This window comes from Oryctolagus cuniculus, chromosome 8, assembly GCF_964237555.1.
Source record: "Oryctolagus cuniculus chromosome 8, mOryCun1.1, whole genome shotgun sequence".
Taxonomy (NCBI): domain Eukaryota; kingdom Metazoa; phylum Chordata; class Mammalia; order Lagomorpha; family Leporidae; genus Oryctolagus; species Oryctolagus cuniculus.
The window spans coordinates 92,203,020-92,275,108 of record NC_091439.1 but is presented as its reverse complement, the minus strand read 5'-3'; the positions used below and the strand labels follow the sequence as shown (position 1 = coordinate 92,275,108).

Genomic DNA, 72,089 nt, shown 5'->3' with positions numbered 1-72,089 from the left:
ATGCATTGCAAAGATTTTTTCCCTAGGTTTGTATGAAATTGAGTTGCTCTGGCCAAAAGAGTTAATATTTCGTAATCTCTAGTCTCCAATTTGAATATGACACACTTTATAAAAAGTGTGCATATACATATTATATTATAAATAGCATATTGGACATAATATAAATATATACATTATATATAATGATATCACACACACATATATATGTGCTTGTATATGCCTGCATATATACATACATTCATACACAGAGTTTAAGCTATATATTATTTAAAGGAAGAAAATCAATGTTTGCAGATGGACAAAGCACCTCAGGGTTTCACAGACTGTATAACTTAAAAAACAGAGTTGTAGGCACTGGGTACTACAGGAATGAATAAGAGATGATGTCTGCCTGAGAGAAACACGTGCTCTTAGGGGCATAGATCAATAAAATGCACATCAATGTAGCACACTTGCAGATGTCCAGCTGGTGGCAAAGAGTAAATTTTCTGTTTTGTTTTTCATTGGTTTCTTTACCATCATCTGCCATCTTTCAGAACTTATGGAATGAAAAATATGATAATGACTGCATTTAATGCTGAGGTGAAGCATTCAAAGATGGAGTAATTTTGAAGGAGGGTGCTGAAGTTTCTCGTTCCACTCAGTCATTGCAGCCACAGTGACTCCAGGGCGGTCCATGTAAAGAGGAAGCTCAGTAAGCCTGTTTTTCGGAAGAAGGAGAACAGAAATTTTGTTCCTTGTCAATTATATGAGAAGATTTCTGAAATATTTGATTTCAGACATCATTTTTCCTAGAACTAGACATACTTTCCCAAGATCACTATGATGGTAGAAAAAAACTCACCAGTTCTTAGATTCAAAAAGGACTATCTTTTATATTAAATATTTGTTCAGCTTTAATTTCAATTGCTTTTTAGTGGATAGTACATGAAAAGGATTCATGTTTTATAAAGGCGTACATACATGAATTCTCACATTTAATGAAAAGTATACGTTCCGTAACTATTCCATAATCATCTAATTCCTTCCTAAGGATCAACCAGTGTTATTTTTTAGTATCTTTCCTGAGATTGTTTTTATTAATTACTAGTCAATATTTATGTGTCTCTCTCAACATGATCTCCCCCTCCTTTTTAAGCCTAACATATAACATATTCCATTCTGCACTCTTTTTTTCTGAATAATATACCTTAGAGAACATTTCAGAAGTATTTATTAGGGGTTCTCTCTTTCTGTCTACTAGGTGTAATATTCCATTGAATTGATGTACTTTACATGACATTTATATCTGTGACATCACATTAAAATTAAAATAATGATTACATTATTCTCAATGTAGAATGTTATTGAGAGAATATTAACCACCCATGACTGATTTTATTTTAAAATTTTTTTTTATTCATTTGAAATGCAAAAGGAGGCAGAATGGGAGAGAAATAGAGAGACCAATCTTCCATCCACTGGTTTACTCTCCAAATGCTTGCAACCCCTGACACTGGAAGAGGCCAGAGCAGGAAGCCCAGAATTCAATCTGGATCTCCCATGTGGGTGGCAGGAGCCCAAGTACTTGAGTCATCCCTGCTCTCTCTAAGGATGCATGCTCGCAGGAAGCTAGCAGGGCTCTTACCCAGGCAATCTGATATGAGATGCAGGCAACCGAAGGGTGTCTTCACTGCTGTGCCAAACACATGCCCCACCCGCTGATGATTTTACACATGTGAAAGACTGGGACTTGTTCTACTAGAATGATAGTGAAAGTGCACATGTGTTACTTTGGATCACATTCATCCAGTAGCACCGGAATGGCAAAAGATATTGGTTATTTTCCATTTGTACTCCTTTCCTACTTGGACATATATTTTAGAACCCATTGACTATCCAATTTAGAAGTAAATAAAAAGAGAGAAAAGGGGACTCATATGAGAAAAAAAGAAAGGTAGTTGTGGTTGTAATTTATTTTTTCATATAAATAAATGCCAGAGCTCTGTTTGGTTTAAAGGAAATATGGCGATTTTGTTTAGTCTGATGTGAAAATATTGGGAAAGGGAGTGGAAAAAGAAAGAAGAAATGCCTGGCTAGCTATTTTTTGGGGTGGTGGTGGGGAGCTCTTTAACTTAGTAATATGTGACCTGTGATCCCTCTGGCTGGTGTTTCACGGCCAGAGTCAACAAGCTTTTGGTAGGATTGGTAAAGTTTTGTATTAGAGCACAGGACAGACAAACATGTGTGGGTGAGTTCCCTGACACTATGTGAATGTTCTAGATGATTTTTCTATGTAATGTTGGACTTACTGATTAAACTGTTGCCAAAGGGACTATTACCTCCGAGTGGTTTGGGCTATTCTGACTGAGATCAGCCTTGAACACCACGTTCTTACACAGGGCATTCCAAGAAGGACAGGGTGATGAACAAAACGACTACTGAGGACTTCATTACTTTTCTGACTTGAAGTTAACCTAAAGGAAGGATTCAGCTTCAGCTTCCCAAATCTGTCAAGTATACGAGGTTCTAAGCTTTACCTCTCTAGTGTAATTTTTTTGTCTTTTCTTCAGTTCTCTTGAATTTATTTCTCTTATTCTACTGAATTCTTCAGGGAAATATTCCGTCAAAATACTGTCCTGTGTAGATATTTCAAACCTTATGTGATATGCCAAAATTCAACCTCCCATACTTAAGATGAATCTCCATGAGGACCATATTTGTCTGTAATCACACTCAATAGCAGATTAATTCACCAAGTAGTGTTTATCATCCCCAGATTCAGACCCATGTGCTGGCAGTGAGCTTAGTGCCCACACCTTTCAATCATTTGTGTAGAATGTGCTTGTGACTTTTTCAGACACAATGTTACAGATCTCATAAGAACTCAGTAGTCGCTATGCAGTTGTGTTTATTTCTATTCTGCAAAGGGTATTTCATGCTGGTCCAGGTGGGTGCTTTGTAATTACCTCCTATTTCTAGGAGGTAAAAAGAAAGCAGTATAAAACTCTTTTTGCCTTTCTCCTCAACCTATCTGAATTTTTGTCTTCTTAATTCTTACTTCTCTTTTAGGGGACAAAACATCTCAGAATAACATTAGCGATGTATTCATTCTATTCTCATTCCTTTGGAATTTCTCTTTTGTTTCTGCTATTTTTCTTCTGAAAGGGCTCTCCATTTTATTTTTGGGTGGTAGAACAGAATGTCTCTTATTCACATTTAGAGTTCTTTCTGTCTAAGGCCTATAAGAGAAAAAAAGTCTATGTAGGTTGAGACTATTCAGTTTTCCCTTTTGAAATGTAGATGAACAAGATTAAAGATTAAAACCTTTCTCTCTTAACAAAAACCTTTCAAGATTATTGTACCACTTGAAAATCCTATAATAAATGAATGCTAACATTTTCTTCTTTTTGCATTCCTGCTACATCAGTTTTAATAATTCACAATGCATTGAATAGGAAGATCATATACAAGAAAGTCAATAAGAAAATATTTCATAAGATATTATTTCTGTTAATGCATATATATTTTCAGGTCCATGTACTATCTATCTCTGTCTTCTCCCCTTAAGTAGATGACTTTATTCTCTAAAATGCACTTCAGAAATTATTGTATTATCTCATTCCAAGGTTCTTTTCTGCAGAACCTCTAGGAGGAGATGCCTATGGCTTGCTCCCACTATCTTCACTCATGTTGTAAGGATGTTACTTCTTTTACCTTCATCTAGCTCATGCCATCTTTAAGTTCACCATTTAATCCTGTCCACCTATTTCCGTGAGTTTGATTGAATCCCTGACTTTTTTTAATGCTATGCCTATTGCTTATCTCTTCTATACATCTTCCTGCCCTAATGGGAGCTTGGCACTTTGTATTTCATCAATCTGTTGACATTTCTACCTTAGAAGACCTTGCAAATGTCATCCTAGTTTGTTCAAGGGATTCAGTCTGGAAAGCTATCATTTCTAGATGACCTTTTTTTCTGTACTAAACATGGGTTCCAGGACATTATTAAAGTTTGGATTTTATTTTAAAGGCATGGGAGAACCACTGCAAATTTTTGAGTGAAAGGAAAGTAGCAAATACATATGATATTTTGGAAAGATACTTGTTTGTGTAAAAAGCAGGATTGCTTGTGGTTTGAAGTATATATACCTATTAACACAGGTATTACATTATAAAATGGAAGATAGGGAGAGAAAGAAAATGACCAAAAGAAGACAGAACTAGATGATTTCTTGACTGGCTCAGCAGAAGGCAAGAATTCTCTGGTTAGAAGATAAAAAGGGGAGTTATCAACAAATAAGAAAGTAGAAAATTGGTTAAAGAAGAGCATGGGGAACTAGAATAATGTAATTTGCTTGAGATCAACACAAAAAGGGCTAATCAAATGTTGTTGACCATGTCCTTTCACATCATAGACCACGTAGAACATAGAACACCGTTGGGGTCTAGTACAATCACTTGAAATGAGGTTTCAGAACAGTGTTGGGGATGGTAATCAAATGGAGGGAACTGAAGAAACAGTGTGTAGGCAAATAGGTGTCGACATCAGGTAATCATCTATGTGCACTGGACTCACAGCTATCAGAGATTTTTTAAGAAGGATTTTTTTTTAATTTTATTTGAAAGGTAGAGTTTCAGAGAGAGGGAGTAAGAAGCAGGGAGAAAGGTCTTCCATCTGCTGGTTCACTCCCCAAACGACTGCAATAGCCAGAGCTGGGCTGATCCAAAGCAAGGAGCCAGGGGCTTCTTCCAGGTCTCCTATACAGGTGCAGGGGTCCAACACTTGGGTCAGCTTCTACTGCTTTCCCAGGCTATGACAGAGAGCTGTATCAGAAGAAAGAGCTGCCAGTCCTTGAACTGGCACCCATACAGGATGCTGCTGTAGCAGATGGAGGCATAGCCTACTATGCCACTGTGCCAGCCCCTATGACAGAGTTTTCATTTGGGTAGGATCTTTCCATGGGGTGAGCTAAAAATTATTTTAGAAATTGAGCCATATGTTGACTCCTGTGCCTTACAGCTCTTGAGGAGGGCCTCCAGGCTTACTATTTTAGCATTCAGTACCCGTAGTAGGCTCTGCCTCCACTGCAATCCCAGGACTTCACTGCCATGGCAGGAGACCCCTTTGCCAGGCTGGAAGAGAGTTCCAGGTTCCTCTGAACCTGGTAATTATTCTTTCATTATCTTATATTGAGGGAATTGTAAGATAATAAATATTACTATATTAAAAGACCCAAACCAATTTGACCTTGTTTGTCATGATAAAAGAAAATCTTCGTGAAATTGTCTTCACTGTGATGGAATATAAATTGGTTTAACACAGGGGATAGAAACTCAATCTTCAACCAATACCAGGCAATGGTGACACAAATAGTCTCACAGGTGTGAGACCATTCAAAGTGAGTTTCTATGGTGACCTGCATAGGGCATGCTCATATAACAGCGTGCAAACTAAAATACTTTAAAATATTCTTTATGGGGCAGGCACTGTGGTGCTCACATTCCATGTTGGAGTGTCCAATTCAAGTCCCGGCTACTCCACACTTTTGATCTGGCTTCCTGCTAATATAGTTAAGAAGAAGCAGATCATGGCCCAAGGGTTTTTTTGCTCCTGCCACCCATGTGGAAGACCAAGAAAGAGTTCCTGGCTCCTGGCTGTGGCCTGGCCTAGCTCTGGCTGTTGTGGGCATTAGCTGGGTGAATCAGTGTATGGAAGAAGATCTCTCTCTCTCTGTTTCTTCTTCACTGTCACTCTGTCTTTCAAAGCAATCTACCAATCAATCAATTAAAAAATTTGTACTGCTTGGTAAATTGCACGTATATCTATGCTTTTGAGTAAAGTGTTTTAATAATATTTATGTTAGGTTGAAGTGTAGAAGGAAAGACCTCCCATCGAGTTTCTGTTTCTGTCACATTAAGGGTGGCTCATACAAGTTCATCTTGACAAAATGGACTTTGTATCACATCTTTGTTTATAATTGAAATAGAAGTTCGGGAAATGAAAAAACAATAAGAAAAGTTCATCATCATGGCAGGCCACAGTGTTATCCCAGAGCTTGGAATAGAGCAATTTTTGCACTGTTAATACTTCTATTTATTCTAACTTTTCCTTACTTCTAGCCTATTCTGAAATAGAACAACCTAAACTAAAAGGAGAAGTAAATGTGTTTGAACTATCCATAAATGAAAAGAAAAAATGAGTTCTGCTAGAATTTAACATGGTTGCATAATTTCTCTTTAGTATTTTAATTGCAAAACAAATAGTAGTGATCATAGCCCAATCACTAACATTCTGAACATTTTTATTAATATTTATGAGAAATTAGTATCCTTTATTTAATTAAATAATTTAAAATTCTCTTAATTATAGAATTGAGTGGATGTGGCTGATCAAGGGATTATATTTCCCCCTATAAAATATGCTTATGATATTTTACTGGAATTCAACAAAGAAACAGAATTATACTCCCAGAAACATACGCAGAAACACTACTACATTTCAATGAAGAATATTACAAAACAAAAACAATAAAATTTTATATTTATTATGCTATAATGCTTTCACATCAGTTTTAAATAGACATAACTCAAGATAATGTGGAATTATTCTCCTGAAGAATAATACAATGGCAGTAGTAGCTTTTCATATAAAATACAGTGACAGAAAAGAGAGGAAATTCGAGTGAGTTTTCACTGTGTGACTATTAGCTTTGGTCTGTACTTCCACTCATCAATAGTGAAATTTTCCGTTTTAGGGGGCAACACTCATTAAACAACCTGTGTGTATGTCCAAGGGTTTGTTTAACTTAAAGAGATACAATATCTACAAGCTTTCCAAACAAAATGGCTGGTTCAAAGTTCTACGACCAACAGCACGTAAACTGAAGCAATCAGTGTTAAGTCTGGTGATGCTTGGTTAAAATTTCAAAGGTTACTATGCGTGGGCTTTAGATTTGCTTAGAGAAGCAGTGATAACCTTGACTCTCTTTCAGCAGTACAGGCTTATTAATCTGAGACCTACCATCCACATTTGAATCATTAATGTTTACCTTGAAGTTTAAGTAATCACATAACTTTTGTGAAATTTATTTGGCTCTTAAAGCTGAGGCTATGTTTTATGTATGATTTTCTTCATTCTCCACCATTTAAAAATACTTCTTTTAGAGTTTAACTTTAATTCAGTCTTTCAACCCAATGTCAACTCAATGATTTAGTGTAGTTAACAGGAGTCTTTAGGTGTCTCCTTGTAGAATAGGGCCTGTGCCTTGATTGCTTAAAACACAAAGTTTAGGCTTTTCCTTGTTTGATGTCTCAGTTGCTGAAATGGACAATTATTTTATAGGCAAGATTTCACTTTTTTAGAAAAAAGATTTATTTATTTATTCAAAAGGCAGGCAGGGAGAGAGAGAGAGAGAGAGGGAGAGAGAGAGAAATATCTTCCAACCACTGGTTCACTGCCTAAATGCCTGCAACAGCTTGGGCTGAACTAGGCCAAAACCAGGAGCCAGGAACTACATCCAGATATTCCACATAGGTAGGAGGGTCCCAAGTACTTGGTCCATCTCCTGCTGCTTTCCCAGGCACATTAGCAAAAAGCTGGATTGGAAGTTGGGTGCAGGGGCTGGAAGTGACACTCTGATACGGATGTGAGCATTGCAAACCATAGCTTAACCTGCTACAGTGCCAAGCCCCAAGATATTTCACTTTTAATCAAAGAGATTTCTTGTACACTGGATAACAAAGACTGATCTTTCAATAAGAACATATCATATAAGAACATTATTTGATATCAATAAGAACATTATCAAAGATAATTAAAGTTGAAACACATCAAAATTCATTTCATAGATGTTTAATGTGCAAGAACATTTCTTCAGAGAACACTTCTGAATACTCATTCAGGTTTCCCTTTTCCAATTTTTTTTAATAATTTATTTATTTGAGAGGCAGGCAGACAGATCAGACAGATGTAGACTTCCCATTTGCTTGTTTGCTTCCAAAATGCCAGGAAAAAGGAAGCTGGGAGCTGGGAACTTAATCAAGGTCTCCCTTGTGGGACCCAACTACATGAGCCATCACTCACTGCCTCCCAGGGCATAGTCAAAAAGCTAGCATTAGGAGTAAGACCAGGACTTGAACCCAGGCACTCTGATATGGGATATGGGCATCCTAAGTGGTATCTTAACCACTAGACCAACCACCCATCCCAGTTTTTCTCTTCATTATGTATATTTACCTTATTGTGAAAAGAGGAAGCTACTCATTTGAAAATGAGTTTTCTTTTTTTATATTATTAATTCAGTAAACTCTTGTTGGTTATCTGAAAATACTTATTGAAGGATCATTATACTACTTAGTGGGAATAGAGCAAGAGTCAAGATAGGTGAAGACCCATCCTTAAGGGGCCTACAGTCTATGACCAAAAGTGAGGCACTGTATCCTTTGAAGGCCTTCAACAAGATGGAAATTCAGATCTAATAAGAATAACCAAGAGATTCGAATTCTTCATGAGGCCTCCATTTTCAAAATACAATAGCAAATATTATAATGGTGGGTAATGTTTCAAGATTAAATATCCCGTCCCCCCCCCCCCCCCCAAAAGATCTGTTACTTATAAGCATCAATCAAATTCACAATGTCAGGAATTTGAGTCACATTTCCTTCTGGAGTTGATAGCAAATGTGTTTATTCACCTCTGCTCATATCTTTGGGTAATATGTAGGTAAGCTGGAAGATTTCTAAGAGTGTGATATAAGCAATCTTTCCCATTTGGATAAAGTACATGTACTCTGTGACTATTAGGCATACAGCAGAGTAGAGTAGGTAAAAGTACTGATTCTGAAACCAGACTGCCTGGGTTTATATCCTGAGCCCAGTACTTACTAGCTTGGACAAATTATACTACTTTGATGCCTCAGGAACCTTATCTGTTAAATTAACATCACAGTATTACCTACTTCAATTATGAAGATTAAATACATATATGCACAAGTGTAAAGTACTCAGAAGAGGTCTACTCCATCATAATTGCTATTTAGTTGCTTCTTTTGGGAGTAAACACCATTTCTCTTTTGTTATGCAACTCAGGCTTGAGTGAGGAACTGGTTAGTGTTTAGACATGGTAGGCAAAAGCTATACTTATAGTTTCAAAGGAATCAAAATTGTAGACAGGAACTTAAGAGTCATTTGGGCCAAACTCTCCATTCTATAGATGAGTGAATTGTCCAATGTTACTTATCCAATGACACTTTCAATAATCTTGTATTAGGTGGATATTCTTTTATTTATTTATTTGACAGTTGGAGTTATACAGTGAGAGAGAGAGACAGAGAGAAAGGTCTTCCCTCTGTTGGTTCACCCCCCAGATGGCCTCTACAGCTGGCATGCTGCGCTGATCCGAAGCCAGGAGCCAGGTGCTTCTTCCTGGTCTCCCATGAGGTGCAGGGCCCAAGCACTTGGGCCATCCTCCACTGCTTTCCTGGGCCACAGCAGAAATCTGAACTGGAAGAGGAGCAACCAGGACTAGAACCGGTGCCCATATGGAATGCCAGTGCTGCAGGTGGAGGATTAACCCAGTGTGCCACGGTGCTGGCCCTGGACATTCTTAATATATCTTAAATTGGTCAGCCTTATTCAGCTGTGATCTTGAAGTATCCAGATTATTTGGCCCATGTTGAATTACAAAGATCCACTGAGTTGAACTGAGATCTAAGAGTTTCAGCTTATTCAGTGCTTCAAAGTAGAAGAGAAAACTCAGACTCCAAGCTTCCTGATTCGAGTTCACCATCCTTTGTACTATCACATGCATGCCATACTGGAGGAAGCACACATGAAAAGAGAGATGGCAGTGGTGTGTTTTATTGAGGGAGAATCATTAGCTATAGGAAGCATTTCCAGAAAAATGATTTTTTTCCTCCTAAGCTTTTGTTATTTGACTCTTCATTGGAGTCAGTTGTGTCTTTTGTTGATTTTCCAACAATATATTTACTTTGATGTCACTCTTTTATGTTCCATGGCATATTTGTGAAGCCAGATAAAGACCTATCTTTAAAAATAAAGACAGTTAAAAATAATTGAAGATTTAACATTCACATTTTGATTATTTTCAAGTAACTTTGAAAGTCCTCATATACAAATTCATAGCTATGCTGAGGAATACATTTAAATTGAGGATGTTGGGATGGGGAGTGAGCCATTTATTCCCATCCATTATTATTTTTTTAAATTAATTAATTAATTAATTATTTTTGACAGGCAGAGTGGACAGTGAGAGAGAGAGACAGAGAGAAAGGTCTTCCTTTTGCTGTTGGTTCACCCTCCAATGGCCACCGCGGCCAGTGTGCTGCAGCCGGCGCATCGTGCTGATCCGATGGCAGGAGCCAGGTACTTATCCTGGTCTCCCATGGGGTGCAGGGCCCAAACACTTGGGCCACCCTCCATTGCACTCCCAGGCCATAGCAGAGAGCTGGCCTGGAAGAGGGGCAACTGGGAAAGAAGCCGGCGCCACGACCGGGACTAGAACCCGGTGTGCCGGCGCACAAGGCGGAGGATTAGCCTAGTGAGCCGCAGCGCCGGCCTATTCCCATCCATTAAATGTATTTATTTTATAGTTGCTATATCTCAGTTAATCACTTAGGAGTTCTAGACAACCTCATATACATTTCAATATTTCTTTGTGAGTTCATATTTTTCATAGCTTTGTCCAGTAACTAATTACTTGGTATTAGCAAATTTAAGGAGTTAATAAGACAGTCTTAAGGATTGCTGTATATTCTCTTATATATTTCAATCTTTAAGAGGATATTTAATATGGAAGGATTTCTACATTGCCTGATTCTTTGATTACTTGGCTAATCTATATCTCTTGGTTTATTTTGCTTATATTTCTAAGCACCTAGAATACCATCTTTTGAGTTAATTTGAACCAAAATGTAACAAATTCTGTTAAGATATGTCCTGAGTTCATTGTTTTATGTCTATATTAGATTAGAAAACTTGATGTGGAAGTTCCCTATTGCTACAACTTCAGGTTGCTGGAATTACCAGGACCCAGTATTTGAGTATGTTCAAAGCTACTGCATTACGGTATGTAGAAGGTACAATTTGCACTTTAACAGTATATTAAAGACTCATTTCAGGCCAGCGCCGTGGCTCAATAGGCTAATCCTCCACCTTGCAGCGCCGGCACACAGGGTTCTAGTCCCAGTTGGGGCACCGCATTCTTTCCCGGTTGCCCCTCTTCCAGGCCAGCTCTCTGCTGTGGCCAGGGAGTGCGGTGGAGGATGGCCCAAGTGTTTGGGCCCTGCACCCCATGGGAGACCAGGATAAGCACCTGGCTCCTGCCTTCGGATCAGCACGGTGCGCTGGCTGCAGCGCGCTGGCCGCGGCAGCCATTGGAGGGTGAACCAACGGCAAAGGAAGACCTTTCTCTCTGTCTCTCTCTCACTGTCCACTCTGCCTGTCAAAAAAAAAAATAAAATAAAATAAAAAAAAAGACTCATTTCATTAACTTTTCTTTACAGTTGTAAAATATAAAAGAAAAATGTCAGTCCAATTAATAAATAATTTTGATCTTTTGTATATAAAGATATTTGAAAATTCATCTTGATGTGAATGGGATGGGAAAAGGAGTGGGAGATGGGATGGTTGTGGGTGGGAGGGAGGTTATAGGGGGGGGAAAGCTGCTATAATCCAAAAGTTGTACTTTGGAACTTTATATTTATTAAATAAAAGTTAAAAATAAATAAATAAATAAATTTTTATTAAAAAAATAAGTCTCTCTGTGGAATGTGCTGGTAAATGAATAATTTGCTACAAGTTATTTAAAAATTTTCTTTAATTGAGACCAGACAGTAAGAATACAATGATACATAAATTTGAAGTATATGTGATGTATGTGTGATCTCTGAGACATTAAAGTCACCTGATCACTTTTGATATCAGTGGATAGGTTCGGATATATTTATTTGAGACAGAAAAACACTTGTACTATTATGTCTTCCTTGCAAAAAAAAAAGTTCAGTCTATTGATTTTCAAGGAACAGGGCCATTCTTGTAGTCAAAGGAATAACCCAAATAATCCTGTAGAATGGAAAGAAAGGTTGACTTTAAAAGATAACCCTTAAAATATCACAGTTTCCTAACCTAAGATGTGCATTTGCTTCATTACTGTGACATTGCTAAAATTAGGAAGCATCTTGCAATTGGGGTGTTTTTATGTTGTCTTTTCCCCCTTTTTTTCTTCTCTTTTCCTTTAATTCATTTTTTATTCTTTTGCTAACACCATATCAGCTTGATCTTTGGAGTTGTAGTAAGTCTTGAAGTTGTAGTATTGATTCTGTGATTTTGTTTAATATTGTGTTGGAGCATCTTTTGTCTCTCAACATAAACTTTAAAATCAGTTTGTCAACATCTACAAAATAATATGCAGGGATTTCAATAGCAATTATATTGAGTTTATAAATCGGTTGGGAAGAACTGATATCATGACAATACGGAGATTTCCTATCCATGATCATGGAATATCTCTACATTTATTTAGTTCTTTGAATATTTTTAATGAGTTTTGTGGTTTTCCTCATACAAATCTTATATATTTAATGTTATATTTTATCTAAGTATTTTTATTAAGTGTTGCTCCCCCTCTTCGTGGAGGAACGACACAGGACCCTGCGCTGTTCTTTTGTCTGCTCAGCCCTCCACGGGTTTGCTGCTGGTTCTTCCCGGGTTGGCTACCGTCCCTTCCACCTCTGTGGAAGGGCGGTTCCCCCTAGCCACTTTCCCCACTTCCGCGGGGGAGCGGCACACCGCCGGCCGGCTCTCTTGGGGGCTGCACAGGTGTTCCTTCAGGTAGATGTTCCCCTTAGATGTTCCTGGTGCATGTTGTCTCTCTCCTCCTTTATAGTCCTCTTCAGCCAATCCCAACTCTGCTACCCACACGCCGAGTACGCTGCTCTCCTCCAATCAGGAGCAGGTCCTGCTGTTTATTGGTTGAACTGGAGGCAGCTGTGTAGAAGCTGTTTCCTCCTCTCCCAGCGCCATATTGTGGGAGAGCAGATGCATAGAATAAGTCTTAATTCCAGTAACTTAGTCTAGTCCGAGTTGCTCCCCACAATTAAGAAGTAGACAGAAAGAGGGAGAGCCACCATCTGCTTTCTCACTTCCCAAATGCCCCCATTTGCTCCAGGCAGGGCCATGGCCAAACCTGGGAGCCTGGAACTCAATCCAGGTGTCCAAAGTGGGTGGTAGGACTCCAATCACTTGAGCCTTTGCTTCTGCTTCCCAGGGTATGCATTAGCTAGAGATTGGGGTCAGGAACTCTACCTGGAATTTGAACCCAGGTGCTCCAATATGGGTTGTAGGTGTCTTAATTGGCATCTTAACTGGTAGTCCAAATACCTGCTCCTTTAGGTATTTGTTATTTAGGGCACTAATGCAAATGGTGTTGTGATATTAGCTTTGAATTTCATTTTTTGGTTATGGTTATAAGGGAAAACAACTGACTTTTGTATATTAACTTTGTATACTATAATGTATAATTGTTCCCTAGCTCCAGGAGATTTTCGGAAATGGGGAAAACACAGGCGGGTAGTGTTGTGGTACAGTGGGTTAAGCCACTGCCTTGAATGCTGGCATCCATATGTGCATTGGTTCAAATCTCTGCTGCTTCCATTTCCCATCCAGTTCCCTGATAATACACATGGGAAAGCAGTGGAAGATGGCCCCAGAAGAAGCTCTTGGCTCCTGGCTGCTGGCTTCGGCCTTGCCCAGCCCCAGCTATTGTAGCCATTTGTAAGTGGACCAGTGGATAGAAGATCTCTTCTTTTCTCTTTTGACTCCTCCTTTTAAAGAAATAAAAAAAAAAAAACCCTTTCAAAGAAATAAATCAAAAAAAAAAAAAGAAGTGACAGACTGAGAAAGTTATTAAAAAAAGAAATAGATAAAATGTAAAGATCTCTTCCAAAAAGAGTTACATATTCACCTTACAAATATTTTCAAGTGTTATTTGTGCACACATTGGTAAACAAAAGTGGTGGGTTTATCATCTATGTATCTATATCTGTTCTCTGTATCTCTGTCTGTCTGTCTGTCTCTCTGAAGCCTATCCTGTTTTCTAAGCTTCTTGGACTCCTCATTCCATTTTCTTTAGCTTTTTTTTTAGACAATTAATTTCATGCACACATACTTTAATGTTTGCTACATATGATAACAAGAGTAGTGGATATAATAATAATGGACAACACTTACTGGGTGCTTGTTATATGTCTAGTACTTTATATGTATTAAAATTACTGAATTCTCAAAACATATCCAGGTCTTCAATTTACAGTTGAGTACACTGAAGCACAAATGTTAGCATGTCTAATGGTAGAAACCAGTAAATGGTTGAGGCAGGATAACATCAGACAGTCTGTAATACGGCCCTCATAGAGTCAATCTTCTTTATCTGACCATAGCAGTGGCGATATCAGGTGTGAGTTTTTGGTCCAGTGGTTAGGCTGCTGCTTGGGTTCCCTGTATTCCATATCAGAGAACAGGGTTTGAATCCCAGCTCCATTTCGATTCCAGCTTCCTGCTGGTGTGTACAATGGAAGACAGCAGTGATGACTCAAATACTTGGATCCCTGCTACCCAGCTGGGAGACTTGGATTGAGTTCCTGGCTCCTGGCTTCAGCCTGACCCAGGCCTGGCTATTGAAGGCATTTGGGGGAGTGAACTACCAGATGGGAGATCTTTGTCTCTCTCTATGCCTTTCAAATAAAAGAAATACATAAATAAAAATGAAAATAAACTAAAAAAGAAACAACAATATCAATCCAGTGGGTTAAACAAAAAAACTTCTCAGGGGCCGGTGTTGTGGTGTAGCAGGTAAAGCTGCTGCCTTCAGTGCCAGCATCCCATATGGGCGCCAGCTCCAGTCCCAGCTGTTCCACTTACGATCCAGCTCTCTGTTATGGCCTGGGAAAGCAGCAGAAGATGGCTCAAGTGCTTGTGCTCTTGTACCACCAGTAGCCGGAAGAAGCTCCTGGCTACTGGCTTCAGAATGGCCCAGCTCCAGCTGTTGTAGCCATCTGGGGAATGAACCAGCAGATGGAAGACCTTTCTCTCTCTCTCTTTCTCTGCCTCTCTGTAACTCTGCATTTCAAATACATAAATAAATCTTTAGAAAAAAAGAAAGAAAAGAACTTCTCTAAACTGAGTCTAATGTTTCCAGAATCATTTTGCTAATTTGAGTATAAGTACTACCCACACAATTGTTTTAGAATTTTTTCACATTGGAAAAAGTGATTTTCCCAGGTGCTATAGAAAACTACCCTTATAATAGAAAACTAGCATTATAATATCTAGTTTTATTTCACCATATTGCTCTTTTTCAAATGTCTCTCCACTGATGTGTTAAAAATGGGCTCAAGGACAGGCATTGTGGTGCAGCAGGTTAAGATGCTGCTTCCTACTCTGATGCCAGCATCCCATATCAGAGCGCAGGTGCGAATGCCTGCTGCTCTACTTCCAATCCAACTCCCTGCTACTGTGCCTAGCAAAGCAATGGGATACTGTCCAAGTACTTGGGTCTCTGCCACTTACGTGGAAGATTAGGGTGCAGTTCCTGGCCCCTGGCTTCCCAGCCCCAACTGTTACGGCTATTTAGGTATGAAACAGCAGATGGAAGATCTCTCTCTCTCTCTCTTCGTCTTTCCCCCTCTACCACTCCCCTCTTCAAATAAATCAAATAAATTTAAAAGTGGGCAAAACAAACATATGATACATAAGAATAAGTAATTTTTTAATATTTGCCCATATTAGGTTGGTGTCATATTTAGATGAGAGATTGTTTTATTATTATTTGGAGTGTTTGTAAGCTATAAACTCTCACAATACAGAATTATGGTACTCATTTGCTGACTCTCTGCCTGTGAGATCTCCCCAGTTAATACATAAATGTTGGGCTCAGCATTTCTCCTTTTCCCAAAGTGAGGCTAGTCCTTGCAGGTCATTTTTGGTGTGGACTTTCTGTAATTCATTTGCCCAGAGTATACTTTTCAATGGACATAGTTCACTCTTTGTTGATTAGAGTTGTAGAGCATTTGTTGTCTGCCCGGTTTTGCAAATTATCAGTGGTAAAGGATTAAAGTGTAAACATGAGGTCACTGGCCTTCAAAGTGGCAGATGGGCTCATACTATAGTTTAACAACCTGTAAGTGAATTTGTTCTTTATAGTCAAGGATTTCTTATTTTTATTTGTATATAAAAGGAATTAACTACGGTCAGAGGTGATTCTAAAGATTAAGGTGTCAGATATTTCTGCATATTAAATTTTAAAAATATGAATGAATGGAAGTGCACATTGCTTGGAACTCTGGCATCGCTGGCCTCCTGTCTTGTATGATAGATTTTTTTTTCTGGCATCACTTTGCTTTTAATTTGTAAAACTCTTGCAGATAATTATAACATGCAAATTTATACTTTCTGTGTTTCATAAAGGCCTAAAATTGTTTCTGATACAATATAAACTTTCAAGAAAGATTTCAAATTAGCTCCTTGTCCAAATCAAACATAACTATAATGTTATCATTGATTTTTTTAAAAATATGTATTTGGAGTGATACAGAGAGAGGGAGAGACAAAGAGAAGGAGGGAGAGAGAGAGAGAGAGCAGACTAAGAGAGATTTTCCATCTGTTGATTCACTCCCTATGAGGTTCCAACTCCCGGGACAGGGGTGGGCTGACTCCAGGAGCCTGGAACTCCATCTGCGTTTCCCACTTTAGTGGGAGCGCCCCAACTTGGTCCATCTTCTGCTGCTTTCCCAAGCACATCATCAGTGAGCTGGCTTTCTTCTTGCCTCACATCAACTCCCTTTCTCAGCTTTCTCTGATTCCTCCTCCAACCTAAGACTCCTAAGACTTGTAGAGCCTCCAGTTCTGTTCTCAGCACTCAACCCTTCCCCATCTACACTTGATGATCTCATTTTAATCTATGGCTTTGGGGCCAGCACTGTGGTGCAGCACTAGCATCCCATATGGGCACCATTTTGAGTCCTGGCTGCTCTGCTTCTGACCCAGCTCCCAGCTAATGTGCCTGGGAGAGCAGTGGAGGATGGCCCAAGACCTTGGGTCCCTGCACCCACATGGGAGACCTGGAGGAAGCTTCTGGCTCCTGGCTTCAGATTGGCTCAGCTGAGCTCCTGCCTTTGCAGCCATTTGGGGAGTGAACCACTGGAATGACGATCTCTCTCTCTCTCTCTTTATTGTGTGTGTGTGTGTGTGTGTGTGTGTGTATGTCTACCTCTCTCTGTAACTCTGTCAAATAAATAAAATAAAAAAACCCTATGGCTTTAAGCACGTTCCATGGATTATTATTTTTTTTTTTTCAAATGTTTACCCATATCCTGGACTTTTCCCTTGAGGTCTAGATTCATGTATCAACAACATCACTTCTCTACCAGGCTGCAAGCAGATATTTCAGGCTGAAGAAGAGCAAGGAGGAACATTAATTATCATCCTTAAACCTAGTGTATATTCTCCAAACCTCTCTGCCTGTCCCCCAGCCTTTCCACTCCATGACTGGTCCCAGCATTCTCTCAGTTGTTAACCTCAAAACTTACTAGTCGTTACTGAATCCCTGTTCTCTCTCACACCTAATTGGTTAGTAATTTCAGACAGATCTACTCCCAAAATATAGTAAGAATCTGATTACTGCTTGCCATTTTCTTTGCTACAGTCCTATTCTGGACCACATCGTCTCTCACCTGGGCTACTGCCACAGCTTTCTGGGTTCCCTGCCTCCTCTATTGCCCACCGTGAAAGATCAGTGGCTTTCTAAAGCTTAAATCAGATCTTGCTATGCTACTTTGCTACTTCTTAAAAAAGTGACTTATGTCTCTGCACAATCAGAATAAACTCCAATCTCCTTACAGAGGTCTATGGAGTCCAGCTTCTGCCTCCCTCTAGACCTCATCTCTTGCTGCTCTCCCCTTGTTCCTCTGCTATAGCCACCCTGGCCTCCCTTCTGTCCTTTCTTAGAGCATTTTTGTTCTGTCTGTGTTTTCCCTTGAATGACTTCAATCTTCATCTCCACCCCCCCAATCTCTTCATGGCTATCGCTTTGTTATCACTCAGATGACGATTGTCACTTCCTCAGACTGGCCTTCTCTCTGATGTGTCCCTACCACCCAACGGTGCAGCTCTTCACCAGCCACACTCCCAGCACCTAATTTTATTATTTTCAACTTATCAGCACATGAAATGATTTATTTACTAGTCGGTTTGCTGGCTTCCTCATGGGCATGTAAGCTCCTCCAGGTCATGGAGTATGTCTGTTTATTTGATGTTGAGTCTCTAGCTTCTGGAATAGAGGCTGGCACAATCATAGTAGCTCATCAAAAGGTGTTTGTTGATGGTTCGGCTAACGGGTTGGCATATACACTTTTTCCCTTAGAAATAATACTTGTTTTTAAAACATATTTATTTATTTATTTGAGAGGTAGAGTTACAGAGAGACGGAGGGGCAGAGAGAAAGATCCTCCATCCACTGATTCACTCCCTAGATGGTCGCAGCAGCCAGGGCTGGGCCCATCCAAAGTCAGGAGCCAGGGACTTCTTCCAGGTCTCCAACGCAGGTGCAGGGGCCCAAGGACTTGGGTCATCTTCCACTGGTTTTCTAGGCCACAGCAGAGAGCTGGATAGGAAGTGGAGCAGTCGGGACTTGAACCGGCACCTATCTGGGATGCTGGCTCCACAGGCAGCAGCTTTATCCACTACGCTACAGCACTGGCCCCACATCTTGACTTTTTAAACGTTTATTTATTTAAAGGATATAGTGATAGAGGGAGAGACAGAGAGAAACAGCTTTTACCTCTGTTGGTTTACTTTCCCAAATGCCTGCAACAGCCTGGGCAGAGCCACATCAAAACCAGGAGCCAGGAACTGCATCCAGGTCTCCCATGTGGATGGCAGGGAATCAAGCCCTTGGGCCATAATTTCCTGCACTCCAGGTTCATTAGGAAGAAGCTGGATCAGAAGTGGAGCTACCAGGCTCTGATATGGTATGCAGGCAACCCAAGTGATAGCTTAGCCGCTGTGCCACAACAAATGCCATTGGCCTCTATATTCTTATTTGTAAAACAGAGGGCATGGAGCCAATTATCTCTCTGGACTTCCCTAGTCCTAAAATTCTGCTCTATTCTCACAGATCTAAAATGAATTGTTCTAGATGATGAGGATAGCAATATGTACCACCTGTACCAATCTTTAAGACCTAGGTTAATTCACATTTTTGACTAGACCCACAGAACTTCCTTCCTTCCTGTGTGGACAGCCTTAGAGTATTTGTAGGTCAGTCTGTGGTTGGTCAATCTGTATTGCTTTGTGATTTAAGTGCTCTTACATGTGTGTCTACAACAGCAATGTCCTTTAAACACTTCTAAGGTAAGACTTTTTGCTGACCGCAGCCTGCTTTTTCTCACAGTGATAATGATAAGGATAGCTAAGATTCATTGGGTGTCACTATGTGCCAGACACTGCTACCATTCACATGCATTAGCCAGTGTACTCCACACAGCCATGCCACTGATATTATCTCTGCTTCTTTGGAGAGAAAATCAGGGCAAAAAGTGTTGAAGTAGCTTGCCCAGTTCCACTCTGCTAGTAAGAAGTGAGGCTGCCATTTAAATTTGGAAGTTCTACGCATAAATCTGTGCTCTTAGAGTACATGATAACACCCCTATAGTTCTTAGCACAGTATTGGGAATATGTGGAAGTATAAAAGACACCAGATCATCATTTGAATGAACTCAGTGAATAAATAATAAACAGAAGTGTGCAGTGGCAATCCTATGGAATGACCACGTATCTCACCCAGAAATCCTCTGGGTAATTATTACCAGAAGGGCGCTCATTCCCATGAATACCATTTTTTTCTGGTTGTTGCCTTTATGTGGCTTGCGTTTAGTATTTGCCATTCCAGTCCACTCTGCTTCTGCTTAACCCAGCAGTTTTGTATCTGGACAAACAAATTCTGTTGAACAAATTCCACAGATATTGCCCTAACCTACTTAGTTTTAAAGGTAATCATCAGTGCAACTAAACGGAAAACAAATTTGAAGATCATCTTCCTAGGAAGCATGGGACATGGTGTGAGCTAGAAGGACTTTGCTTAGAAAGTGTTTAAACATTGTTCCTGTACATCTTTTAGCACTGGCAAAGCAGTAATTGAAAAGAATGTTAGTTACAATATTGTAAAATAAAACTTAATGTGACTTTTAAAAATAGTATATTAAAGCAATGTGAAACAGTGGATCCAATCTTGGATTTTGTGTGAGATTTCCTAAAACTTGGAACAGTTGTGGATACTCAGTGCCTCATTCCCAGTGTGTTTGTGTCTCTGTTTCCTTCTATAGCCTACACTATACCTCCCTCGATTCTCTTTCTTATTGCTCTAGTGACTGGGATTGTTATAAGAAGGTACAAAGTAAGGGCTTTATGGTACTGAGAGATCCTATTTGAGAAGAACAAAGCATACAGCACAAGACAAAAAGAGTACATCTTCATGTCAGTTCAACAGTCTCCCTAATTGTCTATTGTCAGTAAAAATAGATACAGCTTTGCCAATATAATAAAAAAGCTTTGAGCTGGTGCTGTGGCTCAGTAGGCTAATCCTCCGCCTTGCGGCACCGGCACACTGGGTTCTAGTCCTGGTTGGGGCACCGGATTCTGTCCCAGTTGTCCCTCTTCCAGGCCAGCTCTCTGCTGTGGCCTGGGAGTGCAGTGGAGGATGGCCCAAGTGCTTGGGCACTGCACCCCATGGGAGACTAGGATAAGCACCTGGCTCCTGCCTCCGGATAGGCATGGTGCGCTGGCCACAGCGCGCCAGCCGCGGTGGCCATTGGAGGGTGAACCAACAGCAAAAGGAAGACCTTTCTCTCTCTGTCTCTCTCTCACTGTCCACTCTGCCTGTCAAAAAAAAAAAAAAAAAAAAAAAAAAAAAAAAAAAAGCTTTGAGGGACTAGCATAGGATAATTGATCTAGTGTTTGGAAGCACACCATCATCATCATCTCTGTCTGTCTCTGTCTCTCCTTCTGATCAAAGACAGGGCTGAGTTCACAATTTTTGCTCTGTTACTCATTATGATGCTGATAAAGTTAGTTACTTTAGCCTAACATTAGCTTCCTCAATTTTTTTTTTTTTTTGACAGGCAGAGTTAGACAGTGAGAAAGAGAGACAGAGAAAGAGTTGGTTCACTCCCCCAATGGCACGCTGCACCAATCCGAAGCCAGGAGCCAGGTGCTTCCTTCTGGTCTCCCATGCGTGTGCAGGGCCTAAACACCTGGGCCATCCTCCACTGCCCTCCTGGGCCACAGCAGAGAGCTGGTCCGGAAGAGGAGCAACCGGGACTAGTACCCGGCGCCCCAACTGGGACTAGAACCCGGGGTGCCAGCGCCGCTGGCAGAGGATTAGCCAAGTGAGCCACGGCTCTGGCCCAAGCTTCCTCATTTGTAAAGTGGGATAGTGATAATGCTGCCATAGTAAGATTTTCAGAGTAACAAAAGAAGTAATGCTGGAAAAGAATGGTGAGACAGAGCCTAACACATTGTCACAACATATATTATAAATGCTTGTTAATAAAAAGTTCTCTGCTGTTCTTGTTCTCTGGACACACTCAGTCCTTCAATGGAGTTAACATAGTTCTAAGCACATGTAAACACACTTGAGATTTTAGCTAGTATTTGTAGCCTTAGCTTGTATAAATGCAAAGTTTCTGTCATTATTTGAAACTATTTTTGAGAACAAGCTCCAAGATTTTTGCTATACTTTCATGGATATCAAGGAGTTGCTGGACACAATCTGAAAACCATTTAATTGTTCATTCATTCATTCATTTGACAAACATTTATGGAGCACCTATTGCTTGCCAGGAATCTTTGGGATTACTCGAATGGTTTTATATTTGCTAGAGATGGAGATTTACATTTTTTTCCATGGATATGAGCACTTGGAAAAATTTTACTTATTTAATTTTTCTTGGGTTTAATCACTAATAAGTAAGGAACTTCAACATTGTGAAAAATACAATTAATAGGATAAATTTTTACTCAAATATTTTGCAATTTAATAAGAGCATATAATGTAAGAGACATAATGAAGAATGAAAACAAAGTAATAGCGATCATCGGAAGACAGAATAATACAAGACTAGGGAGAGAAGCTCTGCAGATACGCCTGAAAATGGGGTTAATTAGATAGAAAACCCCAAGGGAGGTCATCATGATGGAAGAGAGCCAATAAACAGAGATGTGGGCCTGGAAGTGAACACAGTGTGCTGGGCAAGAAGGCGAGGGCTGCATAGCACCTTGCATGTCTTCTCACCTAATGCAGTCTTTCATAATTTGTAGGCTTCCAAAAAAGTTACAATGAATATTATTGAATTTAGGGAGGAATTCATGTGTGAAAGGGGAACAAAAGATTATACTACAAAGACAATTCTTTCACTGTTTTTTCATTAATTTTTTTACTTGCTCAAGAAATATGATTAAAAAGGTATTGCATGCCAATCATGTTAACTATGATACTGCAGTGATGGAGAAAGAGTTTCTGCTTTCAGGGACATGATAAACTAGTGCAATCAAATGTGAAAACATATTCAATACCAAGGTAAGAAGCTTGGTATTTATTTTAAAAGTAATGGGAGAGCTAATAAAAGATTTTAAGGAGAGAACAGTTTTAGGATTAATTGGAGTAGAAATGAATGAGTGGTATGAATATTTATTAAGAGTTCATTATAACAACTGAGGTGTGATATTTTTTAACTTTTATTTAATGAATATAAATTTCCAAAGTACAGCTTATGGATTACAATGGCTTCCCCCCCCATAACTTCCCTCCCACCCACAACCCTCCCATCTCCCACTCCATCTCCCATTCCATTCACAACAGGATTCATTTTCAATTCTCTTTATATACAGAAGATCAGTTTATCATATATTAAGTAAAGATTTCAACAGTTTGCACCCACATAGACACACAAAGTGAAAAATACTGTTTGAGTACTAGTTATAACATTAAATCACAATGTACAGCACACTAAGGACAGAGATCCTACATGAAGAGTAAGTGCACAGTGACTCCTGTTGTTGACTTAACAAATTGACACTCTTGTTTATGGCATCAGTAATCACCCTAGGCTCTTGTCATGAGTTGCCAAGGCTATGGAAGCCTTTTGAGTTCACCAACTCTGATCATATTTAGACAAAGTTGTAGTCAAAGTGGAAGTTCTCTCCTCCCTTCAGAGAAAGGTACCTCCTTCTTTGTTGACCTGTTCTTTCCTCTGGGATCTCACTTGCGGAGATCTTTCATTTAGGTGTGTGTTTTTTTTTTTTTTTTTGCCAGAGTATCTTGGCTTTCCATGCCTGAATTACTCTCGTGGGCTTTTCAGCCGGATCTGCATGCCTTAAGGGCTGATTCTGAGGCCAGAGTGCTATTTAGGACATCTGCCATTCTATGAGTCTGCTGTGTATCTCGCTTCCCATGTTGGATTGTTCTCTCCCTTTTTTATTCTATCAGTTAGTATTTTCAGACACTAGTTTTGTTTATGTGATCCCTTTGGCTCTTCGTCCTATCATTATGATCAATTGTGAACAGAAATTGATCATTGGGACTAGTGAGATGGCATTGGTACATGCCACCTCGATGGGATTGAACTGGAATCCCCTGGTATGTTTCTAACTCTACCGTTTGGAGCCGTTTGGGGCAAGTCAGCTTGAGCATGTCCCGAATTGCACATTTCTTCCCTCTCTTATTCCCACTCTTATATTTAACAGCGATCACTTTTCAGTTAAGTTTCAACACTTAAGAATAACTGTGTATTGATTACAGTATTCAACCAAAAGTATTAAGTAGAACAAACAAAAAAAATACTAAGAGGGATAACATATTAAGTTGTTCATCAACAGTCAGGGCAAGGGCTGATCAAGTCACCGTTTCTCATAGTGTTCACTTCACTTTAACAGGTTTCCTTTTTGGTGCTCAGTTAGTTGTCACCTATCAAGGAGAACAAGTGGTATTTGTCCCTTTGGGATTGGCTTATTTCACTCAGCATAATGTTTTCCAAATTCCTAACAGGGATCACTTTTCAGTTAAAATTGAAACACCTAAGAATAATTGTGTGTTAATTACAGAGTTCAACCAATAGTACTAGAACAAAAAAATACTAAAATGGATAAAGTTACATTGTACATCAACCGTCAGGACAAGAGCTGATCAAGTCACTGTTTCTCATAGTGTCCATTGAGGTGCGATTTTTTTGAGAGCCAAATCAGTCATCGATGTGGTGTCAGTGTCCTGGGGGATAAAGATAAATATGAAGGTGGATTAAAGCTATTTTGGGACAAATTGAATAATTGATGTTGAGGAGAAGGAGGTATTAAAGTTACTCCAAACCTATGAAAATGAGTGACATGGAGAATTATGTTATTGTAAGTCAAATGGGAGATATGGGAAAAAATTAGCTGACGATTGTGGTGCCAACTGATTTTGAACATACTGAGCTGATGTAAGTGGATTCATTGGGGGAAGTGGATCTCCAAGTTGCTTTTTTTTTGACAGTGACTACATTAAGAAGTGCATTTTACATGGTGAATGATATCGACATATATGGTATCACAAAAATTTCACAAAATAGTACTTATCTTTCAATATGCAAGGCACTTGGATCAACTTTATCACTTGTATTTTACTGAAACAAACTGTCATAATATGCTAAATTTATTTCATGATCCTGTTTGGAAATTGCTTGAAAGATAGTTAGAAATCATAATCTTACTGTAGTAGACATGCTGCAGAGATTTTTGTCAATAACAGTCTTGTAGAGACTTTGGAGTTGCACCTTATGGCATTAGGAAATAAGTTTGAGTTCACAGGTGTAGGAAGTCTCCCTAGATGATCATGGGTATAAACAAAGCAGCCTCCAACACGTGAAGAATTCACTTGAATATTCCCTAGTGTGTGGATAATAAAGAACATCGGAATGGTCATGAAATTCTATCATTTACTGCTTTTTTCCTATAAAAACTTATGTTTTGGTTTAAAAGGAAGCATATCTTTATTAATGATTGACATGCCAGATTTTTTCTATTGAGTAAAGGAATGTTATCTGTCCTCCTCTCCCCACTTCTGAAGTCAGATTTCTTTGATGTTTCTAGGATTAGTCACAATTTTAAGGTATAATGAGTAGGAACCAAAGGACTGAGTGGACTGATTTAGGTTACTGTGGATGTCAGTTTAATTTGACTGATTTGGAAGCAACTGCACCATGTGATAAAGTGGGCAAGTTTCTCTATAACAAATGGTTAGAAAAAATGCAGGATGGTTCAGTCGTTGGGAGGATTGGATTTTCATATTTAAACTCCTTTAGCATCCCCTTTGGGGACTCATCTAAATAAAATTCAAAATGGGAACTGAGACTTGGATTTGGCTCAGGAGGGACAGGCGAATAAATGTCAGCCATAGGCATGCTGTAAGTATTGAGCAACATTCTGTACAACGAACATGATTATTGGGCCAGTGGGATATGTCATGGACTATTTAAATAAACCATAGGGGCTGGCTCTGTGGCGTAGTGGGTAAAGCTGCAGCCTGCAATGCTGGCATCCCATAGGGGCGCCAATTCGAGTCCTGGCTGCTGCACTTCAGATCCAGCTCTCTGCTATGGCCTGGGAAAGAAGTAAAATATGGCCCAAGTCCTTGGGGCCCTGCACCCACATGGGAGACCAGGAAGAAGCTTCTGGCCCCTGACTTCGGATCGGCACAGCTCTGCCTTTTGGCTCTCTGTGGAATGAATCATCGATGGAAGACTGCCCACCCTCTGCCTTTGTCTCTCTGTAACTCTGCATTTCAAATAAATAAATAAATAAATATTTAAAATAAATAAATACACCTCAGTATGCTGATTGTCGAGAATGTTCTTAGCCTCTTCAGTTGGTTAATATTGAAGTAAGGCAGTTTCTTCCAACCTGCTTACTTCTATTTCATCCCTCAAACTACACTAATTCCCTCGACTGCATTTAATGAGAAAAGAAAAATGTAAGAGGACACATGGTATCAAGTTGCTCGTGGCCACTTATCTTGGGTGTGCAGTTGTCTCTTGGCCAGTGAAATCAAGCTGACAATCAATTGAAATTATACACGGCTCTTTTATCCAAAGATAAAAGATCTGGTGCTGGACATAATGAACATGAGACACGGTTTTTGCTTTCAAGGAACTCATTATATTTCAAGAGGATGTTGGATACAGATTGTAGCACTTCAGGAGGAAAACTTTAATCTAAGAACCTCAATGGTCTGAGAAAAAGAGAGAGAGAGAGAGAGAGAGAGAGAGAGAGGGTTTCTGAACAAATAGAGATATCAAAGTTCATGCACCAAAGTCCAGGCTCCAGTGGTTATTTACGAGGGTCAGTTAACCTTTTGTCCTAGTGGGACAGGCCATATGTGGTGAGATTTAGGAACGATGGGAGCACCACTTCAGTCACCTTATCACCTGTCTGTGATTCCACCCATCAGGAAGTTACTAACAAAACAGCAGTCCCTTCCGGAATGACTCGATGCTCTATGCAGGTTTATCTCCATGAAATTTTTTCTAGGAAGAATCAACCACCAATGCTTGCCCATATCTCCTCTGCCCAGTGCTGACTCCCCCTTGCAGTAAGGTGGGGACTCAATTCCGTGTGTGTGGAAACCTTATTCCTCACATCCTGGGTCTGATCATAGGCTTCCAAGCAGCTGTTTCCTGGGCCCTGTTCAGCCTAGGGGTAAACACATCCACTCACAGTCTGTCCACGGGAGGATATGCATGTGTCAGTGGCCCTTTCAGGTCCTAGAAGGTTTCCAGGGCTGTTTGGCCATGGAGTTTCATGGTGAAGGTACCTGAATCATGGTCAAGAAGAAGCAGGCAGACTGGAGGCATATACCCTTTGATTTGTGGATTCTTTCAGCAGAGAATATCTGGAGAAGGCCAGAGGAGGCTTTCTAAGCCACTGGGTTTTGTAGAAGGGACATTGTTACTTGGGTCAAAAGCCAGGACTTATGCTAAATTTCTCTAATCTTTTACTCCTCTCCATTTCTAAACCATTGATATAATTTAAGATCTCATCTTCTGATGTTAGGATCATTTTTGTAGACTTCTGATTCCTACATACATTCTTACTCTCCCCAGCCTCTTCACCACACTGCAGGAATAATATTTCCAAAGCAAAGACCAGATTATATCATCGTACTAATAAAATCATTCAACATTTTTCCATTGCTTTTGGAGTAAAGACCTAAGATGACATATAAAAAGATATCTTACTCTATCTTATCTCACACTTTGCTGTCTCTGAGGTTGTGTGTCTAATTTTTCCAAAATTTCTTTCAAGCTCTTTCTTTTTTTTTTTTTTTAAGATTTATTTATTTATTTGAAAGAGTTACACAGAGAGAGGAGAGGCAGGGGGAGAGAGAGAGAGAGGTCTTCCATCCGCTGGCTCACTCCCCAGTTGGCCGCACGTCTGGAGCTGTGCTGATCCGAAGCCAGGAACCCGGAGCTTCTTCAGGGTCTCCCACATGGGTGCAGGGGCCCAAGTACCTGGGCCATCCTCCACTGCTTTCCCAGGCCACAGCAGAGAGCTGTAATGGAAGTGGAGCAGCCGGGACTCGAACTGGTGTCCATGTGGGATGCTGGGGTTTCAGGACAGGGTGTTAACCCGCTGCACCTCAACACAGGTCCCTCAAACTCTTTCTTGACTCAACCATTTTCATACACTGTTCTTTCTGCCTGGAAGGCTGTTTTCTTTCCTCCTTATTCAAGATCACTTAAAAAATTCTCAGCTCAAATGTCACATTCCCAGGAAAGTTTTCTCAGACTTCCAGGCACACGATATTGTTTAATAAATACTGCCTTATTTAGGGACATTGTTTCCTCCTAAATATTCAAGTGATCTACCCACTTTGTCTATCACCTTAGATAAACTATTTCCTCCTCAAGGGTCTCTCTCTATATATATATTTTAGTTTTCTAACTTTCTGTAAGGATGGTATCTTTCTTTGGGATTTGTAATACTAAAATGGCCACACTTCCCTAGTTAGCTTTGTCTAGAAATCCCCCAAATTGTGAAGTCTGCTTTTCTATCTGCCAGCCTGCTTTCCTTTTCTTTCCTAACATTTCTGCAGTAAGTACTATCTTCTTAACTTACAGCCCCACTCTTTGTTTTGGTCTATTGTCAATCATTAGAAGTTACACATCTTCAAATCTTCCATACTTCCTTCATCCTCTGCTTCTTCATTGTATGTCTCCAGGCAAAATCTTTCACAAGCAAAATGAACCCAGCGAATGCAAAATTGAAATTTTAGTCTTTTGTGTTGCATAAGTAGTTAAAGAGGTTAGAACTCCCAGGTCTTCCTTATGCACAGATTGCTCTTACATCTAGAGCTTTTCTTCTACTACTTCTTTATCATACTAAGAGTACATTGTATTCTCCAAGCAAAGTAACTTACAATGTTGCAATTTCATTATGGTCATGTTTACCTGTTTCCCAAACTGTAAGCTCCTGAAGTCAGGAACTTTGTGTGTCTTATTAATCTTTTGTATCCTAAGGGTCTAATAATTACTAGGCAACTTGTGGACACTCAGTAAATCTTGAGTATAAATTAAAGATTAAGTGGTGGTACTTAAAGTAAACATGAAACATTGTACCCTGTCAGCAATAAGGCTGTTGTTCCCAAACAAATAGTGTATTTGTTGATGCCAGGGTAATGTTTACTTTTTGATATCATTACTCCTGATGTGTGCTTTTTGCCAGATTTCCCTGTAACTGCAGAGAGAAATTTGGACTCATCAATATGCCATCTGCTTTCAAGATATTAAGTGTGGAAAGTCTAATTTATATATCTATAATGAATATAGTATAAATACAAAAATGAAAATAATAAGTACATGTATTTCAACTAGAAACTTAAGCTATTGGAGATACCATAACCGAATCAGCAACCATTTGGAAAGAGAATGTCATTATCAGCATCATATGCTACTGAAATTGGTTTATTCTATTCAAATGCATAGTTTTGTTGTATCACATTATTATTAAATGACTTATTTTGCAAACAAAACCTTCAAAACATAAATTTTTCTAATGAGATACTTCTATTCTTCTCAATGTCTAACAACAAACTAATTTTGAATAATTCAATGCTTATATACCCAAAATATATATTTAAAATAACTTTTAAAATATTCACATTGTATTATTTATTCTAATTAGAGAAGAGAAATAGGCCAATTATTTATTTAATATATTTTTAGATGTTAACATTAATTCTTTTCTTTTTTAAAAATTTTATTTAAGTTATACACGTTTTATGTATTTCATATATACAGGTTGAAGAACATAGTGATACTTCCCACCCTACTCTCCTTCCTGCCCATACTCCAACCCCTCTTCCTCCTTCTTTTCCCATTCCCACTCCTAATTTTTACAAAGTTCTAATTTCAGTTTACTTAATGAACACAAAGTTAACCCTGCACGAAGTAAGAGTTCAACAAACAGTGTGAAGAAAAAAAACCACTGTTCCTCAATAGACGAGACAAGGGCTGTAAACAATCATCACCTCTCAAAATGTCCATTTCACTCCAATACAAATAATCTTTTTTAAAGATTTATTTATTTATTTGAAAGTCAGAGTTGCAGAGAGGCTGAGGCAAAGAGACAGAGAAAAGTCTTCCATCTACTAGTTCACTCCCCAAGTGGCTGCAATGGCTGGAGCTGGGCCAGGCAGAAGCCAGGAGCCAGGAGCTTCTTCTGGGTCTTCCACATGGGTGCATGGGCCCAACAACGTGGCCATCTTCTATTGCTTTCCCAAGCCATAGCAGAGTGCTGGATCAGAAGTGGAGCAGCTGGGATTTGAACCTGTGCCCATATGAGATGCCTGCACTGCAGGCGGCGGCTTTACCCATTAGGCCACAGTGCTGGCCCACAAATAATCCTTTTCTTGATGTAAGTCCATATGTAGTCACTTGGAAAACTTCTGAGAATTTCAAGACTTAAATTCCAAGGCTTGTTTGGGTGTCAGATGGAGGAAGTTCCAGCTAAGGACTGACACTGGAAGACTACAAAACATTTAATAATTCCTAAAGGTTTAGAAGACTTTAAGGAGAAAAATAAATTTACCCTTTAATTAAAATATCTTAAAATTGAGCTCCTAAAATTTCAGCATAGGAATATTTTACTCATAGAAGCCTTATTATTTTATAAGAAACTGCTAAAGTTCATTTTTGTAATTTAAAATTAAAGTTTTCTTAGGTAGTCTCTTGAACTGCATTTGCAAAAAATACAGAATAGGAATGGACTTGCAGCATTGCATTCATTTCTGCTTGGTTATCATTTGTAGACATTGTTTTGGAAGAGGAGTTACTAGTGTTATTTTCAATTTATATGTTAATAGATTCTATTTGCTATTAATTTGTGAAAAGTGGATAAGCATAGATTACAGTATTAACTGTATTTTTCCTACAATGGATAAACCTGATAAAAAGATATGAGAAAACCTCATTTTATTAATGTAGTTTGAACAAGTTCAAGTGACCTTTTACTTTTCTAAAACTGTTAAGGTGAACCAGACAGGTAGGAACGACCAAGAAACAACTGTGCGGTTTAAGCATGAGCAAGCTCTCAAATTTGGATCCTACCTCTGCAGCTTGGTATATCTTCCCTGCTGGCCAGGTCGTTTTCTGGTTTTATGAGACTATCACATTCAGAACACAGAATCACAGAATGTTCAAGGTAGAGGAAGCCTTACAGATAACTTATGTCCCAGTCTGCAGCTAGAAACCCTCTCTAAGCTGAATTAAACTGCCTGGTAAAGAATTGACAAATCTGAAATAAAAAGTTTAGGATATCTGAGTGGAAGCAGACATATATTCCTTAATCCAGTGTAACATGAGGGTAAGGCAGAAAAGGGGACGATTTCACCAGAAAAGGGGAAAGAGGTTTAAGAGATGGCACAAGTCCACGATGGTCATTTAGTGTGTTTTTTTACGATACCTGCATTCTCCTCCTTAAAGTCTTCAGCAAATTCCATATTTCTCACTAATTTATGCTGATATTTTGAGGGAATGGCTTCTGGAGGGAGATGAGGAAACAGATGACATTTGGGTAACATCTTTTTATTTGCATTAGAAATGCCTGTGTAAGTTAATACACTTGGAGCAGTTGTCTTATGTTTTAATTGGGTAACATATCTTTATGAATAAATACGAAATGAAAGTGCTTATTGTATTTCAATTGGTTTGTTTGATTCTTAGTGATCTTGTACTTTTCTAGCCTTCTGTGTTAGAAAGTAGTCCAGGTACTTCCCGGTAGGAAGTGGTAGGATCAGCCCAAGTCCATTGTTTAGGAGGAAGAATGCTGAGAAAAACTCTTCCTGCTTCCACGTCTCTGTATTTAGAATGACTGGGAATAAGGCAGTTATTTCTAGGAAGTGTGCTAAAATACTGATGATGGCATCAGACTTTGTTGTCATATGTCCTGAATATGTTCACTTTACTTCTGTGAGAAGTGGTAAGTGGTTCCAGAGGGAGAGATCCTCAGGGACCAGGATTGCCTGGTGGAGGGGAAGCCTGGTTGGAACAGCTGGTGAGAAACGCCAGGAGCTCAAAGAGCCGCAGAGGGTGTAGGTTTACAGCTATGTATACCGTGGTAAGAAAGTGGGGCACTAGAAGGAGACAGTTCATCTACTTCAAAACTGTGCCTATTCTATCCAAACTGAATGCAAAGCAAGAGGCAAAAGAGAAAAAGGCTCTGGTTCAATTCCTGCTTGCATTCATATTTCAACTCTTTTTTTTTTTTGGCCTCTTTTCAGTGATTGGTACACTATTATTCTTTCTAAATAAAGTAATTTTCTTGATGACTCTTTATTTTAAATTTCTTCCCTAAAAATGAAAAGACATTTTAAAATCACTGAAGCTAATTTGTTAGTTACTTAGAAGATGGATTCTATAAACCATATTTATAACTCTTAGCTTAAATATTTGCATTTATCTCATGCCAGAATTCTTTGAGGACTGACTAAACATAGAATTCAAAAGATTGAAGAACAGGATATTTAGAAATAACTAACAATTATGTGGTTTTAATCCTGTTAGTGTAGCCTGTATATGTAAATTAATGCCAGAAGTTTTTATGGAAAATTTTGCAATTCTTGCTTTGCAAATGTTCAAGGATTTCTTATTAATTAAGGTGAATGTTAAACATGCAAATAGTGTTAGAAATGAAATATTTTAATTTCTCAACTATCTACTGACTTTTAATAAGGATTAAACATGTAAAACCCCTCAAAGGTACTACAAGGAAAGTGCAGATGTTATCAATTTCATATTGTAAAGCTTTGAGTTCTTCATTAAATATATGGAAATTAAAGTTCCTATTCAGTCATGATGGATTTCAAATTTTTTAGGTTTTCTTTGTTTACCATTGTACTGTAATATAATGCATTATAGAATAAATAAAACAACTGTTCTTCTAATTTGTTAGGTGAAAATAGAAGCACAGTTATGTGTGTGTGCATGTGTGTGTGCACGTGTGTGTGTGTGTGTGTGTTTGTGTGACAAAGGCTTGAATTTTACATCAATTATATAACTATTTTCAGTGAAAAAGACTGTATGTTGCCTTAGTCCTTCCCCTGGATTTCCTATCAGAAAAAGGGTAAGGTTGGCCGCTGGCTTAAAAAAACAAAAACAAAAACAAAAACAAAAAAACCACACACACAAAACCAACAAGATAGTGCATCTAGGAAGTTATAAGGAAAATTTCCATAATTTATACTAGAAAGAACTATTTGTTTCTATTTAGGAAGTTAGAATAGTTTTTCTCTTTCTTTTTCAATATAGGTTTCTGTTAACCCATGGCCTGAAATACAAGTCTGGTACTCTGTTGGCTCATTAAAGACAAACAGACAAACAAACAAAAAACCCCACCCCAAACTCTCTGTTACCTATTTTCTCCTCTTCTGTGCTCGATTATTTAATTAGTACACATTCCTGGAGATGAAATAAATGAAATAACATTGTAGAAAGCATATTTCTTTCATTATAAGCACGAATAGGAACGATAATGGTTATCTTGAGGATTTATTAGTCTGCACAATACATTGTTTTCATTAGATACAATGCACCTTTTCTATATTACTGTGGAGCAGCATGACTGACCATTTGGACTGAATCAGTTATTTAATTATGGGAAATAACTGGCCTGATGCAATGGTTGTTCTACAGTATCAGAGAAAGTTGTCCTAGGGGTCGAGAGCAGTAGTTCTTCATCTTTAGAGTGTAAGGGCAGAGGAAGAACATCCATTTGAGGTAAGGTCAGAACCCTGGGCAGAGAAAAGTGGGGAAGGATAAGAAATTATCTCTTCTTGTTTTATTTTTAGACATACTGCTAAACTCATTTTGGAATTTAGAGTACCTTTACAGAAGAGTATGCAATTTTTCTATTTATGAAGATGAAGAAATGGAGAGACTGATGTCTGGTGAAGACATAGGATTCCCATAATCCCTAGAGGTATAGTCAGAATTCAGGCTGTCCTCTTGTGTAAATAGTGGCAAAGCCCATCATCATTGCCATTTTGGTCCATTTTCTTTCCTGGGTCTCCTTAGCTGAAAATGAGATGCTCATATTGGTTCTCAGTATCCTACCTCAGGGACTGAATCACCTGTAGGTCAGAGTTGGAGTGAAAACATGAAAAAGCCAAATATAAGGTAATGTTGAGAAATTCATGGAAAAGTGGAATTGAAAGATAAGTTCATTTTGGGAAACGAATTTTGAAATCCAAATTATTTTCTCATAACACACATTGTTAATGAGCTTTTTGAAGATTCTGGTATGCAGTTGTTATTGTTGCTATGGCCTTCCTGTCTTTCTTATTTCCTTCCTTCCTTCCTTCCTTCCTTCCTTCCTTCCTTCCTTCCTTTCTCTCTCTCTCTCTCTCTCTTTGCATTTGAGCCATCATCAGCTTTTTCAGACAGAACAGTTTCAAAGGAATGTAAAACATCAAAATCTTTTAATGTGTGTGTAAATTTTTCATTATTTATCAACAAAAACACAATTGGAATTAGTAACAGGTAGAATTTGAGACTTACCTCTTTTAATAGCTCTTATTTCTAAGTAAAGTTCTTGGTTTGTTCACATTTTTGCAAACACCATAAGCTAAAATGTTCAAATGGGAGTTTGCAGATAAAGAACATGGCAACGAATAATAGGTACAAATCGTTTAAACTCTTATGTAAAATTTGATAAGATGTTTTATATAACTTTAATGAATTGGCAAGGTTTTGTACAGAAAACAGTTCCAGATAGCAAACATGTACAAGGAATTTAGTCAAACAATTTTTTGGCAAGAATATTATGAATTTTGCAATCAGTTGAGAGCCAATGAAATACAAAGATGAGTCTAGTTAATAATCTACAATTATTGGTTAAAGAAGTATATTAGTGCTGAGTTCCTTCCATTCACCCTATCTTTTCTCTTCTACCAACCCACAGCCTTTGGCACAATGAAGTGGGTAACCTTTATCTCCCTTCTTTTCCTCTTCAGCTCTGCTTATTCCAGGGGTGTGTTTCGCCGAGAAGCACGTAAGAATTCTGGTTTTCTGTTGCTCAATTTTTATCTCATTTTCCTAGTAAAAGATGTTTCGGTAAACTCTTCATCTATCTTTAAAGCATTGTTTTTTTTTAGTATTTGTTGTTAGAATGTTGTAAGAAATATTTTATATTTGTGAGCCCTTATGAGATTATCTTTGTATTTCAAACATCCTAGGTGAAAAAGGTACAGAGAACTGTTTAGTGGTTATAATTATTTTGTGCATAAATGAACTTGAGACAGTGTCATAAAGTTCATGAAGCAGAGGTGAAGATAGAATTTGTAACTCCAACTATCTCTTACCCTATTCACTGTGTTATCCTTTACAAAACATAGCAAAAAAAAATGTTTGCGGTGTTAATTTTACAAATAGAGCTCATATTTAGTTACTTTTGTTTCAGACTGTCTTCTTTTTTTTAAGATTTATTTATTTATTTGAAAGAGTTACACAGAAAAAGGAGACACACACACACATACACACACACACAGAGAAAGAGAGAGAGAGAGAGAGAGAGAGAGAGAGAGAGAGTCTTCTATCCAATGGTTCGCTTCCCAATTGGCTGCAATGGCCGGAGCTGTACTGATCCGAAGCCAGGAGCCAGGAGCTTCTTCCGGGTCTCCCATATGGGTGCAGGGGCCCAAGGACCTGAGCCATCTTCTATTGCTTTCGCAGGCCACAGCAGAGAGCTGGATAGAAAGTGGAGCAGCCGGGCCTCGAACCCATATGGGATGCCGGCACTGTAGGCCAGGGCGTTAACCTGCTGTACCACAGCGCCGGCCCCCCAGATTGTCTTCTTAATAGCTGTTATTAGATACTACAAGAACTTTAAATCATATCCAAATTTGAATAGATAGCTACAAATACTTAAAGATTTTTTTTTAATTTTTTTAATTTTTTTTTTTTATTTTTGATAGGCAGAGTGGACAGTGAGAGAGAGAGACAGAGAGAGAAAGGTCTTCCTTTGCCGTTGGTTCACCCTCCAATGGCCGCCGCTGCAGCCGGCGCACCGCGCTGATCCGATGGCAGGAGCCAGGATCCAGGTGCTTTTCCTGGTCTCCCATGGGGTGCAGGGCCCAAGCACCTGGGCCATCCTCCACTGCACTCCCTGGCCATAGCAGAGAGCTGGCCTGGAAGAGGGGCAACCGGGACAGAATCCGGCGCCCCGACCGGGACTAGAACCCGGTGTGCCGGCGCCGCAAGGTGGAGGATTAGCCTATTGAGCCACGGCGCCGGCCTCTTAAAGATTTTTAAAACAGCATTCTTGGAAATTGAATAATTCTGTTTAAATGCAGAAGAAATAGCTCATCATCAGCTTAAGGTTTTCTGGATAGGTCAGAGTTCAAATTTTGGAATGAAACATAAAGCATAATAACTTGTAGTTTTCTCCAGTCTCTATATAACTCTTTTGTCTTTTTTTTTTTTTTTTTGCCCTTCTTGCAGATAAAAGTGAGATTGCTCATCGGTTTAATGATGTGGGAGAAGAACATTTCATAGGCCTGTAAGTTAAAATATGAAAGAGTCAAATTTTGTGTTTGTGATGACCTGGAGGTTCCAGATACTAGAACAGAGCTGTCCAATAGAATTTTCTGCACTGATGGAAACATTATGTATCATGCTTTCCAATATGGTAGCCATTGGTCATGGATGGCTACTGAGTACTTTAAATATGGCAAGTGCAACTGAGGGGCATAAATTTAAATTGTATTTAATTTTAATAAATTTACATTTATGTAGTCACATGTGGTTAGTGGCTACTATATTGGATGGTGAAACACTCAAACTCTGCTATAACCTGCCTCATGGAAAGGACTGTGATATGGGGTTCCTTTGCACCTCAGTTACAAAATTCCCCTTACATTGTATGAAGTCCTGTGGTTTCTTGGGAACATTTTAAAATTTTTTAATCTAAGAAGAAAATGAGAAAATAGTTTACATTATTAAAGGTCATTCTCATCCCACAACCTGATTAAATGAGGTGTGTGGGTTTTGTTTTTTATTTTAAGCAATTCAAAGGACTTACATGACTCCTAGTTTTGCCAATTACATCTAATTGGCATGCAGTTTTCATTCTTGCTCGGTGTGTGTGCATAGATATGTAACATGCACACACATACATTTAAGCATTGTGGAAATACAAGGATACTTCACAAAGTTTGAGGGAAACTAGAGGTAAAAGATAATCTTGATGCAAAAAAATTTGAAATCCATGTATATGAGGGGTCATAAAAAGTTCATGAAAAATATATATTGTAAGAAACTCCATAAATTTAAAAGTTTTTGTTCATAAAAATAAATTATTTGTATTTTTCATGAATGTTGGGACTATCCTGTTAAATATCCTCTTTGTCTACTAAGCCACATGTGCCTGGTTAGGTCTCATGTAACACCTGATGTGAACAGTCAATAATTGGTGCAGTAAGACAGATGTATAATATATAGAGCATGTGAGTACATGACTTGCCTTCTAGCATAGCAACTGGTTTTGTGTTAAAATCTTTGTGCTACAAATTCTTGTGACCTTTGTTTCAGGGTGCTGATTACCTTTTCTCAGTATCTCCAGAAGTGCCCATATGAAGAGCATGCGAAGTTAGTGAAGGAAGTAACAGACTTGGCAAAAGCATGTGTTGCTGATGAGTCAGCAGCAAATTGTGACAAATCACTTGTAAGTACATTCCAATCTTGAAGATTTTTCTTTTCTTTTAAGTACCCAAATATTTCAAATGAAGAAAATTCTTTTCAGTTTTAAAAATTATTGTTAAATGACCAGATGGTAAGCAGCACCTAAATATCTTATAGACTAATAAGTCATCACTTCTTCTGGGAGAAGACACGCTAACTGTGCCCAGTTCTAACAGACATTTCTTCACTGAGACCACACACAACAGTTTTAATGTGTCTAACTGGTAATCTGAGATTTGCAGCAATCCTTTCAGTTAGATTTTTTTTCTTAGAGGTGAATAGTGATAGCATGCTTTTATTTATTTATTTTGATTTGTTGTGTTAAGAACACGGTATGAGATCTCTCTTAACTAATTTAAAAAAATTTTTTTTGAAAAGGTTTGCTTATTTACTTGAAAGTCAGAGTTACACAGAGAGAGGAGAGGCAGAGAGAGAGGTCTTCCATCTGCTGGTTCACTCCCCAGTTGGTCCCAACGGCCGGAGCTGTGCTGATCCGAAGCCAGGAGCCAAGAGCTTCTTCCGGGTCCCCCATGCGGGTGCAGGGGCCCAAGGACTTGAGCCATCTTCTATTGCTTTCCCAGGCCATAGCAGAGAGCTGGATCAGAAGTGAAGTTGCTGGGACTTGAACCGGTGCCCATATGGGATGCCAGCACTGCAAACAGCGGCTTTATCTGCTATGCCACAGCGCCAGCCCCCTTAACTAATTTTTAATGTGCACAATACTGCATTGTTGACTATATCTTCAATTTACATAGCAGATCATCAGAGTTTACTCATCTTGCTCAATGGAAACTTTATGCTGGTTGACTAGTAACTATTTCCTCCTCTCAGCCCCTAACAACCATCACTCTACTCTTTGATTTTGTGAATTTGGTAATTTTAGATACCATATGTAAGTGGAATCATTCAGCATTTGTCTATGGCTGGTTTATTTCACTTAGCATGGTGTCCAACAAGGTCACCCATGTTGGTGTCTGTTGCAGGATTTCCTTCTTTTTAAGGCTGAATAGTATTTCATTATGTGTTTGTATATGTATCACATTTCCTTTATCCACTTATCTGTTAATGGGCATACATTACCACATCTTGACTGTTGTGCATAGTGCTGTCAGGAGCATCTCTTTGAGGTGAAAGTATGATTTTTATCTCAGAAAGTTCCAACTGATTTGTGTGCTAATTTTGTTAACTGAATGAAATAATAGTACATCTATACATTCCTCATTTTAGGGATATCTGTAGTTTTACATGTTTTGAAAAATCAAGGTACTCAGTCATTCTGAAGAACTTTGAGCTTTTGGCATTTCCAGACAAGTCTTAAAACAAGGAGAAATTATGTTTCACAACTCAGTCTATACATGCCTCTTGGGGGGCATTTTTCATTTACACTAGAGACTTTCTCTGATTTCTTTTGGTGTTCTTCTCCCTATGGGAGAATAACTAAATTGTAACAATATTGCAGTTTTAAAAATCCAAAATTTTAAAAATATACTTTTTGAAGAATTAATTTAATTCTGCATAGAACAGAATTTAGAGTATAATTTCCCTGGATGACAAGGACTTTCATAATAAAAATGAATGGGAGAAGGAAGGGATTCATTTAATGAATTAAATATTTTGAAGTAAATATTTCCAGAATTAAAAAAACTTGTATTTTTAATGCAATAACTTAATATGTAGTAGATCATGTTACTTCTCTGTTTTAAATGAAACTTACTAGAAAGTCAGACCTCTTAAAAAAGAGTACATCAAATGAGAAGTTATCTGAACACTTTGCTCTCTGATGTGAAATCACTTGCTACATAGAATGACATTTTTCCTTGATTTTTGGTAACAATAATTGCTTTCCTGGTCTTCTATATCACGTGGGAAGTGGAGTAGTGAAACACTTTTCAAAACATTTTTTGCCCTTCTGTCTTATCCTCCATAAGTAACAGGGTGGCAATTAATTCTTATGAAAATTACACAGATTTGGTCAAATGGAGGGAAATGCTAACTGGAAGGGGAGTACATTTTTATATGATTCCCTGCCAAGCTCTATCAGTATATTACATTTCCTATACTGTTCATTGCCTATAAAGAGAATAAAGTGCTTCCTATCAACTTTGTGCCCGATCTTTTCCATTTAGCATGATATTTTTGGAGACAAAATCTGTGCATTGCCAAGTCTTCGTGACACCTATGGTGACGTGGCTGACTGCTGTGAGAAAAAAGAACCTGAGCGAAACGAATGCTTCCTGCACCACAAGGATGATAAACCCGACTTGCCTCCGTTTGCGAGACCAGAAGCTGATGTTTTGTGCAAAGCCTTTCATGATGATGAAAAGGCATTCTTTGGACAGTAAGTAATTAGATATTCACATTTTTCAAAATTTAAAATTATGGAATAAATGTATGGATCAGCACTCATTATAACATTTCCACAACCAATATATTTTTCTGCCTTCAGACTTGGAAGTTTTGTTCTTATGACTACTTTTTAAAAAGATTTATTTATTTATTTGAAAGGCAGAGTTACAGAGAGAGAGGGAGAGACAGAGGGAGATCTTCCATTTACTGGGTCACTCCCCAAATGTCCACAATGACCAGAGCTGGGCCATTCTGAAGCCAGTGGCCAGGAGCTTTCTTTCATATCTTCCACGTGGATCAGGGGCCCAAGCAGTTGAGCCACCTTCTGCTGCTTTTCCAGGTGCGTTAGCAGGGAGTTGGATAAGAAGTGGAGCAGCTGGGACTTGAAATGGCACCCATATGGGATGCTGGTGTTGCAAGGGGTGGTTTTACCTGCTATCCCTTGCAGGCTCATCTTATGATCATTCTTTTTTAAAAAAGATTTATTTTATTTGTTTGAAAGAGTTACAGAGAGAGGTAGAGACGGAGAGAGAGAGAGCTCTTCCATCTGCATGGGTGCAGGGGCCCAAGGACTTGGGCCATCTTCTATTGCTTTCCCAGGCCACAATAGAGAGCTAGATTGGAAGAAGAGCAGCTGGGACTAGAACCGGTGCCCATATGGGATACCAGTACTTCAGGCCAGGGCTTTAACCCGCTGTGACACAGCGCTGGCCCCTTTATCATTCTTAAAGAAGTAATATTTGACACCATGTAATCCTATGCTACAAAAGTATGTTCAAAGTTCTGTTGATCTTGGGAATGGATGTTTAGCCAAGTGGCTAAGATGCTCACATTCTATATCAGAGTACTTGGGTTTGATTCCCAGTTCTGGCTCCTAGCTCCATCTTCCTGTACAATGCAGACCCAAGGAGGTAGGGTGATGTTTCAAATGATTGGGTTCCTGTCACCAGATCTGGATTGCTTTCTTGGCTGCTGGCTGTGCTCTGGTTGTTGCATGCATCTGGGAAGTGAATCAATGGTTGGAGCTCTCTCTGTCTCTCAAAAAAGTTTGTTCTTGAAGCAGAATATGATCTATATGAAAACATTTGAGATTGAGATATTATGAGGATACATGTACATATATATATAAATTATTCCCATAATTAATTTAATTTTTTTTTATTTTACAGCTAGATTTAATTTATCATGAGCACAGTAAACAGGCAAAATCTCCCTCTTCAAATCAAATTAACATAGAAATACAAAGTTTTACTAATGATTCCAAAACTTTTTTTTCAAGTATTTACTATCTGACCTTCATTTATTTATTTTTTTTTCACTTTTATTTAATGAATATAAATTTCCAAAGTACAGCTTATGGAGTACAATGGCTTCCCCCCCATAATTCCCTCCCACCCACAACCCTCCCCTTTCCCGATCCCTCTCCCCTTCCATTCACATCAAGATTCATTTTCAATTCTCTTTATATACAGAAGATCAATTTAGCATCTATTAAGTAAAGATTTCAAGTTTGCACCCACATAGAAACACAAAGTGAAAAATACTGTTTGAGTACTAGTTATAGCATTAAATCACAATGTACAGCACATTAAGGACAGAGATCCTACATGAGGAGTAAGTGCACAGTGACTCCTGTTGTTGACTTAACAAATTGACACTCTTGTTTATGGCATCAGTAATCACTCTAGGCTCTTGTCATGAGTTGTCAAGGCTATGGAAGCCTTTTGAGTTCACCAACTCTGATCATATTTAGACAAAGTTGTAGTCAAAGTGGAAGTTCTCTCCTCCCTTCAGAGAAAGGTACCTCCTTCTTTGTTGACCTGTTCTTTCCACTGGGATCTCACTTGTAATTTGATTTTAGTCAGCAACATTATATCACCAAAATTTAACCGGATATGCATATACATCTGCACCTCCCATATATAAATTTAATCTGTCCTTTCACTCAAAGAATGACAAAACGGCTCTCAGGTGCAAATTGGGCTACTTGATAAATTATTTTGGGGGGAGGTTTTTGCTATAGAAAACTACTCACCAGCAGGCGTTGTGGCTCACTTGGTTAATCCTCCACCTGCAGCGCCGGCATCCCATATGGGTGCCGGGTTCTAGTCCTGTTGCTGCTCTTCCAGTCCAGCTCTCTGCTGTGGCCCGGGAGGGCAGTGGAGGATGGCCCAAGTGCTTGGGCCCTGCACCCGCATGGGAGACCAGGAGGAAGCACCTGGCTCCTGGCTTTGGATCAGCATGGTGCTGGCCGTGGCAACCATTTGGGGGGTGAATCAACGGAAGATCTTTCTCTCTCTCTCTCTCTCTCACTGTCTATAACTCTACCTGCTAAATAAATTCAAAAAAAGAAAACCACTAACCCTCTTTTCTTTTTTAAATTGTAGCTATTTATATGAAGTTGCCAGAAGACATCCTTACTTTTATGCCCCTGAACTCCTTTACTATGCTCAGAAGTACAAAGCCATTCTAACAGAATGTTGCGAAGCTGCTGATAAAGGGGCCTGCCTCACACCTAAGGTATTCCACCAAATAATAAAAGAACCAGTTCACAGTGCGAGCTCAGATCCTGTCTACCTTATTGGCTGGTTAGTCAGGGAAGCTAAGTCTCTGGTATAAAATGCCCTATGTGGTCAAAACAGTCTGCCTCACTGCTGTATCCCCCAAAGGTCTGCCATTCTCAGAAATGCCTCTGATCTCATTCCTTCTGCGATTTTCCAGTGCTGGTCCGACCAGGGCGTCACTGTGTGCGTGTCTAAACATCCTACTGCTCTTTACTAAGGGGAGGTCATCTGTAGAGTGAGGTACAGAGATGCCCATTTGTCAACTGGCACAGCAAGGGGCCACAGCTTTAGTTTATCTTTTCATGAAAATTTTACTGGGGAAGAGAATTTGAAGTAGAAGATTTTACTACATCTAGAAGTCCAAATTCATTCACTTATTCTATAAAAATTTATTATGTAGTTCATTCTCTTTTTTGGGGAAATTTATTGATATGAGAAGGGGTGGAAGAGGACCTAAAATGAAGAATCCAACCAACTTTCATTTGCTGAGGAGTATTGGTGTCCTCTTTTCTCCCTCATCTCCTTTCAATGCCCAGTTCCCTGGGAGGGCTCGAGACTGCCTTGGATCACCTAGAGGCTTCCACTATGGCCAGATTAATTTTGTCTCTTTCTATATAGCTACATGATTATTTACCAAAAGGAGTACTTGGGAATGTAGGTGTTATTTATCTCTGTAAAATTTAATTTGGGGCAGTCTGATCTGAATTTAGGTGTTTTATGTAGAATTTGTTTCTAATTTTTTAAAAATATTCTTTTCTGTAGCTTGATGCTTTGAAGGAAAAAGCCCTGATTTCAGCTGCCCAAGAGAGACTCAGGTGTGCCAGTATTCAGAAATTTGGAGACAGAGCTTACAAAGCATGGTAAATATTTTTTTAAACATTGTTTACATCTTTGCAGCAAAGTAAATGATGATGGTTAAGTTGAAAAAATTGTGAAATGTGATATTTTACACAGTGCTTTCCAATACATTTTTTCAGTTGTGTAAAAGGTGGAAATTTAATAGAGGTGAAAATCAGAATATCAATGACAAGTTAACATTATGGTTCATCATTTCTTCTATGGAGTCAAAGATTTAGAGGACATTATCTATTATATTTTTGACCTAAAAGAAAGGAAAAATAGGTAAATCCCATTCGCTTTTAAAGATTTGGGACCTTATTGTAATGGTCCATTATTTCATGTTATTTTACCTTTCAATGACCCAAAAGTGTCTCCTGGTCCTATTTTGTCCCAATAATTAAATCCAATTATCAACTACGTCAATATTACTTCTCATTTTCTCAGAGCTTCAACTTTGCTCTTTATGTCACATTTTGGAATGGGCCTCTGTTTTTATGCTTGTATTAATAGCTGATTATAGGAGCATCCTTCAATGTCTGAGTTAAGAAAAATACTCCAACTCCGTCATTTGCTGGTCAGCAACAGATCTGTAAAGGAGATAAAATGAATATAACAGGCATTACACCCACTCTTTGAAAATTCTCAACCAAACCAGTCAGGCCCTTTAGTCTTACCATCTACATCGCCAAAATAAACCAAATCAACCCCCACATGAAACAATACACAGTAAAACAGGCCGTCATTGATTCTGGGGAAGAAATCTTCCTTTTTAGATTTAGATGATTCTGAAATGAGTCAGTAGGGAATGAGAACACTATTCTAGTCCATCTCATCACAGAACTTAACAACTGTGCTGGGCCAATTTCTTGGTATAAGAGTGCGTAATGAATTTCTCTAATGCGGTGCAAGTTATGAAATTTCTTTTCTCAGAAACCTTTAGAAGGGAGGAAAATGTGTTTTAATTGAGTAAAAGAAGATAACGTGAGTGTGTGGTACTTCCCAGATTCCAGAATGCTTTCCTATGTACCATCTACTTTACTCCTCAGAACAGGCCTTTGATTTAGCATTCTGTTATGACACTGTAGAGGCTCAAGTTCAGGCAGGGGAAGGAACCTGCCTTGGGTCACACTGCTAAGAACTGATAAAGTCAGATCTGGAAGTCAGATTTGGTTCCAAATGTGATGTTTCTCAGCCTGCTGACCCCTTTAGAACTCCTCTTTGATTTCAGTTTTTATGAATTACTAGATTTCTTTCTCCACCATGTGTACTCTTTTGATGGATAATTCTTCCCTAAAACAATAACTCTGATTCAGAGCTAGCATTTAAATAAGAACTAATGATTTTTAAAAATAATTTCTATGTCAGTTTGTGTTGAATTTCCTTGTTATAAGTGGTATTTCCCTTTGTGCTTGCAAGTAAAATATTGCATGATAATAATAATTGGATGGGAAAATTTTCTTTTTAGGGCACTTGTTCGTCTGAGCCAAAGATTTCCCAAGGCTGACTTCACAGACATTTCCAAGATAGTGACAGATCTCACCAAAGTCCACAAGGAATGCTGCCACGGTGACCTGCTTGAATGTGCAGATGACAGGGTAAAGAGCCTTACCTGCTGAAGTGGGTAGGATGAACATGAGGGGACTTTTATGAGTTCATGGAAATTTTGAAATCGGTGCGTAGTTCTCACAATAGATACGTTGAGTCATTGGTGGCAGCTGAGTGCAGACTGAGGTTATCTTCTTTGCTCTCATCTACTCCATCTCCACGTTTCCCCTGCTTAAACCTGGTTATTACTAAATAACCAGATGAACTCATTCACTGATTTGTAACCCCTTTCAGTTACACTGTGAGAGCATGGGCTTAACCTGAAGGAGGACAGTTACAGAAGAAGATCTTTGAGGAGGTGGGTGGGGTTGGACAAGGGTCAGTACCTGAAAAGACCTTGGGAAATGACACATTAGGGTTCTTTCAACATGTTTGTGAAAAAAAAAAAAAATGAAAAAGGAAGTTCATTTTGGTGTGCACATATTTTGAAGCCCACACATAGTTTTTTTTTTTTAAGATTTATTTTATTTATTTGAAAGAGTTACAGAGAGAGGTAGAGACAGAGAGAAAGAAGTCTTCCATCTGCTGGTTCACTCCCCAATTGGCTGCAACGGCTGGAGCTGTGCTGATCCGAAGCCAGGAGCCAGGAGCTTCTCTGGGTCTCCCACATGGGTGCAGGGGCCCAAGCACCTGGGCCATCCTCCACTGCTTTCCCAGGCCATAGGAGAGAGCTGGATCGGAACAGGAGCAGCCGGGACTAGAACTGGCACCCATATGGGATACTAGCACTTCAGGCCAGGGCTTTAATCCGCTGTGCCACAGTGCTGGCCCCAGTTTTGTCATAATGCATATATTTCATGGATTTTCTGAATGCTCTGTTGTATTTCACCCCCTTTCACTCATTCTCTGTATTAAACATATGAATATTTGACATGCTGTTTTTTTTCCAAACTTGTAATATTTTCACCCTTTCTTCAAGAATTAAAATACAACCAAATACCAGAATTCTAATCTATTATGACACATCCTAAAACAATTTTTAAAATAAGATTTATTTATTGATTTGAAAGGCACAGTGTAATAGAGGGAATCTTCCATTTGCTGGTTCATTCCCCAAATGCCTGCAACAACCACTGGGGTTGCATCAGTTGAGACCAGGAGTTGGGAACTCCGTTCGGGTCTCCCATATGGATAGCAGAGACCCAATACTGGGAATATCATCTGCTGCCTCCCAGACACATTAGCAAGAAGCTAGATGGGAAGTTCAGTGTAGCTGGCCTGAACCAGCCTCCAATTTGGAATGCAGGTATTGCAAGCAGCAGCTTAATGTGCTGGACTACCATGCCTGCTCCTCCCTTCAACATTAAAGGGAGGTGCGTCATAGTTATAAGGAAGGCCAAAGACTTGTGCAATCGATTTATTCTCTAAGAATCTCATACTTAGATATTTGGCTTCAAAAGGACTATACTTAATTTGTGAGGAATATTTGGAAAAATAACACTGAGTTTTAATGAGAACAATTTAAATCCCTTAAGAGTAGAAATATAAAATTAATACATAACAGCAGTCAATTGATTACCAAATAAATAATAAGCTGTTATTGGCCAATCTTTTTTAATCAGTAGGGATATTTGAGGCTGCAGGCTTAGAATACAACTGAGAATATGTTCTTTGATGTTCATTGATATGTGTATTGTCTTGGAATACAGTGTGTTCTGCCACATAGTAAGTAGCTGGGGAGAAAGTGTAGCCATGTCAATTTATGTTGAGTAGTTTCCATCAACTTGATTGCAGGCGGACCTTGCCAAGTACATGTGTGAACATCAGGAAACAATCTCCAGTCATCTGAAGGAATGCTGTGATAAGCCAATATTGGAAAAAGCCCACTGCATTTATGGTTTGCATAATGATGAGACACCTGCTGGCTTGCCAGCAGTAGCTGAGGAATTTGTTGAGGATAAGGATGTTTGCAAAAATTATGAAGAGGCAAAAGATCTCTTCTTGGGCAAGTAAGTAGATAAGGAACTATCCTTTCACAGCTTTTATTAGGAAGATATGTGAGGCCCTTGTTTAGAGTTGCAGTAATATCTGTATTGCCAAGAATGCTTCTTGATCCTTCTCTACCCCACCCTTTAAATGTGAAACAGTTAATCAGTGTAAAAATTGTCATAAAGTATGATACATACTCATGGCAAAAGTCAAATTTCCTTACTCCTCAGGAATATTTATGGAAATATATAAATGATATCAATGTGTGCGTATTATTTATTAGTTCAAAGGATATTTCTTTTTTAAAAAGATTTATTTTATTTATTTGAAAGACAAAGTTGCAGAGAGAGGGGGGATATCAAGAGAGGGAGAGAGAGAGATCTTCCACCTCTGGTTCACTCCCAAAATGGCCACAACCGCTGGGGTAAGGCCAGGCTGAAATTGGGAACCTGGAATTTCATCTGGGTCTTCCACTTGAGTGGCAGAGGCTCAGTTACTTGGGCCATCTTCTGCTGCTTTCCCAGGCACATTAGCAGGGAGCTGGATTGGGAGTGGAGCAGCCAGATGTTTGTATGGGATGCTGGCTTACCCTGTTGTGCCATGACGCCAGCCCTCAAAGGGTATTTCTTGAACATCATTCATATATATTTGTATGTGTTAATACATATTTTCCAAGATCTGGCTATCTATCTATACCTGTTTACATGATGAAAGCAAAGAAGTATAGAAAGAAATGTGGATTCTGACACCACATAGTTTATATTTGGTTGAAAAGACATAAATTTCATAGGTTTACAATGTAATATCCACTAAAGAACCAAATATATATATTCATACTTCAAAAAGTTCATGGAAAATGGAATTAAAAGATATGTTTATTTTGGAGCAAAAATTTTAAAATCCATGTATAGTTTTATATATACATTTAACATGAACTTTTAAAAATATGTGCTTCTGTTGTTGGATTATGATACTTTGCTCTGTACTGAATAATATTACATGAAAATATAAATATAAAATTTAAAATATAAAATATAAAATTTCACTTATCCAGAGAGGAAAAAGTAAAATTAAAAAATATATTCATCTATCGTTTATCTATGTACCTGTTGTCTATCAGAATCCTTTTGCAATGTAGTCCAAATCAAACTAGTGATACATGAAAGTAAAACAATCATTCATTAAACATTTAATATGGGACAAACTGTGTTTTGCATAGATTGAGTCATGGGTTTCTCACAATCCACCCGAACAAATAGATAGCATCACTAGTCCCTTTGTACAGAAGAGGAAACTAAGATTGATAGTTTTAAGAAGATGCCCACGGTGATAGAGTGAAATAGGTGGCAGAGTCAGGAATTGAACACAGGTAACTTTAACTCTGGACCCCAAGTCTTTATTCACTAAGCTTTACTGCATAGAGTTTCATCAAATTCAGACTTTTGGAATGTATGTTGTTCATGAGCTTATTCATGTGATTTTTCTTGCTCATTTGTCCATCTAAATCTGTTTCTATCTTAATTAGGTTTTTGTATGAGTATTCAAGAAGGCACCCTGATTACTCTGTCGTTCTGCTGCTGAGACTTGGCAAGGCCTATGAAGCCACCCTGAAAAAGTGCTGTGCCACTGATGACCCTCACGCATGCTATGCCAAAGTGGTGGGTTTCCTGCAGGAAAGAAATGTAGCTCTCTGACTGATGATTCCAATAAGGACAAAGAGAAATAATGCAAGAATATGAAGTGATATATATCACAATTTAGATATTTTCTTGAGATGAGTTCAAATCTGTGTTCTTCAGCATTTATAGGAAAAATAACCTGAAATAGAATGCTTAACTAAAACCATTTTCTAGAAAAGTCTAGGAAAGAAAAAGTTGAAGAGAGCAATCTCTAACTTTACAAAGTCTTGACCATGATTTTTCTTTCTCCTAAGGCCAAAGTAAGATAAATTTATTTATTTATTTATTTGACAGGCTGAGTGGACAGTAAGAGAGAAGACAGAGAGAAAGGTCTTCTTTTTGCCGTTGGTTCACCCTCCAATGGCCGCCGCGGCCAGTGCACCGTGCAGATCCGAAGGCAGGAGCCAGGTGCTTCTCCTGGTCTCCCATGGGGTGCAGGGCCCAAGTACTTGGGCCATCCTCCACTGCACTCCCTGGCCACAGCAGAGAGCTGGCCTGGAAGAGGGGCAACCGGGACAGAATCCCGACCGGGACTAGAACCCGGTGTGCCGGCGCCGCAAGGCGGTGGATTAGCCTAGTGAGCCGCGGCGCCGGCCAAGATAAATTTAAATATCAGTTAAAGCTTCAATTTAGATATAAAGAAAATTAACTTGATTTGATGATTTATCAAGTACCAGAATTAATATCTTTTTAAAAAAATATCTATTTATTTGAAAGGCAGAGTTTCAGAGAGAGAGAGAGAGAGAGAGATAAAGAAAGGTCTTCCATTCGCTGTTTCACTCCCCAAATGCTTGCAACCCTGGAGCTGGGCACATCAGAAGCCAGGATCCCTTACTGGATACTCAGAGGCTCCCTTGGGGTTTCCTACATGGGTTCAGGGGCCCAAGCACTTGGGCTATCTTCCACTGCTTTCCCAGGCACATTAGCAGGGAGCTGGATCTGAAGTGGAGCAGCCAGCACTTGAACTGCTGACACTGCAGGCTGAGGCTTAACCCACTAAGCCACAGCGCTGGCCCCCAGAATTAATATCTTAAAGAAAGTGGTGAACCAACTTCCTTAGAATATTTTCAAATCTTTTTGAGAAGGTTTAGGAGGAGTTTTCTAAGAAATGTTTCTGGAGGAACATTTTTTTCTCTTCTCACTTCATTTCTTAGAAAACTCCTCCTAAACCTTCTCAAAGGTTAAAATAAAATAAAAGTAAAAAATAAAATAAAATAAATAAAATAAAATAAAATAAAATAGACAGTTTGAATGTCACGTGCTACATGTGGCATTGAAGATATAGTTACAAGTCTTTGGTAAAAAGGGGGACAGATCTTGTGTGAATAGTAGGGTGACTAGAGGATGACCTGAATCTGTTCCTCAAGCAGAATACCATAAACACAATTCTTTTATGTTTCAGCTTGATGAGTTTCAGCCTCTTGTGGATGAACCCAAGAATTTAGTGAAACAAAACTGTGAACTCTATGAGCAGCTTGGTGACTACAACTTCCAAAATGCGTAAGCATATTTGTTTATTGGGTAACTTTTTTATTTGATTGGTTTATAATGATCTAACACAACATATAGGCCACTTAGTATGGAACTTTTAATAATGAAATGCTGCTTATATTTGCAATCACTGTTTATCAAGAAGTACTGAGGATGTGATATGAAATAGTTGCTGGGATGGAGGGGCCTATATTTTTGAATGTTCTAAAAACATTGATTTCTTGAGAATGGATATATATAGATTGGGAGGATTGGTATACTGGAACTGAGGTTGCAGGATAGTTTATGAGCAAATAAAACAAAGTAATACTTTATAAAGAAGGAAATTGTAGGCCTTGAATTATAGTAGCTCACGAAGTAATATATAAACTGAACACAAAAATATCATAATATGAATTTAGATACATATGTTAGTATTTCAGGAAAGACTGGATTTGGAGAAGATATAGCCAGGTTTTAATGGTTACAACCTCATTTTCCCATAGAATTTCTCTCCCTAGAGGAAATAGACAGATTGGCCTGCTTGACTGATGTTCCAATTCAATAGAGCCTTAGCTATGGAGGTAAAGACAGGAAGAAACCCATCAATAAGTACATGTTTATTGTGCAACTCATATACTTACTCTTCTAACTATGGATGTTAGGAATAACAGTGAACAAGACATAGTTTTTTCCTTTAAGTATATTACAGTCAGATATTGACTTTCAATGGTGATTGACATTCTCAATAAATGATTATTAAATGCTAAATGCCGTATCAGGTTAATTGTACACTCTGTTTCTTTTAATCCCTGCACCCTCCCTATGTAGTTAAGTAAAATTGCTACCATTTTTTCACACACATCTTTAAAATTTAGCTCAGCGCTGATAAATAATTATATTAAGCTCTCAATAAATTTTATGAAAGAATGAAGCAATAATGATTTTATCAATGTAATGAACCTTCCTAGGGTAAGTCACCATCCTAAGATTTTACAGTATTACATAGGATTCAAATCCAGATTTAACTTGTTGCTCAGGTAAAGATCTTCCTCCTACTTTACCCCCACATCCCTGGGGATAGATATAATATGATGAAAATAAAAACATCTTAGTTGATTTTGACTAGTGTTCACTGATTTTTTACCATGTTAGAAAAAGCTAGCTTCTTGCTTAGCTGAAAACACTTGGACTGTTTTTGTACAGGCTCCTAGTTCGTTATACCAAGAAAGTACCTCAAGTGTCAACTCCAACTCTCGTGGAAATATCAAGAAGCCTAGGAAAAGTGGGCAGCAAGTGCTGTAAGCATCCTGAAGCAGAAAGACTGCCTTGTGTTGAAGATTATGTGAGTCTTTTAAAATATAACAAAGCTAACAATTATGAATTTGGTCTTTAGATATTGACAATGCTAACTTTCAGAAGCAGGAGTAGACTAAAGTGTGCATATGATTGTGTGAGTGTGTGTATATGGTAGTGGCAGCCAGAATTTGGTTACCTATAATAGCCTGACTATAAAAAATGAGGATTTTAAATGAGATCCCAAAGGTGATAACTTTTTTAAAAATAATTCATGAGTTTTCAATATTTTATCCTGGCATTTTCTAAATTTTCTTTCTCTGAGGTATCCTTTTAATGTGTTAGCTTAGGATTACTTTTTCCCCACTCCAACACATATTTCGAGACATACCATCTCAAATTATTTTGTTATTTATTTTCTCAAGTGATTTATTCTTTTTTTCAAGTGATTTATTCTTAAAATGCAGACCTAACTTATTAAACGAGAAAAGACTAAGAAGTACCTTAGTTGTAATTCCAAGAATAAGCAAGCCACCACCTCAATCAGCCTTGCATTCAACATTGCTAGCTAAAATGCATCGCTTATTTTGTGTGCTGGAAAGTAGGTGTTTTTGGAAAACTTTGAACTTTGCTTCCTTTCAAGTTCTGCTCTCCTGCCTGTTTTTTAGCTGTCCGTGGTCCTGAACAGGTTGTGCGTGTTGCATGAGAAGACACCAGTGAGTGAGAAAGTCACCAAATGCTGCTCAGAGTCATTGGTCGACAGACGACCATGCTTTAGCGCCCTGGGCCCCGATGAAACATACGTCCCCAAAGAATTTAATGCTGAAACATTCACCTTCCATGCGGACATATGCACTCTTCCAGAAACGGAGAGGAAAATCAAGAAACAAACGTGAGCAGTATTTCGTTATTGCTTGTGTTTGTGGTTTTGATAGTGGGAAATATAAACTGAAATGAGCAACCTTTGATTAAGTAGTGGTTATATTCTCTAGAGAAAATTATTAGCCTTATTAACCTGAGACAAATGTCTAGAACAAAATGAATGGATTTTTTTTCTTAGCAAAATGACTATATTATAATCTTGGCTACAAATTCTTCAGAGTACTATGATGGATAAAAGACATAGTAAAACAACATCTTATTCCAGATCAAGTAGAAAAAACCGGACCATTAATTAATGGATTTGTGCATGTTGGCACATAGTTACTAGAAATCATAGCTAAATTTATTACTAGGCATGAATGCTTTTGTAGAAAAGTTTGTCTATGGTTACCCCAGAGATGAGGCAAATGGTAAGTTGTGATTTTTGCAATGTGACTTGGAGAAAAACACCTCAAAATGTGAATTATGAGACCTAACTCCCTACTGTTGTTATAAAGGAGTTGACTTGCATGAAATTTAACACAGGAAGTTGCTAAGTTGCTATCATTTCTGGTGGGCTACAACCATGGTCCCTACTTAACAGTAATATTGTTAAGCCTCTCATGCAATATAGCTCTTTCTAGCATTGTCTCTACAAATGTCAATGGAAGAGAACCACTGGCTTCCATGAGTTTGAATAATCTTATTTCCTATAGTACCCCCTCCATCATTAATACTGAATGATGCAAATTTCAAAGATCAAATATAAATATTTTTATATGAAAAACTTTTAAAGTGAAGTGTGGAATAATTAAAATTTTAAAGACCATTTTTAGCTTTGAAATAGTTATAAAATTAAGTCTGGACTGACCTTTAAAATCTGAAGAATACATAAATGCAATACATAATCCTCTCTAGAAATTTACTGCAAAGAGATTTGTTGAAAACATGCAAGGTATTGAGCAGTTTACACTGATTATCTCATTTGATTTGTCAGCCAACCATAGGAAATTGGATTTTGTTACCTGAATTATTTGGAGGTGGGGTGGGTGGGTGGTGGTGGGGAGAATATTGAAGCTTGTAGTGAATGTGCCTGGCCTCGAATCCAGAGTTGCCTGGCTCAGTGTTTGTAATCTTAAATGGTGGCTCTACTAGTTTTACCGTCACAAGACTTCTTGAGGTAAATAACAATTTTCCTGCTGTTTTGTTTTCTTTTTCCATTTAAATGCAGGGCACTTGTTGAGTTGGTGAAACACAAGCCCCACGCAACAAATGATCAACTGAAAACTGTTGTTGGAGAGTTCACAGCTTTGTTAGACAAGTGCTGCAGTGCTGAAGACAAGGAGGCCTGCTTTGCTGTGGAGGTACTGGAGTTGCCTTCATTTTAATATGTCTAAGTTTTATTTTTGTGTGTTTGGGCAGGTTAGGGGTTATGGATTTATATATTGAAGGTATGTGGGACAGGCATCTTATTCTACGCACAATTAGTTGCTTATAGAATGACTTACACAGTTCTTGGTTTTTATCTTCTATTGCCTTGTGGCATATTGTTTATAATGCCTATTCAGTTTCCAGATTTGTGATGTTTATGAACATAGGAATATTTATGAGGCTTGAAGTCTTTTGCTCATGAGAATAAAACATTAATTTATTTAAACATTTTCTTGAAAAGTATTGATCTGTGATTTGATTAATTTTATAATTTTATAGGTTAGTGGGGAAATTTACATTTAAATGTCTGATTCATTTAATATTCCCTTCTATGGCCCAGTAGTAATTTCTTTATTCTTTTGGTGGCAATGGATGCCAGTGAATTTCCTTCCAGGGTTTCTGGTGGTAAATTGGATTTAAAGGATTTGATGTATGTAAAACTTTGAAATCAACAATGGCTATATAACCACTAATTTTTTATTCTAATAATAATGCCTATATTTTCTTAATATTTGTCATTTCTTTATATTTAGGGTCCAAAACTTGTTGAATCAAGTAAAGCTACCTTAGGCTAAAAAATCACAGCCACAATAATCTCAGGTAACTATACTTTTGATTTTTTGAAGCAGTAATTATAATAGTTATTATTAAAATTGTAAAGATTAGTCATTTTCCAAGAAACCTGCAGACCGGGACAATCACTATTCTTAGCTCTTTATATATTAATTTATTTAACTCCCCAAATAGTGGCTGACTGGGTACCATTATTATTCCAATTTTGTAGGTAATATAATGAAAGTCCAAGTCAAGGCATGGGTTAAATAATTTACCCAAGGGACATCCAACTAGGAGTGACAGGTGAAGCCAAAAATTCAAAATTTCAAACCAGAGTAAGAGGTCACCACTGGCCTATTCAAAGTCATCCATGTTAGTAGGAAGATACCCTAAGCATTAAACTAAACCATAGGAAAAAATATCTTTATGCATTAAAAACAGTAGATTACCAATAATTTCATGTGGTTTAACCTAGTAGTACAGTAAATTCATTTCATTGGGTTGACATGATCTATCTACCTCATGTAAACTTCCACTTTACAGTGGATAACCTGCCACTAAATTTGCAATGTCAAGATGCTGGACTGTAACAGGACATCTCTTCTTGTGACAAAAGAACCCACTTTAAAACAGAGATGTTTGAATATAAATGTGTTCTACTCATTTTGCTTGTAGTATTTTGGGAGTGATTAAAAAATTGAATAATAATGAACCAAAATGTTGTTAAAAACAAGTTGTCCAACTATTTTCTTAGCATCAATTATTTTCATGTTGTCCAGACTGCCTACCATGTATAGTTCATTGTTATCACTCTTTGCTCACATAATAATAACTACTTATTGTGTGTTCAGACAAGGAAGTAATTTTGTATCAACACAAATTGGTAACTTAAAAATGTGACTTGTTTTAGTACAAAGTGAAAGCATTTTCTACCTAGAGTTCTAACCGTGGGAAGATGCTTTTGTTGGCAATAACTTAGTTAAGAAGTAGGTGGTAAGAAAATGACTGAGAAGTGAGGATGAATAGCCTCTGACCCTGAAGCTGGAGGGATCTGATGACATCAGTGATAAAGAGAACATTTTCAACACTTACTGTGTCCTCCTCCTTTGCTCAACAGGAGCATTTGACTGCTGTAGTCTAGGACAGGCTTAAATTGTTTTCACTGTTGGAAACTGCAGAAAGAAAATCTAAGTACCTTAGCACTGTATTAATAGATTCCAAAAATGCCTGCTATTTTACAAACAGCAATTGAATTTGTCACTTTGTTTTTCAGCCTACCCTGAGAATAAGAGAAGAGAAATGAAGACCCAGAGCCTATTCATCTGTTTTTCTTTTCTGTTGATATAAAACCAACAGCCTATCTAAGTCATACAAATTCCTTCAAACATTTGGCCTCTTTTCTCTGTGCTGCAATTAATAAAAAATGAAAACTAATATATTGGTCTGGAATTGTTATTTTCCAAAGATGTGTTGCCATTCTGAAGATTTTGTAGATTCTGTGAAAATTTGATGTGTTCTTTCTTATTGCACTTTAGGAGAGGACTTATATCTCTTTATGGGGTAATTAAAGATAAGAAACATTAATTATGAGTTATGGATTCTAAGCATTCAAAAACAATATCATTATGATGATTCTAAATAAAAGGATAAAAACTGCAGCAGGGGTGAGGCATATCTTACTACTGGGCATGGGGGAAGTGTCACTATGTTCCTAAATCTGTATATATGTAATCCATGAAACTTGTATAACTTAAATAAAATTTTAAAAAATTAAAAATATATATACAAATAAATTACTAAGTAAGGCAATTCATAGGAAAAGGCCTGATAGGTCTGTAAATTTATAGACAAAATTATAAGACAAATGACTACCTCTGAAAAGGCAAAAGAAGATCAATATTGGGTGCACATGTTAATTTTATACAAGAAAATTTCCCCCTCCAAATCTTGTACTGCTCAACAGACTTTTATCACTGCTTCTTCATAGCTTGCCATGTCACTAATCTCTTTCTATAATGCTTTTCTTCCTGGATTCCCACGCTGGTATAGGGGCCCAAGATGGCCCATGTTCTACTGCTTTCCCAGAACATAGCAGAGAGCTGGATGGGAAGCAGAGCAGGTGGAACTTGAACCAGCACCCTTATGAAATGCTGGTGGCAGCCTTACCTGCTATGCCATGGTACCGGCCCCCCTACTTTTAATTTTTACAAAGATCTATTTTCAGTTTGCTTAATGATCATGTAATTAACACTACACTAAAAATAGAGTTCAAAAGATAGTATGAAGAAAAAGAAAACACTGTTCCTCAACAGAAGAGACAAGGGCTATAAACAATCATTGAGTTTCAAAATGTCCATGTCACTCCAATATATTACATTTCAGGTACTTTTTAAATAATTGTTTTCTTAATATTTGTGCTATTCTACAATTTACCCTTAATAATAATGCTTTATTATTTCATTTTAAGTATCTTGTATGCAAAAGGTTCTGGCACAAATTTTAAAAAGCTCCCTTCCATTCCTGGAATGTTGTGTGGACACGCTCACCATCCACCTGCCCCCTCCTCAACCAACCCCTGTTTTGGATTCATGTTCAGTGTTCTGAACTCTTTCTACATTTTCTGCAATCAACACAAGGGCAAGAGGGAGTCCAGAAGGAAAGAAATGAGGATAATGGCCTCTGACTGGTCAAAGGTAGATCTATTAAATTTTGAATAAGGCAGTGCCATTCCGCTATACTGACAGGGGACCAGGTCCGGCTGCCTTCCCTGGATGGCACTGCTGCCACAGTCAGTCTCAGGTACCAAGTGAAACCTAACACTTTTGAAAAAAAGAAGCTCTATAACTAATCTCTAAGCTGGGGCTTCCCTTGGAGTCAGTGAAATCCCCAGATGAGTTTGACACTTGAGTCCAGGAGGCAGGCGCTTGCTCTGACTTAGAAAGGGCACCATGGTGTGTGCACAGTTCCTGTTGTCTGTTTGGTATTCCTTTTGATGCACAACATGGGAAACTGGGCCACCACAATAGCCCACTCATTTTTGCATATGTGAAGCATTATGTCAGTGGTGCATGATATGATACCAACTTGACTGGGAATGGGAATTCTGATCCCTTGGTTAAGGTCGTGTTTGCCAGGTTTACCTTCTGTAAAATTATTATTTTCCCCCTTTCTTACTCTGGTTTTTGAAAATGAGTCCCTAAATCCAACCCACTTTGAAAGTGAGAGAAGGAAGAAACTTAAACCCCTGGAAGAAGGAGTATCTACATATCTTATTTAGAGTCTTCTGTAAAGAAGAGTTATTTTTTATTTATTACTCCAATTGTTTATATTGATATGAAGTCAGGTATATGTGAGAGTGTTCCAAAAGTTCATGGAGGAGCTGACAATGTGCATTAAGCTGCAGCTTGTGACACTGGCATCCCATGTAGAAACACAGGTTCCAATACTGGATGCTTCATTTATGATCCAGCTCCCTGCTAATGTGCCTAGGAAAGTGGGAAAGCAGCAGATCACTGCTCAAGTGCTTGATACCCTGCCACTCATGTAGTAGACCTACACGGAGTTCCTGTCTCCTGGCTTCAACCTGTCCCACCCCCAGCTGTTGCAGGCATTTTGGGAGTGAACCAGCAATTGGAAGATCTCTTTCTCTCTCTGTCTTTCCCTCGCTGTTGCTCTGCCTTTAGAATAAATAAATACATCTTTTTTAAAAAAAGTTCATGGAATTAAAAGATACATTTGGGGTGGACATTGTGTGCAATAGGTTAAGCCACTGCTTGGGACATCTGAGTCCATATTGGAGTGTTTATTCAAGTCCTGGCTACTCTGCTTCTGACCCTACTTCCTGTTAATGCATCCTGGGAGGCAGTAGATGATGGCCCAAGTGCTTGGGTCCCTGATACTCATGTGGGAGACTCAGATGGAATTTCAGGCTTCTAGCTTTGGCCTGGCCCAACCCTGCCTCTTGTTGGCATTTGGGTTATGAGCCAATAGATGGAATCTCTCTCTCTCTAGCTCTGTCCTTCAAATAGATGAAATAAACATTCAAAAAAGTAGTTAATTTGATATAAAAATTTGAAACATTTGCATAATCTTTTTTTTAAAAATTTTTTGACAGGCAGAGTGGACAGTGAGAGAGAGAGAGACAGAGAGAAAGGAGGATTAGCCTAGTGAGCCGCGGCGCTGGCCCATAATCTTTTCATAATACTCATTTTCTTTGTTTAACTTTTATTTAATAAATATAAATTTCCAAATTACAACTTTTGGATTATAGTGGCCTTTTCCCGCCATAACCTCAGTCATACCCTCAACCATTCCATCTCCCACTCCCTCTCCCATCCCTTTCACATCAAGATTCATTTTAATTATCTTTTTTTTTTGGACAGGCAGAGTGGACAGTGAGAGAGAGAGACAGAGAGAAAGGTCTTCCTTTGCTGTTGGTTCACCCTCCAATGGCTGCCATGGCCAGCGTGCTGTGGCCGGCGCACCGCGCTGATCCGATGGCAGGAGCCAGGTACTTATCCTGATCTCCCATGGGGTGCAGGGCCCAAGTACTTGGGCCATACTCCACTGCACTCCCTGGCCACAGCAGAGAGCTGGCCTGGAAGAGGGGCAACTGGGACAGAATCCGACTCCCTGACCGGGACTAGAACCCAGTGTGCCAGCACTGCAAGGCGGAGGATTAACCTAGTGAGCCGTGGCGCCGGCCTCAATTATCTTTATATACAGAAGATCAATTTAGTATATACTAAGTAAAGATTTCAACAGTTTGCATCCACACAGAAACACAAAGTATAAAGTTCTGTTTGAGTACTAGCTATACCATTAATTCACATAGTACAACACATTAAGGAGAGAGATCCTACATGGGGAATAAGTGCACAGTGACTCCTGTTGTTGATTTAACAATTGACATTCTTTGAGGAGCCAAGATTGTGGAATAGTGAGGGTGCGCTCTGATAGTCAGGGAAAAGATAGTTTAATAAAAGTGGAGTTACTGTAGCCTCAGGTAAAGGCTCAGGAAAAAATTGCAGAGGAAACTCTTCTGGATCTAGTGGATGTGACACAGAGGACCCACGGGGAGAGCAAGGTCACCCACCGCATGGAAGCCCAGCTGCAGAGTCTGCGCGCCAGCTCTAGAAGGGGAGGTGAGACAAGAACCTCAGTAACCCAAGACATTGGCAGGGAAAGGCAGAAAGAGCCTAGAGGGAACGAGGCCTGAAGACCCACTGGGGAAAGTTCACCAGGCTGACGGGAGGAGAGAAAAAAATGAATAAATACGGGGAACAGGCACGGACACTAGCCTCTCTCTCCACTCACCTTACAAAGCCAAGCAAGACAAAGAGCAGGCGCCATTTCAGACATACATAAAGCAGCGCCCGCCATTAGCCAAGCGGAAAAACCTGACTCTGGTGGGGAGAAATAACAGGAGGTTAGGACCTAGTGAAAGAATGGAGCTAACGAACTGAGACTGTGAAAATCTGAGGAGGGGTGTGGCGAGAGAACTCACCGAGTACACAAACTTGGTAACCTTGGCAACCCGGTGAGAGACTGTGGAGAAATTTGAGACCACACTGAGGGCTGCATAAACTCTTTGTGTGGTCCCAGGGGTAAGCAGACAAATACCCACAGGGACCAGATTTCATACATCAACTACCCTCAATTCCACTCAGCTGTGCAGAATTACTTCACAACTGAGCCAAAAAAAAAAAGATAGAGAGAGAGCGAGCGAGAGAACAATCTGGGTGAGTCACCTTTGGCTCACCATTAACCCTGAAGAACCAAACAGAGCTCTCTGGCCACACCCGTCACAGCCTCTAAGGATCCATCCAAAGTAGACAGTCCAAAGTAGACAGTCATAGATAGTATAACGAGAAAAAGCACCACAGTGAAGAAACCAAAGAATATCTCCACAATGTCCAACAAATGCAGAAACCGAGGTAACAAGAACAAGGAAGACACTATGACGCCCCAAATGAAATAGACACCCCAATTCAAGGCTATGAAGATGAAGAGATAGAAGAAATGCAAGAAGTGGATCTCAAAAAATTGATAAGAACATTAAGAAGTTCTCAAAAACAAATTCTCAAACTACAGAAATCCTTAATGGACAAGATAGAAAATCTCTCTCGTGAAAATGATATATTAAGGAGGAATCAAAATGAAATGAAACAACTAGTAGAACATGAAACTGTGATAGTGACGAGAAATCATAATGAAGTGAAGAATTCAATAGATCAAATGACAAACACATTAGAGAGCCTTAAAAACAGAATGGGTGAAGCAGAAGAGAGAATATCAGACTTAGAAGACAGAGAACAGGAAAGTATACAGTCAAACCAAAGAAAAGAAGAGGAAATTAGAAATCTAAAAAATATTGTCGGGAATCTACAGGATACTATTAAAAAACCCAACATTCAGGTTCTAGGAGTTCCTGAAGGCATGGAGAGGGAGAAAGGATTAGAAGGCCTTTTTAGTGAGATACTAGCAGAAAATTTCCCAGGTTTGGAGAAGGACAGAGACATCCTAGTACAGGAAGCTCATAGAACCCCTAGTAAACATGACCAAAAGAGATCCTCACCATGACACGTTGTAATTAAACTCACCACAGTGAAACAGAAAGAAAAGATCCTAAAATGTGCAAGAGAGAAACGTCAGATTTCTGTTCACAATTGATCATAATGATAGGACTAAGAGACAAAAGGAGCACATAAATAAGACTAGTGTCTGCAAATATTAGCTGATAGAATAAAAAAGGGAGAGAATGATCCAACATGGGAAGCGAGATACACAGCAGACCCATAGAATGGCAGATGTCCTAAACAGCACTCTGGCCTCAGAATCAGCCCTTAAGGTATGCGGGTCTGGCTGAAAAGCCCATGAGAGTATTTCAGGCATGGAAAGCCAAAACACTCTGGCAAAACAAAACAAAACAAAACAAAACAAAACAAAAACCCTACATGAAAGATCTCCGTGAGTGAGATCCCAGTGGAAAGAACGTGTCATCAAAGAAGGAGGTACCTTTCTCTGAAGGGAGGAGAGAACTTCCACTCTGACTACAACCTTGTCTAAATATGATCAGAGTCGGTGAACTCAAAAGGCTTCCATAGCCTTGGCAACTCATGACAAGAGCCTAGGGTGATTATTGATGCCATAAACAAGAGTGTCAATTTGTTAAGTTAACAACAGGAGTCACTGTGTACTTACTCCTCATGTAGGATCTCTGTCCTTAATGTGCTGTACATTGTGATTTAATGCTATAACTAGTACTCAAACAGTATTTTTCACTTTGTGTTTCTATGTGGGTGCAAACTGTTGAAATCTTTACTTAATATATGCTAAACTGATCTTCTGTATATAAAGAGAATTGAAAATGAATCTTGATGTGAATGGAAGTGGGGGGAGAGGGAAAGGGGAGGGTTGTAGGTGGGAGGGAATTTATGGGGGGGGGGAAGCCATTGTAATCCATAAGCTGTACTTTGGAAATTTATATTCATTAAATAAAAGATAAAAAAAGAAAAATATCTATTGAGGTCCTTGGCCCATCTGTTAAGTGGGTTGTTTGTTTTGTTGTTTTGGGGTTTCTTGATCTCTTTGTAGATTCTTGTTATTAAATTTTTATCCATTGCATAATTTGCAAATATTTTTTCCCATTCTGTTGGTTGCCTCTTCACTTTCCTGACTGTATCTTTTGAAGTATAGAAACTTCTCAATTTGATGTAATCCCAAATGTTAATTTTGGCTTTGACTGCCTGTGCTTCTGGGGTCTTTTCCAAGAAGTCTTTGCCTGTGCCTATATTTTGCAGGGTTTCTCTGATTTTCTCTAATGATTTTATGGTGTCAGGTCATAGATTTAGATCTTTAATCCATGTTGAGTTAATTTTTGTGTAAGGTGTAAGGTAGGGGTCTTGCTTCATGATTCTGCACATGAAAATCCAGTTTTCCCAGCACCATTTGTTTAATAGACTGTTCTTGCTCCAGATATTGGTTTTGGATCCTTGATCAAATATAAGTTGGCTGTAGATGTTTGGATTGATTTCTGGTGATTCTATTCTCTTCCATTGGTCTATCCATCTGTTTCTGTACCAGTGCCATGCTGCTTTGATTACAACTGCCCTGTAGTATGTCCTGAAATCTGGTATTGTGATGCATCCGGCTTTGTTTTTGTTGTACAAGATTGCTTTAGCTATTTGAGGTCTCCTATGCCTCCATATGAATTTCAGCATCATTTTTTCCATGTTTGAGAAGAAGGTCTTCGGTATCTTGATTGGTATTGCATTGAATGTATAAATTGCTTTCGGGAGAATGGACATTTTGATGATATTGATTCTTCTAATCCATGAGCATGGAAAATTTTTTCCATATTTTGGTATCTTCTTCTATTTCTTTCTTTAAGGTTTTGTAATTTTCATCTTAGAGATCTTTGACGTCCTTGCTTAAGTTTATTCCAAGGTATTTGATTGTTTTTGTAGCTATTGTGAATGGGATTGATCTTAGAAGTTCTTTCTCATCCATGGCATTGCCTGTGTATACAAAGGCTGTTGATTTTTGCGCATTGATTTTATATCCTGCTACTTTGCCAAACTCTTCAAGGAGTCCCCATAGTCTCTTAGTAGAGTTCTTTGGGTCCCCTAAGTAAAGAATCATATCATCTGCAAAGAGGGATAGTTTGAGTTCTTCCTTCCCAATTTGTATCCATTTATTTCTTTTTCTTGCCTAATAGCTCAGGCTAAAACTTGCAAAACTATATTGCATAGCAGTGGTGAGAGTGGGCATCCCTGTCTGGTACCAGATCTCAGTGGAAATGCTTCAAACTTTTCCCCAATCATGGGATGCTGGCTGTGGGTTTTTCATAGATTGCTTTGATTGTATTGAGGAATGTGCCTTCCATACCCAGTTTGCTTAGAGTTTTCATTATGAAAGGGTGTTGTATTTTATCAAATGCTTTCTCTGTGTCTATTGAGATAATCATATGGTTTTTCTTCTGCAGTCTGTTAATGTGGTGTATCACATTGATTGATTTGTAAATGTTGAGCCGTCTCTGCATACCAGGGATGAATCCCACTTGGTCTGGGTGGATGATCTTTCTGATGTGTTGTTGCATTCTATTGGCCTGAATTTTACTGAGGATTTTTGTTTCTATGTTCATCAGGGAAATTGGTCTGTAATTCTGTTTCAATGTTCATCTGTTTATGTTGTCTGATATTAAGATGGCCACGCCTGCTCTTTTTTCATTTCTGTTGGCATGGTGTATCTTTTTCCAGCCTTTCACTTTCAGTCTGTATGGATCTTTATTGGAAAGATGTGTTTCTTGTAAGCAGCAAATAGATGGGTTTTGTCTTTTAACTGGAGAGTTGAGGCTATTGACATTCAATGTGACTGTTGATAAGTAGTGACTTTGCCCTGCCATTTTCCATATATGCTTTGAACTTCCTGTGATCTTTTACTGGGAGGTTTCTTTCTTTACCTTCTTTCATATTGATGACCGTGTTTCTGTGTATAACACATCTTTAATGATCTTTTGCAGGGCTGGATGAGTGGTGACAAATTCTTTAAATTTCTGTTTGCTATGAAAGGTCTTTATTTCAAGTTCATTCAAAATGAGAGCTTTGCAGGATATAATATTCTGGGCTGGCAATTTTTCTCTCTCGCACATTTTAGAATCTTTATGTTTCGCTGTGGTGTGTTTGATTACAATGTGTTGTGGTGAGGATCTCTTTTGGTCATGTTTATTGGGGGTTCTTTGTGGTTACTGTACTTGGATGTCTCTGTGCTTCTCCAAACCCGGGAAGTTTTCTGTTAGTATCTCACTAAAAAGGCTTTCTAATCCTTTCTCTCTATCCATGCCTTCAGGAACTCCTAGAACCCAAATGTTGGGTTTTTGAATAGTATCCTGTAGATTCCCAACAATATTTTTTAGATTTCTAATTTCCTCTTCTTTTCTTTGGTTTGACTGTATACTTTCCTGTACTCTGTATTCTAAGTCTGAGATTATTTCTTCTGCCTCACTGATTCTGTTTTTAAGGCTCTCAAATGTGTTTTTCATTTGTTCTATTGAATTCTTCATTTCATTTTGATTTATCTTAATATATCAATTTCATGTTCTACTAAATTCCTCATTTCATTTTGATTCCTCCTTAATATTTCATTTTCATGAAGAGATTTTCCGTCCTGTCCTGTATGGATTTCTGTAGCTCAAGCATTTGTTTTTGATAACTTCTAAATGCTCTTATTGTTAATTTTTTAAAATTCGTATCTTGCATTTCTTCTATCTCATCATCTTCATGATTTTGTATTGGAGTGTCATGTTCATTTGGAGGTGTAATGATGTCTTTCTTGTTCTTGTTTCCTTGGTTTCTGCATTAGTTGTTTGGCATTGTGGAGATATTCTTTGGTTTCTTCTTTTTTTTTTTCTTGCTGTGTTGGCTTTTCTCATTATACTATGACTCTAGATTAAGTGGACTGTCTGCTTTTGGTGAATCTCTAGAGGCTTGTGATGGGTGTGGCAATGAACACAAGGTGAGATTAGGGTTGTGGCTTGGACTTGAGTTGCACATGTGGGAGCATCCAGTAGCTTTGTCCTGTCTGTTGCTTCTGTTTATTATACATACAGGTGGCAAGGGTGGTGGCAAATATTCTTTGCTAGGTGCACTCTGCCACTGGACCCAAATGTGGTCACTGCAATCTATACATTATCTCTACACTAAGTATCCTTTAGTCTTCAGGGGTGACTATTTGTGCCTGTTCCAAGGGCTTTCAGATCATTCCTCTGTGATGCTGGTGACCCTTTTCAGTTAAGCTCCTTCTAGCCTCTACCAATGTGGTTATTACATTGTGTGGTTTGTCTCAAGTTATGCTAAATTCTCTTGAAGTAATATACTTAACTCTTCTTGCTTCACCACAGTTCTCTTGCTCTCTACCAAGTTGGTGGCTATGTAATGCAGGGGTGCAGTTACCATGGAAAAAGATTATATTCTAGAAGTGCACTGACTATGACCTAACAGATTAGGAGAAACCATGGTTGCAAGGTTTATCTTTCTATGTTTATACAAAGAAAATCTGAATGGTAAATTTTTTAAAAGATTTATTTATTTTTTATTTACTTGAAAGTCAGAGTTACACACAGAGAGAAGGAGAGGCAGAGAGAGACAAGAGAGAGGTCCTGCATCTGTTGGTTCACTCCCCAGCTGGCCACTACGGCCGGCGCTGCGCTGATCCAAAGCCAGGAACCAGGGGCTTCCTCTGGGTCTCCCAAGCATGTGCAGGGGCCCAAGGACTTGAGCCATCCTCCCCTGCTTTCCCAGGCTATAGCAGAGAGTTGGATCAGAAGTGGAGCAGCCAGGACTTGAACTGGTGTACATATGGGATGCTGGCATCCCAGGCGGTGGCTTTACCCGCTATGCCACAGTGCCGGCCCCCTGAATGGTAAATTTATCATGACTAGATATTTATATTTTTGTTCATCAATAAAGCACAGTAATAATATTTCGGGAGTCATTGAAAGCCAGAATTTATGGTAACATAATGGATGATGCACTGTTACGAATAATGATATAATCAGTATTATGTTAAATAAATAGTAATAGAAAACTGTAGAGGGAAGAAAACTTATTGGTTTCATTACAAACAGAACCCAAACATCCATTGTATCATGGCTACCACTTTCTTGATATGGGAGTTAACAAAATCAGTCAAGAATGAGATGTGTTTGGCAATAAGGAAGACATTGTCTTCCTATAAGGAAATCATTTGCCATATAACAACATTTCAGTCAGTGACAGACTATGTATTGGATTTTGGTTCCATAAGATTATAATAGAGCTGAAAAATTCCTATTGCCTGGTGACGTCATAGCCATTGCAACATTGTAGCACAGTCATACATGTTATAATCATAGAATCTTGCTTGACTCACAATAATTTCCTGGATTCCCATACATCAAAAACAGTAAATTAAATTTTATGTAAATTTGAGCAATGAAAATTAGGTAATAATAGTAATAATTTAAGGCAATTAGTTTAAGTAATTAAGTAATTACTTTAAGGTAATAATAGTGATTCAGCTTATTTAATAAAGTGAAATAATGAATATTACTCCAAATTAAAATACATAAGAAATACCCTTGCAAAGTTGGCATGTGTAGGAATGTTCCAGATGGTTACTGTCCCTTCACTCTGACTGGCCTAAAATTATCTAAATGATCTTTTTTGTGAGTAACTGATGAATAAATACATGAATTTTTACAAAGAAAGCTTTTTAGGCTTTCAAGGTATATTTTTAGGGAAGAGAGAATCTTCTTATAATTAATAATTTATTACATTAAATAAAATGCTACATATAAAGATTGATGTATAGGTATAATAACTGTTTTGTCCATTTTGCATAATTCATGTAGACCTTGTATAATTTCTTCAACCCTAGATTATCAAGCACTACTAGACAATATCTGTGTGCAAATGAATAAATCAATCACTTTTCCACATTAATTCTTCATCTTCAGCTATTCAGTTCTGCTTTTAAATGGTTTGTCATTCATTTCCTTGTCCACCATATCTGGACCCCAGAAACTGGTCATTTAAACAGCTTATCTGAAGAATCTCAAGGGAAGAATTGAATGAAGGAACTGTATCACCAGGGAGTAAAAAGGGCTGTGAGTGGGGGTGTTGTAAGCAAAAGAGGAAGTCCATTTCACTTGGGTCAAAGACCATCACTTACCTCAAGTGGAGTAATTCCACTGCAGTTTAAAAGAGCTGCATGGTTGAAGATGAGGAGCCACAGACATCTTCCAATGATGGCGGAGGGCATCAGAAAGGCAAATGAACACGCCTAAATTTCAGATAGGGTAGTCCCTGTCTTTGGACTTAGCACTAGAGCAATAGGGTATAGAACTGAGGTTACAAAGGGAAAAAAGGACAAAGTTAATCTCCAGTGGATGTCTAGATGAATATGTGTCAAAATTACTGTCTCTGTTCTATGGGAAAGAAAATCCATTGATATTTAAAGTCTCAATAGGAGAAAAATCATAGGATACCATAAACATTTTCAAATATTGGCTCCACTGCTGCTTCCCATTTCTGGAAGGACTGCCTCATCTCTATTCAAAGTAGACTTGATGAGAGAACTGGTTTCCCTGACTTGGTGATGGAGTTGGACAACACATGCATTCCTTGAGACAAAACTGACTCAATGCAAGGATGACCACTATGTGTTGAGGATGGGAGAGGAATTGTGTTCTGACCCATTTATCACTTTTCTCATGGCAGAAGATGTGAGATTATAGTGAAATCTACTCAAAACATTTTATCTCCCACAGAGTACTGGAGAATACATATGTCTTTATTTTTAAAAGATTTATATATTTATTTGAAAGGCAGAGTAATAGAGAGATGAAGAGAGAGAAAGAGAGAGAGAGAAGAGAGAGAGAGAGAGAGAGAGAGAGAGAATATCTTCCATCCACTGGTTCAAACCCAAATGGCTACAATGGATAGGGCTGGGCCAGGATGATGCCAGGAGCCTGGAGCTTCATCCAAGTCTTCCATGTGGGTGACAGGGATCCAAGTGCTAGTACCATCTTCCACTGGTTTCCCAGTCTCATTAGCAGGGAGCTGGATCAGAAGAGGAGCAGCTGAGACTCAAACCATCATTCCTATGGATGCCAATGTTGCAGGCAACTTAACCCTCTGTGCCACAATCCTGGCCCTTATGGTTATTTTCCAAAGGAGCATATTAAAAAGATTTGCTTATTTATTTGAAAGGCAGAGATACAGAGAGAGAAGGAGAGAGATATTGAGAGATCTTCCATCTGCTGGTTTACTCTCCAAATGGTAGACCAAAGCCAGGAGGCAGGAACTTCTTCTGGGTCTCCCACGTGGGTACAGGGGCTCAAGTACTTGGGCCATTCTTTGCTGATTTCCAAGGTGCATTAGCAGGGAACTGGATTGGGAAGTGGAGTAACTGGGACTACTTGAACCAGCACCCATATGGGATGCTGGCACTTCAGGCAGAGTCCCTTAAAGGAGCATTTTTCTAAGCAAAGCAAAATTTTATATATATATATATATATATATATATATATATAAAATAAAGTGGCATGATTTGCTTAAGAGTAATATATAATTCCAGTTTTAAATTCCATATACTGCTCATGAGAGAAATGCATATTAATAAGGCTCTGTGTGTGTGTGTATATTTGTATGTGTGTGTATCAGGATGCTATAACAAAATACCGTGGCATTGGTGATTTAAAGAACTCATTTTCTTGGGCCCAACTCTCTGGCACAGCAGGTAAGCTACTGCCTATAGTACTGGCTATTTGGGGAGTGAACCAGCAAATGAAAGTTCTTTCTCTGTTTCTCCTTCTCCCTTTGTAACTCTGCCTTTCAAATAAATAAATAAATAAATAAATAAATAAATAAATAAATCCTTTAAAAAAGAACCCTCCCACACACTTCTATAGACTGGAAAGTCTAAATCTAGGTTCTTGTAGGATTCAATTTCTCTTCCTGTCTTCTATATGGTCTTCTTCTTGCTGCATCCTCACATGTCCAAGAGAGTGAGAGAACTTGTAAGTGTCTCGTTATAATGGCACTTTATACCATCCTGAGGATCTAAACCTTAGCATATCCCAAAGGCACCATCTCCAAGTCCCATCACTTTTGGGACTGGTACTTCATGTGATGAATTCTGGAGGGACACAAACATGTAGTGCATGCTGGGATATGTAGGAGTCTTTTCTAAATCACTCACAATAATAGGTCAGCACTCAAATGCACTAAGTGCTATTGTTTGAATGTAAATGTCCTTCCAACATTGTTACAGTGGAACCTAACATCCATTGTGATAGTGTGAAGAGGTGAGATTTTTAGAGGCGTGTTTTCCAGTGCCCATCTGCCTTTCTGTCCCTTCTGTCATGTGAAGACATCTAGTCAGTACCTTCTGTGAGGAACCCAGCTTCACCGGACACCAAACCTGTTGGCACTTTGACCTTGGACTTCCCAGCCTCTAGAAATGTAATAAATGTTTGTTACAGTAGAGCGAATGGATTAAGACACTAAGGAAAGGGAGAATTTAGCAGTTATCCTGATGATGGTAAAAGGCCAGAAGTCCTTCTGTGATTTCTTAGGTTGTCATTGTAAGGAAGCTAGGAAGAGAAAAATTCCATATTAAAAAGTCATTGCATAAAAAGTATTTGGGAAGAGCTTTTCTGCACAAGTGATTGTTATAGGACTTTTAGGAGATGCTCTCAAAGTACAGTGTTTCCCTCAAATAGTTTATAGGCTATTGAAATATGTGGGCCAGTTCTGCCTGTCATAAGCAGTCATCTCAGCTAAGGAGGGTTGCTGTTAGTGGAACATACATTTTTGTGAAATTTACTTTCAATTGGCCCTTTGCTTACTTTGGTTTATCTCTTCTTGACCCATATTGATATTTTGGTTCACCTTGCTGACCTCACGTCACTTGTATCCTTTTAAGTTTGTCAGGCAGATCAGTTGCCTAATCTGACCTTGATCTCTTTCACTTTGTTTTTCCCCCCAAAAGTAAGGGGCAAAATCCTATTGATGAAGAACATTTTTTTTTCTGAACAAAATTCTTTGATAGCTTTCTAGGGGGCAGCAAATGTGAATGCAGACTCTTCTTCCAGAGCATGATTTAGGAAGGCTCCCATTAAACAAAGGGAGAGATAGTTTGTTCTTCCTTAAAACAGTAGGAGAGAGATTGTAGAAGCTGGGGCTGGATCAGAAGAGATTGAGAAAGGAGGAGGAACCAGGCAAGGGACTGGTCGGTCAGGGCTCCACGTGAAGACAGTCCATTGGTATTGATGCAAGCTGAGAAGTACTTTGCATGCTTGAGTTCTAGTTCCTTGATAAAAACTTGTGTTGGAGGCTCTTGGTAAAATTGATTGGTGGGCACCCAACATGGGAATCAGAATAGTGAAGGGACAGCAGAAACAAAAGAGTATGGGTAGACAATTTAACAGCACAGGGAATAAGAGGCACTGGTGTCAGGGTAAACGCAAGATGCTTCCTGCATCTCTGAATTCTTTTTTTTTTTTTTAAATTTTTTTTTTTTTTTTTTTGACAGGCAGAGTGGACAGTGAGAGAGAGAGACAGAGAGAGAAAGGTCTTCCTTTGCCGTTGGTTCACCCTCCAATGGCCGCCGCTGCAGCCGGCGCACCGCGCTGATCCTGGCAGGAGCCAGGAGCCAGGTGCTTTTTCCTGGTCTCCCATGGGGTGCAGGGCCCAAGCACCTGGGCCATCCTCCACTGCACTCCCTGGCCATAGCAGAGAGCTGGCCTGGAAGAGGGGCAACCGGGACAGAATCCGGCGCCCCAACCGGGACTAGAACCCGGTGTGCCGGCGCCGCAAGGTGGAGGATTAGCCTATTGAGCCACGGCGCCGGCTCTGAATTCTTATAATCATGGGGATGAGCATGGTACTAAATGTTTTTTGACAGGCAGAGTGGACAGTGAGAGAGAGACAGAGAAAAAGGTCTTCCTTTTCCATTGGTTCACCCTCCAATGGCCGCCACGGCTGGCGTGCTGTGGCCGGTGCACTGCGCTGATCCGAAGCCAGGAGCCAGGTGCTTCTCCTGGTCTCCCATGTGGGTGCAGGGCCCAAGCACTTGGGCCATCCTCCACTGCACTCCCAGGCCACAGCAGAGAGGTGGACTGGAAGAGGAGCAACCGGACATAATCCGGCGCCCCGACCGGGACTAGAACCCCGTGTGCTGGCACCGCAGGTGGAGGATTAGCCTATTGAGCTGCAGTGCTGGCCTGTGATTAAATCTTAAAGCAGGAAAGGACCCTTTGGGGATGGAGGATTTGGGGGACATCTCCCATACTGATATTTAGGTTATTTCGACTCTATAGTGAATATTTGAAATTCTGCAAATGGGAAGCAGGCCTTAGGTTTTCTCTGTTTACCAGATCTATTGTGGAGCCTCTGGGTTCTAAATATCAGGAAAAAAAACCAAATATGAATATAGGCATATCATTAATATTCTGTGGTTGTCGCTCCCCGTCTTCGTGGAGGAACGACACAGGACCCTGCGCTGTTCTTTTGTCTGCTCGGCCCTCCCCGGGTTTGCTGCTGGTTCTTCCCGGGTTGGCTACTGTCCCTTCCACCTCCGTGGAAGGGCGGTTCCCCCTGGCCACTTTCCCCACTTCCGCAGGGGAGCGGCACACCGCCGGCCGGCTCTCTCGGGGGCTGCACAGGTGTTCCTTCAGATAGATGTTCCTCTTAGATGTTCCTGGTGCATGTTGTCTCTCTCCTCCTTTATAGTCCTCTTCCACCAATCCCAACTCTGCTACCCACACGCCGAGTACGCTGCTCTCCTCCAATCAGGAGCAGGTCCTGCTGTTTATTGGTTGAACTGGAGGCAGCTGCGTAGAAGCTGTTTCTCCCTTCTCAGTGCCATATTGTGGGAGAGCAGATGCATAGAATAAGTCTTAATTCCAGTAACTTAGTCTAGTCCGGGTTGCTCCCCACATGTGGTGAATTTGAGAAATGTGTCACTCATTTGTACCAATGAATGGGTGAGGAAAATTGTGCATAAATCCTGACTGTAACAATCTGATGCTATGCTCCTTAGATTCTCTATAAAGATTTCACTTTGTGCCAGATTTTGTGCTAAATGCCATAGGAATCACAAGGATGAGTCACCAATTCCATGAAGTCAACTCTCCAGGAAGACCTACACAGCTTAAAAATGACTGTGATGAAATAAAAAGAATCATCAGAAATTACTACAAGGAAATGTATGCCAGCAAACAGGGAAACTTATCAGAAATGGATAGATTCCTGGACACATGCAACCTACCTAAATTGAACCAGGAAGACATAGAAAACCTAAACAGGTCCATAACTGAGTCAGAAGTTGCAACAGTAATAAAGGCCCTCCCAACAAAGAAAAGCCCAGGACCAGATGGATTCACTGCTGAATTCTACCAGACATTTAAAGAAGAACTAACTCCAATTCTTCTCAAACTATTCAGAACAATCGAAGAAGAGGGAATCCTCCCAAATTCTTTCTATGAAGCCAGCATCACCTTAATTCCTAAGCCAGAAAAAGATGCAGCACTGAAAGAGAATTACAGACCAATATCCCTGATGAACATAGATGCAAAAATCCTCAATAAAATTCTCGCCAATAGAATGCAACAACACATCAGAAAGATCATCCACCCACACCAAGTGGGATTC

The 72,089-nt window shown here is 38.9% G+C and overlaps 1 protein-coding gene and 1 long non-coding RNA gene across 2 annotated transcripts; one reads left to right on the top strand and one right to left on the bottom strand.

Annotated features, from left to right (window-relative positions):
* Positions 1-33,114: 33,114 nt before the first annotated feature.
* LOC103350777 (uncharacterized) lies at positions 33,115-34,285 on the bottom strand. The gene is made up of 3 exons (XR_518673.4): positions 34,137-34,285; positions 33,463-33,709; positions 33,115-33,370 (listed from the first exon to the last, which is right to left on the bottom strand). It is a non-coding gene; the product is annotated as an uncharacterized lncRNA (long non-coding RNA).
* A 256-nt stretch (positions 34,286-34,541) lies between these two features.
* Positions 34,542-55,248, top strand: ALB (albumin; the record flags this gene model as incomplete). Its single annotated transcript, NM_001082344.1, is given in 17 exon segments — positions 34,542-34,629; positions 36,078-36,135; positions 37,167-37,299; positions 39,443-39,654; positions 42,050-42,182; positions 42,989-42,998; positions 43,001-43,012; positions 43,014-43,086; positions 44,532-44,661; positions 46,406-46,620; positions 48,126-48,258; positions 49,682-49,779; positions 50,956-51,094; positions 51,714-51,937; positions 53,138-53,270; positions 53,871-53,937; positions 55,166-55,248. Coding segments are annotated over 16 exon segments (1,824 nt in total). The 3' UTR covers positions 53,913-53,937; positions 55,166-55,248.
* Positions 55,249-72,089: the final 16,841 nt, after the last annotated feature.